The sequence below is a fragment of the Pinus tabuliformis genome, chromosome X, assembly GCF_031772625.1.
Source record: "Pinus tabuliformis cultivar Carrire ecotype Pingquan chromosome X, CPIR1, whole genome shotgun sequence".
NCBI lineage: Eukaryota > Viridiplantae > Streptophyta > Pinopsida > Pinales > Pinaceae > Pinus > Pinus tabuliformis.
In genome coordinates, this window is record NC_142308.1 from 217,486,949 (window position 1) to 217,559,037 (window position 72,089).

The window sequence follows — 72,089 nt, forward strand, 5'->3', positions numbered from 1 at the left end:
TCAAAAAGAATCCCAAGTGGGTGCGACTAAAAACAGCGAGGGTTCACTCTCGTCTTTTTGTTCATCGTAGGTTTCCCACCAGTCCTTGACGTGTGTGGCGGCTTTGAGAAGTGCAAAAGTAATCTTTTCCTGATTGGAAAAGTCATGAATTGAAAAATATCATTCCAATAAATTTAACCATTTATCTACAGCGTTTGCATCTATCAGGCCTTCAAATATGGGAATATCAAAGTTAACTTGTACTTTGAAAGGAGTGGTTGCTGGATGAAAATGCATCGCATGTGGGTAGTCGTCAAATGATCTGGGCAAAGTTATCCATCATCACATCCCTTTGTCGCTCGAGGGCTTCCTCAAGCAACATTTTGAAAGGATCTCTTGTCCCCTCATCTTTCTTTTCTTCCGCCATGGGAGGTCATCGAGTTTTGCGAGGCCGCTCTTGCAACGGTTCAACCAGATCAAGCCCTAACTCCATATACCCTGACCTCATTGGGGACATGCAAAGAAAAACAGAGAAAGAGCAAACCGCTCTAATACCACTGATCTGAACCTAAACAAGAACGCAACAACTTACAGATATAATCATAAATACAGAGATGCGGCAAAAAAGCACTTCATTTCATTAATAAAAAAATATTGAACTATGCTTACAAACAGAATGAAAATAAAATAGCTCAAGCGATGGTAGCTTATCTCTGAGAAAAGATGTGGAAGCTACATGCCTCTAAACTATGTTACAATGAAGCTCAAAGGCCTATTTATTATTGAGAAACAATTAAAAACCTTAAACATCCAAAAACCTAACCCTAGGAGATGAAGGGCCAACACTGTGGGCCTCGTTTGGGTAAATTGGTACATCAACTTCCCGGAGTCGTAACTTTCGCATACGATCTTCGTTTGGTTATCATAATACCTCGTTTCAAAGATCTCAAAGAGAAGGTTGAAAATAAACTAGCAAGCCAACTTGGTACGTTTACGGTGTCTCTATTTTCCCTAAAAACGTCGTTTAGGGCCTCAAAATGGCTCCGTAAGTTCAGGGCCCAAAAAACTACCAAAAATAGTAAATTGTGCTACAATTAAGGAAACCGAAAAACTGAAAGACACAGTGTTTGGGATCCAAGAGGATTGAATTACAAAGTTGAATCAAACCTCAAAAGGTCGAGTCTCTCCATAGAGGGCTGAAATTGTAGTATGAAATCACCGCATATTTGTGTCTTATCACAGATCTAAAGTCACATAATTGAGGCCGATATTTAGCCACAAGAAGATCAAAGTTTAACAATAGAATGCCTCAAAAAATATTGACCACAAGATCTTCCAATAATGCTTGATCAATAGACTTTAAGAACATATCATAATGTTACCAAAACCATATCCCATGACCCTTATAAACCAGAAACCATAAACCCAGGTCTATCTTCTTCAATGCGCTATAAGGTTCATGAGATATGAACTTATATTTCTTCTTGCTCCAGACCGAACTCCTTATATTTTGCTTGGACGAATGGTCAAATGAGGTTGAAATAGTCCCTTATTTATACTAGTTGAACCCTCATTGAATTGTCATGTCTATAGGGGACCAACTTGATCTCAGGGTGGATCAACTTGAAGAGGGGGGCAAAATTTGATTTCTCCACTTAAAAAAAATCATTTCTCCTCGTTAGAAAAGAGCGAGGAGGCATAATATAGCTCATTGGAAAAGGCTTAATGTGCTCTTTGAGTCTATTGCATTATTATCTTCATGAAGTCATACTTTGACATCAATAACAAATTATTCTTCCAACATATATATATATATATATATGATTCATTTGTATCATGGTTTGTTGATGTGTGATATCTGAATTGAATGTTATTCAACATTATTACTTATGAAGTGAATCACAATATTGTACATGATATGATGCAAACAAACAATGTTGTTCTAATTGATGATGTGCGAGATGTAGAAAGGTGACCATGCATACAAGGAACTCAAAAAAGGGGCCCCCAACTTAATTGTTAATGCTTAAATATGTCATTTATGAGACTATGCTAATCATCAATATTGCACATAACAAATCATCTAGTTTAATGAGGCATGTGTACATATGAGAACTATAAAATGAGAACCAAACTACATAGGCCCCACGATGGGTACCCAATAATATTGCTTAACTTGTTTATGATTAGTGATGATGGATTGATCAAATATATTTGATGTGTACACAACGTTTACAATGCAAGTTAGTTGGCCATGTTATAAGCCAAGGGCATGAGATGCGTTGAGGGGGTTAGGCCTATGTTTTTAATGGGAAGGGTCATGGTGACATGCCTACCCAATGCCAATAATAGAGGCAACATCTTTACAAGATATGTATGATCTTAGAAAATTGAATAGTGGCAACATGCCTACCAAGAGAATTCATGCTATGAGAGGAGGCACACGTCACGGTCATGTTCGAGGGGGAGCGCAATAAAGATGTGCAATCCTTATTCCTTCAAGAGCCTCATACCTTCACCAGATTCAAGGCCAAGCCTAGGTAAAACCTTATAACCCGATAATCGTATTAGTTCAACTTTAAAATTACCATTAATTAATATTATTTTAATATCATAGAGGATTTACTTTATCACGAAACTAAAAATTAGAAAAGTCTTTAGGGTGGAGGTGAATAATAATAATAATAATAAATCTTCAGCTTAAGATCTAGGGGGTGTTATATCTCCATTGTTAAATTTTAAAGACTAGATGAATATTGCACAAAGAATGGGTGGCAGTTCTCAATAAGCTAATCTTGATATGTACAAAAATGTTGACCTGAGGTCTAGAGCTTGAATTGGTGAAGAACCGTGCCATTGTTGTCTAGTAGTAGATGACACTCCCCAAATTATTGTTTGATCTCTCCTTGATAAAGGTGTTGTGCTAGCCTACCAAGGTTAATGGATAAGCTCATTACCACTAGGGCATAACATGGCATATTACATGAATTTCTGCTCTTGGTGTGCTCCCACGCATCTCCAGGGTCCAAAGGGAAGAATTTTTCCCGGGATATGGTAGGGTGGTAAGTGAATTGCCCTAGTCACTCAGAAAGGCCTATTTTTGGAAGGACCTATGGAATTCAAACACTCGGAAATGGAATATATGGAAGACTTTTAGCCATGCTCAAAAACTTTCTGGTGTGGATGAGGTTGTTCTCAATGAGACTTTGTCATATGATTCCGGAATACTATTTATATAAACTCCAGAGATAGTGGGGAAAATACTATCTGGAGGGATTGCAGAAAGCATAGGAAGCCTATTTCTATCTACAAGACAGTCGTTTATGAGTTGGTGCCACACTCCTCTAAAACAGGGCTCCGCTTAAATAAAAGGTGGGGGCTTGGATATCGGGTGGAGAGATGACTGTAGTGGTGTCAATCCATTTGGAAGGATCATGCCTCCTTTAAACAAAAAAACTGAGGTTGGTTATTGCTTCATCACGACATCATTGTCAAGAGTAAGTTGCACAAGTTGGCATTACTAGTTCAACCTGTGTAATGTGTGGTAAGGAGACAATGCAACCTGTTTGTTGAAAATGTCAGTTTGCCCAAGTTTTTTGGTCGTGGTTTCAGGCTAATTTCAGCCTCTGTTTGTAGCATTGCTTCCCTGGTAATGGCCCCTCTTGGGGGACACTTGGATGGCTATAAATAGCTGCAAATTACTTTCACTTTCAGTGTATTTGGTTGCAATTGGTTTTCTATGGTAACACCATCATAAAGTTACTTTCTATGAGGTTCTTTATTCCCTTTCTTGGAGTTTTGCAGAGTTTCAAGTAGGGCTTGGCTCTAGTCCTGTGAGTTTACCAGCAAGCTTTCTGCAATGATGTCAAGTCCTTCTCCATGGCGCCCAAGGACTATATGCTGGCCTTTCTAACGTTCATGGTATGAAACCTTCCTAGTTCCCTTGTCTATTTCTTGTAACTATCTAGAACTCTATTGTGCTTATTTGTTCAATGAAGTAATATATAGAGTGTTTTCAGAATAATAATAATAATAATTCAACTCAGTGCTCCTCAATAACCTTAATAACAGTGTTTTTACACTCAGACTCAAAGTTGGAATCAGTCGAGGGTCAACATGAACTCGGACTTGGACTCAGATTGACTTTAGACTGATCTGATTTCAATAACTCGGTTTACTAAAAATTACATAGAATATTTAAATTTTAATGGAAATTTTATATTTTAAAGATTCCAACCCATGATTCCAAATAATTACTGAAGCTTTGAAAGAAAGCATTATGAATAAATGAGCAATGGCAAACGTATATGACAAGCAACATTCCACCATCGCTTATGTTGGGATCCTCATTCATTAGAATCAGCCTTTGTCTCTTGTCTAACCTTTGCCTCTACCCCGATCCTATAGGGACATCAATCAACACCACCCAATTTCGATGAAACTATCTAATCTACTTATAATATGGTTAAAAAATCTTAACATGCCTAATCAATGATTTTGGTCTGAGTGAAGTACATTTTTGCCAAGGCCATGACAAAGGATTCCAACAATCAATAGCACCAACATTGAGGTACATAAAGGGCTTGGTGATCTTGATTAAATGTCAATCCCATACCTTTATATGTGATAGAAAGCAACGAAAATGTTGCAATCGTACCATTTTTGAAATCTTGAAAACTGTTTATGACTTTGAATGGGATATAAAATTCTACATTTTCCGTATGAAGTCTGTTGAGGTTGGAACCGCTCTTAAACATCCTAAAACAATTAATTGTAATGTTAAAAATTTAAGTAAAAATTGAAGTATAATGTCAACTTTTACTTTAAGAACAGCGTTTTTTTATCAAAACCTTTTAAATAAAACTGAATTTTGCATGTTGATGGGGTCCAGTACCTACGCAGTTGAGTTGGGACAAACTCGGCCAAGTAGGGCTGGTTTGGTACCAAATTGTCTTAGTCATGCTTTGACTTCGCAGGTTAGCTACCAAACTGGCCCTCCGAGCCAAGCAATAGTTCAAGTCAATACAGTCACTGGTCAACTCAGCCGTGTTGTCCAGGTCAGAGTTGACTCGGACTGCTTTTCCAAACACAGCTTAATATTTCAGTAACAAATACACCTTTACATAAACATTTTAATCCTGCACTGTTTACTCTTGCATTATAAAAGACCCTGCTCAACATTCCCTGAGCAGCTACTGAAATCAATAATTTCTACCAGCAAATTAACAATAGATTGTTTTACATCATCTGGAATAAGTTGCTCACTTTTTTCAGCAATTAAACCATATGTGCAGAGCAATCTTACAACATCATCCAATCTAAGCTTTACAGACAGACCATTGCAGGTGTTCTCCAGGTCACTGGGGGGGCCATCCTAACCATATTCAAACAGAGAATCACAATCAATGATTCAAATTTTGATGTGATTAAAAACTAGTGTAAACCATGCATAAATAAATGGAAATACTTCAAGAAAATAAAAATTTAACGTTATAAAGTACCAGCAAAGAGTAATTCAAACAACAATGTTACAAACTTACAAATACAAAACAAGTGGAGGCAGCAATTCAAGGAAAATTAGACTACAAAAACTTACAATGTCCTCCCTGCTACTGATAAAAGTGCGTAATCTCTTTACCGCAATGATAACTCTCTTTTCATGACTTGGACATCGAAAAAGAGCAACTTTTCTCAGATCACTTCTAGATAATGACCTGCAAAAGAGAAAAACATTTAGATCTGCACAATAGAAATAAATTAAACTTGCAACACAGTTCATCAGAAACAATGCAGACAAATATATATGTTGGGAACTGTTATATTCAAAACAAATTAGAGCTCTAATTCCTACAAATAACCCATTTACAAAAATGCTTTTGCCTCAGCTTCTCTCAAAATGTGATCAGAAATGCATTGGTAGTCTTTCTAGAGAGTTTACGACATAAAAGGTGACATGTAAGAGATCACAGCGAAGATAGAACATTTGCTGGGAAGACTTAAAAAGAAAATTGAAACCTATCATGGCTGACAGAATTATATTAAAAAAAGGTCCAGAATCTAATTCCAGAAAATCCTTTTTCTGAAGCTTGGTCTGTCATGGCCACAAGGTTGGAGGAAGGGCTGGATATGGAAACAAAGTATTCAAGAAATGAAGTGGTTATCATTTAGGCTAAGGTTGGATGCCAAACTTAACAAAATCTAGAGGGTAAAGATAAAAGAGAAAACATGGGTTTACCAATTAAAAACACTTGCTTTGCCTGGTCTCTGATTCATGGAGGCCTGCTATTAGCAAGCAACTGAAATAAATAGGGCTCCCCCCAGCCCAAGCGTCCTCTATATGGCAAATATGAAACCATGAACCATCTTTTCAGGTACTGCAGATATACCCAGGCTCTGTCAACAAGTGGGCTATCAACTCTATCACCAATTGCTCAGATTAAGCATCCCCTAGATGTCTGCACTCTTAGGAGATTCTTTCCCATGGGCTGTGGAATTTCATACAGCATGGCAACGGATTAGAATCTAAGTCACACAGCCTGCAGGGACAGGGGTTTGAGTATCCAATACAGGTACATAGAACCCCCCCCCCCCCCTGTTATGTAAAAAACTAGTTAATTTTAGGTTTATTGTTTAATTTTAGGTTTAGTTAGACGAAAGGGCACGATCATAAGATCATGCCCTTTCCCAAAGGGTGCCATGGCGGTATATAAGCCAGAAACCCCATTGTAATCAATCATCATCTGTAAATTCATATTTTTAATAAAATATTTATATGTATATTTCTGCGTATCAGAAGATTTTTGTTTCATTGGTATCAGAGCGGTTCTTTTCTCGGCAGATAGCTGCACAGCTCACTGTGCCTATCATACTAGGCTCACTCGTCTTCGCGAGTCACTGTACATCAATTTCCTTGGCCCCCGCATTCACTCACGCCCCCACACTGCTCCTGCACATACGTTAAAACCCCCATCCTCTGCAATCTGCTGTCCAATCTTACCCATCACACGCTTCAGCCCTTCCGCCAGTCGTTTTTTTCTGCAGCCATCGTGTCCCTGGTGAACGCCGAGTTTCCACAACAGGCACACCTCTCCACCTTAACGACGTGACTCGTCCCTCGCTCGCCTGGCTCGATTATCACATATAGCGACCAGTCAAAAAAAATTCTATAAGTTTTTCTGAACAGTTAAAAGAATCGACGTGACTGTCCGTAGTTGGTGACTGTCCGCGTTAAAAATAAATAATACGTTTATAACGTTACATATATAATTATAACATTAGATATATATCATCCAATATATATATTCAAACATATACTTAGTCACCAGATTCGGCGAATTTCAACCATTAAATTTGAAATTCGAAGAATTTCAATGAGAAACGAACATATTCGTTCGAGTTCGCCGAATTTTATGGCGAACTCGAATTTCAAGCCGGATTCGATTTTTTCTCGAACAAAATCGCCTAACATTCAATGAAATTCGCCTGACGTTCGATTAAATTCTTTTTTTTTCCGCGCGTTTTAGGCTTTAGGTTGCGGCCCGCGGGTTTTATTGCTCGCCGGTTTCATTGTTGCATTGTTTGGTTGTAACTTGTGCGAAGGGTTTCATTTCGTTGGCGGTCCAGACTCCATACTCACCACTACCAGACTCCAGTCACAGCAAAGTTGCAAACGACTCTACACTCGTGACTCTACAGCGTCTCGACTCTCAGCTGCCAGCCTGCCGACGCGTATCAGTATCATTGTGCAGTGTGAAGTTCACAAGGGCTCATCGTTCACGGTTCAGCCTTCAGGTAGGAGTTCAAACTTCAAACTTTATGGCGAACTATCAATATGCAGGGTACTGTATTAGTATAATCCAAGCCCACATTATTGTGCACCAATAACCTCCGCAACGGCACCATTTATCCTAAAATTATATGAATAATTGGCATCCATGCAATAATCTCTCGATCAACGATGTTGAAGACGAGATTTTTTTTGGCGTAATGGCAATCACCACAAGCTGAAATAAATTAACAGGCGTCCCATTAATGACAAATACAAATCCATGTTTCATGTTTTGGTGACAGAAGTTTTTCCTTCTGTTTCTCCAGACTCCATGTCCCTCAAAATAAATCTATTGCTGGGCAGATATCCTGATTCCATTTCTGTAATGAGTTTATCAACTTTGCATAATTTTCCTGTGTTTGTTAGCATCAATTGTCTCCTACAATGAAAAAATGCACCTGTTTATTGACTTCAATCCAGCTGCAACCTGGATTCTTCTTTACACTTTTGTCTTTCATCTTTTTTCGCACTCTTTCAATGTCATTCCATCTGCCAGCAATTGCATACATATTTGATAGCAGAACATAGGTTGCTGCATTTTTTGGTTCCAACTCGAAAAGGAGTTCTGCCACACGTTCTCCTAGCTCTATATTGCTATGGCTTTTACAGGCACCAAGTAAAGACAACTAAGAAACTGTAGATGATATGGAAGTAACTTAGTAAGGGGTCTATCTCCTAACTATTACCCTTGAAGTCTTGTTCCTTGAATAAAATAAAATAGAAGAGGCATTGCAAACAGAAGTTGGTGGCAAATTGTTACTAACTTACTGCATGATGCATCCAAATTCCAATTGCCAGACTGCCAGTAAAACTGTAAATTAAAAAGTGTTGATAAGAACATTTAGCAGTATAACTGTGCCATCAAAACAGCAGCCAATATAACACCTGTTCAGGAATCAAGGTTCTGTGTGTACGCCAGCCTGTAACAAATGCTGGACTTGGAATTTGCCCAGAAAACAATTCACTGCATTATATTTACATAGATCTATATATTCGTGTAATAGCTACAGCCTACAGCCTACAGGCCTGTGAGCCTAAATCTTGAAACATACTGATACAAAAGCATAAATATGTGTGCAAACTGCAAAGTGTTTTTAATCACTTTTCCTTTTTCTAAATTCTAACTAACGAAAATGTAATTTCAAAAAAAATTGCAGACATTTCAGACATTGCAGTGCCAGACATTTCAGACATCTAAATTCCAATGGCACCCCCAAAATCAACTGCTGTAGCTTGGAATTTTGTCCAAAAAGATGGTTTTAATCTTTCATGTCAGCTGTGTGAACATAATTTCACTGGCACTTTGACTAGAGCAGTGGATCACCTTCTCGGTATTAGCAATGGAAGTGGAGGTGGTGTTGAAGCCTGCACTAAGATCACCGATGAACAAAAAGCCACAGTGGAGAAAGACCATTCCAATTCACAGATGCAAAAGCAGAAAAGAGTGAATAAGAGGCAGCGAATTGAGAGAGAGATTGCCATGTCTTCCTCCAACACCATTGATTCAGTTTCAAAAATTGGTGGATCAAGTTCTACAGCTCCTCAAGCAAAAACAGGTGGGCTGAAAACATTAAATCAATTCTAGAAACCTGTTAAGAAACAGGAAGTTGATGATGCTGTTGCTGAGTATTTTTATGCATGTGCAATTCCCTTTAATGTGGCGAGGAGTACATATTTTAAAAATGTAATTAAAAACGCCATTGATTTTGGGAAGGGCTATGTTCCTCCTGGATCTGAAGCTTTAAGGACAACTTTGCTAAAGAGAGCGAAAGACAGAGTGACAAGAAAGTTGGCTGATATTAAAGAGTCCTAGAAGCTTACAGGATGCACAATTTTGAGTGATGGTTGGTCAGATTTGTGTCATCGCCCATTGATCAATGTGCTTGTTTATTGTCCTCAAGGGGTACATTTCTTGAAGGCAGTGAATGCAATGGATCGAGTGAAGACATCAGAATTTATTTTTGGAATTTTGGATGAAGCGATTCAAAAGGTTGGGGTGGAAAATGTTGTCCATGTTGTTACAGATAATGCATCAAATTGTGTTGGTGCAGGGAAGCTGATTATGGAAAAATATAATCAGATTTATTGGACCCCTTGTGCAGCTCATTGCTTGGATTTAATGTTGCATGACTTAGCCAAATTTCCTTGGGTCAATGAAACAATCCGAAGAGCCAAAACAATTTCAAACTTCATCATCAACCATCATCGCACTTTGAGCATATACAGGAAGAATGCATCAAAAGAGTTGTTGAGGCCTTGTGATACAAGGTTTGCCACTTTTTATATTACTCTGAAAAAAGTTGTTGAGGAAAAAGCGAGCCTAAGAGCTGTTTTTTGCAACACTGAGTGGGAGAGATCTACCCTCTCAAAAGAAACTAAGGGGAAAAATGTTGAACAAATAGTGCTCAATAATGGCTTTTGGGAAAATGCAAACAAGGTTTTAAAAATTTGTGGCCCAATTGTTAATGTGCTTCGCATGGTTGATGGTGACAAACCTTGTATGGGTTTTGTTTATGAAAGCCTTGATCATTGCAAAGAGGCCATTGCAACTGCTTTTGATAATGTGGAAGCTGATTACAAGGAGATATGGGATTTAATTGATCATAGATGGAAGATGATGCATAGTCCATTACACGCAGCAGCATGCTATTTGGACCCTAGATTGTTTGGGTTACCAAGACATAGGGACGAAGAAATCATGAATGGACTTATCCATTCTATTGAGAAGCTAAATCCAGATCCAGAGTTGCAAGTTTGATCAGAAGTCAATTGAGAGCATAGAGGTTAGAAGAAGGATTATTTGGAACAAAATCAGCAAAGTATGATAGGAGCAGAAGTGATCCAGCACTATGGTGGGAATTTTATGGTTCAGGGGCACCAGAATTGCAAAATTTTGCAATTCGTATCTTAAGCCAGGGAACAAGTGCATCGGCATGTGAAAGGAATTGGAGTTCCTTTGACCACATTCATTCCAAAAAAAGAAATAGATTGTCATCTGGAAAATTAGAAGATCTTGTTTATGTTCATAGTAACTTGCAGTTGGCATTGAAGAATGTGGTTAAAGAGTCATCCAATTCTTCTACTCCGTGGATCGATCCTGTTCCAAATGCAACAATGGATGATGTTGATTTGTACATTGATAGTGACATAAACACTGACAGGGAATTCACTGATGAATCTGGTGCTGAAGCATCTAGCGGATTCACATCTCATACTGCTCTTGATGACATAGAACTTTTTGATATAACAAGTGGGCAACAGGAACATCAAGAATAAAACTTGTGTTCCTGTTTTAGATTTCTAGTTTAGTTTTTGCATGAACAATTTTCTAAAACTGCCAAGCTACTTTAAAGTTTAAACTTTAAACCGTCTTTGTATCTTATAAATTATAATGCAGAGTTTTTCATTGAACTGCCAAAAGAATATCTATTTGTATGTGTTAGTGGATGTATTCATGTATCATGTGTCATATGGACAATGAAAATTCTTTAAAACTGTTTTTGTATATTTTTTATGCCAATCTATCTTTAAAAGATTGAATTATTTTAAGATTCAGATGTATTTTATTTTTTGAACAGTTATGAATGGTTGCTCACAGGACTTGCTGCCATACCATTTCTCATATGCATATCTATCTTTAGTATACATTTTTTTTTCGAATTTCTATATGTCGAATTTTATCGACAGAAATTTAGTTGCCGAACTTTATTCGAATTTCATGGTCGCCGAACTCGAACCTGGTGACTAAGAACATATATAACGTTATTTATGTATAAAGTAAAATATATAATTATAACGTGAAATATATATAGCAGTAATCTATATATAATATATACAACATATATATAATTATATTATATATTATATATAATATATATAATTTAATTAATTAAATTTATTTTAATTAATTAAAAATTATATATATATATACATACATACATATAAGTTAATTTAATTAATTAAAATTATTTTAATTAATTAAAAGTTATATGTATAAAACTTATTTTAGTTAATTTAAAAAAAAAAAGGAGAGGAAAAATATTTTAGCTGGCAAGTAAATACACGCCCCCGCAAACCCGCTCAATGTCGACAATGACAATGGCGGATTTCCAAAAAAAATTGTTGGACTCGGAGCATAAGATCAATAGCAACCACGATGAAGTCAATAAAAGATTAAATGAATTCCAGATCAAGCTTGGGGAGCAAGTTGACAAAATCAAAAATCTTCACGATATGACAAATAGAATAGAAATAAAGATGGAAAATTACCATGTCCAAACAGAAGCAAGCATCAGAGAGGTCTTAACAATGCTGAAAATTCTGTGTAAAAGGTCGAATTGTACACCCGAACAACTACTAAAAGAAGGTGAAGAGAATCAAGAACACATCTCGTCAGATTCAACAAAGTCAACAGACTCTCATGAAAAAGTTGAATCCCCAAAAAAATCAGCAACACCCCACCAAGAAGCAAGTAACATAGCCTTTACAAACAAGCAACTCTGGGATAACTTTACCAATCAACACCCTTTTTTCACTCAACCATTAGCAACATACCAGCGAAGGGCAAAAGTTGAGATGCCTAAATTCAATGGAAACGAAAAAAACAATGTTGCATGGATAAATAAAGCAGAAGAATACTTTGAAATATATGACATCAATGACGATGACGAAAAGCTCAGGCATGCATCCATGAAAATGGAGGGAGAAGCATATAACTGGTATATGTGGTGGAAAAAGACAACACGCGTCATTAGCTGGAGGAAATTTAAAGATGCATTCTTTAAAAGATTCCAAGGTGTAAAGGAAGAAGAGTTCTTTTCAAAACTCATCAAATTACGACAAAAAGGAAGTGTGGACGAATACACTCAAGAATGGGAGACCTTAGTAACACGAGTACCTGGGTTATCAGAATCTTGTCTAATTCAGTCATACATCTCGGGACTCAAAACCCATTTACAAGCAGAACTTGAGATGCATGACATTACATCTATAGAAGTAGCAAGACGAAAAGCAAAAACAGCCGAAAAGAAATCCGAACCAATATTTTGGTCAAAAGCGGAAAAAACTTATGCAAGACAAAGGATACCCCAGTATGTGGACTCAAATAATACAAGATATGTTCCACCACATTGTCGTGAAGATGAAAAATCTAATGTGGAAATACAAAGGATAAAAGAGGGTAAATGTAAACGCTGTGGTGAGAAATGGGACCCCAAACATAGATGTGCTAAAGGAAAAAAACCAAAGAACCTATATAATTGTGAAGCAACCAATGATTCAAACAGTGAAGATTATGACATAGAAGACACAGAAGACGCCCCAGAATTCTCACCAGAATTAGATGACGGAAGTATTCCGCAAGTGTCATTATCAGCTATGACAGGTATATCACAACCTCAAACTTTAAAGTTAAAAGGACACATAAAGAAGAACAACGTAGTGGTTCTCATCGACTCGGGTAGCACACACAATTTTTTAGATGCAACCATGGCAAGGAGACTCAATATTTTTTCATTTCCCTTACCAAACATGAAAGTGATGGTAGCTAATGGTAAGAAGATTGAAAAGGTAGGGAAATGCCATAAGGTCAATTTGCAGATTCAAGGCTTTAATCTAGAGTCTCCATTCTTCACGATACCGTTAGGAGTAGATGTAGTCTTAGGTATCCAATGGCTACGAACTTTAGGTACTTATGCCGCCAACCATCAAGTACAATTTATAAAATTCAAATGGGGAGGTCAGAAGTACAAACTACACGGATTCCAAGCACCAGAAAATCAAGTTGTATCATCATCTCAGATGATGAAGTTGAGTCGAAAAGGAGCACCTGCTTATGTAGTACAATGTCACCAATTAGAAATGTTATCTACAAATATGCCCAGTGAAGAGTCACCAAAGATACAAGATCTAATTCGGAATCATGAAAAAGTAATTCAAGACCTACCTATGAAGATGCCGCCTAATAGGGAAATTGAGCATACAATTGAAGTCAAGGTAAGATCAGACCCCGTCAACATCAAGCCATACCGATATCCACATCACCAAAAAACGGAAATTGCAAGATTATTCCAAGACCTTTTAAAATGTGGGACCTTGATCATCTTGGAATATATAATCAAGTGGAAGGACTTACCAAAGAAGACGCTTCTTGGGAGAATGAAGCACCTTGTCAACAACATCCGTCGTTGCGTATGCTTTGAGGACAAAGCATTCTTTCGAGAGGAAGGCAATGTTATGTAAAAAACTAGTTAATTTTAGGTTTATTGTTTAATTTTAGGTTTAGTTAGACGAAAGGGCACAATCATAAGATCATGCCCTTTCCCAAAGGGTGCCATGGCGGTATATAAGCCAGAAACCCCATTGTAATCAATCATCATCTGTAAATTCATCTTTTTAATAAAATATTTATATGTATATTTCTGTGTATCAGAAGATTTTTGTTTCCCCCCCTCTCCAACAACAAAACAGGGTATATAGGATACAGGATACAGAAATAATAAATAGATATAGATATATAATTATAAAAAGCCTGGTGAGTTAACTTGAGTGGTTGAGATCTGTGAATAACATGCAGAAGGTCTCAGGGTCAAGTCCCCAGGCTGGCTGCCTCTGCCTGCATGGGCCTCACTCAATGTCGTGGATGGGTCAGTGTACAATAGTTTACACAGCCCACTTTATGCTGCATACCATCCTTGGAGTGAAGTGCCTGGGGGTTTCCCTGGGATTTATTTTCCAAGAAAAACATAATAATTTTAAAAATTATAGAAATGAAGATATACTATATAGTCATACATATTTAACTGTTTTAAACATTTAGAAAATAGGGCTACATTAAATGATCAAACACATATAACAAGATGTAACTTGGGTGTGGAAAGGGAAGAGGACCACCAACATAAACACTTTCCCACTTCTCTTGAGCAGAAACCTTTGATGAGTGAGTCATGGTTTTGGTGAAAGAACACCCAGCTGTAACAAAACTCAGAAAACCAAATGCAGATTTACCTTACACAAAATGCCAAGATTCTAAAGAGATAGGTTAACCTCCAAACAATATTGCCTCCTTTCTCAAATGGTTGATGATTTTTGGGATCATCGTGCCTTTACAGCACATTTTGTTGGGCCTAATCCTAAAAATGCACTTTAGTGCTCTGTTTTTAGCAACGATGTGTCAGACATGTAGGAACACTGACACTACATATCAGACAAACATCGGATACGTGTCCAACACAAAATACTGATCCAAAGCATGTTTGAATAGCGCAACCTTGTATCTTGTGTATCCACATGTCCAACACGTAGATACATGGATAAAGGGGGTGAAGGTGTCTACCACATATCCTGTATCTTAGATTAGCATTGATATTTTATATGATCTTTGGAAAACAAAGAATGAATGTGTTTTCACAAATGCACAACACAACAGTGTTTACCTGGCACACTGGTTCCCTAATTTGGCCCATCTATTTCTACAGATTCAAGTACAGACACGAAAGGTGGAATTTGAAGTGGCACAATTGTGCGAGCTAAAGGGTTATTGGACCAGTGCATCATGAACCATGTGCAGAGTACTTCCTGAAAGGCACAAGCATGCTTGTTCTATGCTTCCCAGAGAATCAGGTTGTTGTTGACCTCAACACAAGGCATGGCAAGCAATAAGACGGCACCAAGAAAGGCAAAGGACTTGGTCCCTCACTAGGTCCCTGTAGTTCCCCATGTTCAATAAATTTTTGACCATCCCTTTTGCCATATTTGAACCTGAGTGTCCTAAAAACCCTATGCAAGGGAACTGTGAATGGGAACCTATTGTTACTGATCTTGAGTCAGCAACCAATAGATAGGGCCCTCCTCCTGAAAATGAAGTCCTCTTCCCACAGTAGGTTTTGTCATAACAACTTCTAGATATACTCATTGCTCTGGCCAAACTGCCTCCTTGCTTGTGTTTATTGCCTTCTATGTCAGGTACCATGCATTGTTATGAATTTATTGTGGCCTCATGGTGGTTTTTTCACGACCACTTTTTTTTGTATAGAATGCATGTGCCTTATTTATGTATATTAATAGAATTGAAAAGCATTTGATAAAAAAACACATTAGCTAGCTCTTGAAGACATTAGTAATGTTTCTCAAGCCAAAAACTCATCTGAGATAATGTAAGGCAATGTCTCTGTTAGAAAATGATATTTATTAGACTCAAAAGCAGGCCTTATGTCATACATGCAAAGATCAGCTTCTGAAAAACAAACAAAACAAACGACACTAAATTTTATACACAATCTCTTCCTGTCATGTTTACATAGACAAGGTAAATCGGATAGTGTGTTGTAACAAACCCATTGGAATAACAAGTTATGGATTAGGGAAAAGTTGGGGGGTAGGACACTGTAATAAACAGATTGAAATGAGTCTAATAAATAACTAACCAATGAAAATAAGGAAACACCTAACAAAACAGCATATCTTCTTAAACAAAGCATTGTAAGGTCAAATCAATCATGTAAACACTGCATATCCTGAAGTTCGATCAAACCAGAGTAAGACCAAAGGTTAGATCCACATAAACGACAATCTGAAAAGTCAAGGCAGCATACAAAAAATATGTAGCAGCGATCACATTCTTGCTATTAACCTAAGTCACAGGGTTCGCCAAACCTGAACCTTCAGGTTCGGAATTCAACGAACCTTTAAATAAATTGAGATTCATCTAGGTTCGTCGAACCTCAAAGACAAGCCCTCTCCCAATGTGCATTTCTCCATTTCTCTGCTGCATGTAAAACCTCCACAAAGGCCTCTATCACCATTGCATGCAAACCCTTCGCTTGGGCCTCCTTTGCTAAGTCACCGCTACCTGTAAACCTTCCACTCAAGCCTCCCTCATCACTGGCTGTAAGCCCAAGCCACCACCATGACCTTACATTTGAGGAAAGAGAGCAAAAAAAAACTCCGCTCAACCCTCCCCCCATGTTGAGAAATCGGGAGGCTTGTACATTAATTTAGATTTCTCTTTCATAGCAATTGCTTGTTAATTTAGTTGGCTTCTTATTAATCTTTATTCTGATTCTTTCATCAAACAATTACCATAACATGAACATGAAGATCACAAAAACAAAAGAACACAAGATATAGGCTCCAAGCCAAGGCAAAACCCCTCCAAGTGGAAAACCCAGAAAATTCTCTTCTTATAGAATCAGATCAAAAAGGAGATATCCAAGATCCATGACCACAGAAAACTTCAACCTCTAGATGCCAAGTCAACCTCCTTTCTGCACAACAAATCCATCATCAAGAGACCAACAACAAGAGATGTACCAAGGCAGAACTTCCACAAATTCCAGCTCAAGAAAAACTCCTTTCTTCAGACTTCGGCCCTCCACTTCTTTTCTACAATATTTCAGACCACAATCATCCAAGTGTGTATATTCAAATGAGCTTCATTTTCCTTCTATTTATACTGATCCAAAGGGGTTTGAACAGACATGTCCTTTGGGGCAAAGCCGACTTGACAGGTAGGCCAACTTGGCATCTAGAGGGGTTTTTGACCCAAATCACATTTAAAAAAAAAAATTCCTTTTTCTTTGCAAGTGCAAATAGGACTTCGACTCTTTGACCCAACAAATCCTCGAAGCATGAAGAACATGCTTAACTAATAAAATAGTAATAAGTAAAAATAAAAACTCTTCTTTTCTTCTTTTTATTTTACATAAAATATACAATGACATGGGTACAACGGTCATTATGAAGATCGGACCTGTTAGCTCTGCTATGTTCTTCAACATTTGATGGATAAAAAACAGGTTGGGCAGTGCTGGGTTTGGTTGCAAAGGGCTCGCAGCAGTTTTTTCCCTCTTCTCCTTCATTTTCCCTATAACCCCATAAAACCCCGCTATCTCTGTTTTACACCAATATTTAGTATAAAGGCCGTATCTCCTTAGCTCCTAGGTGTTGGGTTTAAACGTTATAAAACCCTGATAACGTGACCGCGCACCATAACCCACCCTTTCCTCATCACTCCGCTTACACTCTTATACCTCTCGATAACTCCGTTTTCCTCTAAATTTCTCCACAAACCCATATTCCCCAAACCCCCGACGCTAAGGTCTTAACCGTTATAACCACGCGCATACGAAAAAGTCCCCGGCCCGCGGCTTTCCCGGTCACATCACTCCTATTAACCCTTTATCTTTTTCCACCGTCCAATCGTACCTCCCGCACGATCCAACGATATACGCTATGCCCGCCGCCGAAAGCCGCACGCTCGATAGCCCGCGAGGAAAGCGGTTTCCTGCCAGACCCACCAGCGACGCGTCAAAATTGTATTGGATCGTGCCCCCGCATACGAATACCACGTGCCTCCCGTGAGCGGTGCGGGGAAACCGCTTACCGCCCATACGTACGTCCTTCCGCTCGCTAATCATCGCGCAACTTCATCGCCCGATGACCGTTGGATCTCCCCGCGCATATACCTTCCGATAGCCCATATAATCCGATCTCCGCTGTCCATCTGCCAGATTTGACGGCTTACAATCAGTCGTGCCTCCGTTTCTTCCTGACGCCACCCGCCAAAAGATCTCAGCCGTCCATCTGTTCCATCCAACGGCTAGCATTCATTCCCAGCCCTTCGTTCATTTTCCATGCAGTTTTCGTGTGTTTGGCCTATACTATGCTTCCAAGGGACGAAGGATAACAGCGATCAACTACCCACCAACACTCTACGCAGTTAATCTTCAACTACCTCATTCAAGAGACAGCACGGCCTAGGAAAGAAAGTACAGCCTCGAGCAGTTAAACGCCTTCAGCAGTTATGGAAATTCATTCATACAACACGCCACCTACTCAAGGAGTACACCTAAGTACCAGAGTGTCAAATTGTTTTAATAAAGCAGCAGATCGTAGCACAGGCCCATATCTGATTGTAAATGTGGTTGGTGGTCCATTATGACCCCTCCACGCATAGAATAGCAGAGCAGTTTTGTAAACAAACTCTATATATACCCAGAAACAAGATGTAATGAAGGTTGATGAACGTTATTTTGATGTAAAGTTCAACTTCTGGAGACTGTAACTACTGTGATACCTGCAGCGTCTGGTCTTCATTTTCAGCTAATGCAAACTTCTTTTGTTGTTAATTGCTCACTTTCCACTTCTTCTTTGTTCCAAGTTGTGCCTGTTATGCATTTTTCATGTGCTCTTGATGTTTAGCATTAGAGGGGCTGTCATCCCACCTCTGTGTTAGAATCTAGTGTGTATCATTGAATGTGTATGCAGGTTTCTGTTGTTTTAATGCCAAAGAGTTGTCATCCTGTCTGTGCATTAGAAATAGATTTACAGACCTTTCTACTGGTTGCAGCCAGCCATCACATGGTCTTGTGCATCTGCTGGTGTGGTCAGTATTCTCCATGTTCACCTATTCCTTAAACTGTGAGTAATTGGTGGTCTAAAGCCTTGTAGTCTAGGGGTGTTCACCCATGTCTGGGGTTAAGCATAGTAGAAGTGGTTATCTGGCTTGAATATGCATCATTCCTTACATTCATCCACCATTTTCCAACATTTTGGTTGAGTTTGTAATGTTCCCGAGCATCTCTGATATACAACCTAGGAGAGTTTCTTGGGGTGATAACATTAATTGGCGTTGTTGTCGGGGAGAGGAGAATGAAGCTCAGCTTCCCTGGGAGAACGACACAGTTCCAGATTTTGATGATAGACAAGGTCTGGGCACATTTCTGGTTGTAATCATCTATCTGGCGACTCCACTGGAGGAAGACCAACCTTTGGCGACTCCACATTGAAGTTTTGGCTCAGTTTGTGAGACATACTCGTAGAAATCCTCAAAAATCACCAGCTGAACCAATGCTTGACCCTGAGAGGACTATCAAATCGAAGAAAGCATCACAGAAAGGGGCATCAGGATCAGGTAAGCCTAAGAAAACTCATGCATCTCTAAAAGATAAAGTTATAGCTTAAGATATACAGTTTGAAGATCTAGAGCTCAGCACTGTTAATAAGGAAATTCCTTCAGAGACTAATACAACCCCTTGTCCATCTAGTTCCCCTTTGAATCTCAGTCCAAAGAAACCTTCCCATGCAGTCCAAAGCATCCCTTTGTCTCTGTCATCCATTACATTACTTCCTACCATTCAATCTACTAGTATCCTTCCACATATCCCTATCATGGCAGGCTAGCAAGCACCCACGAAAATAGAAAGAATTGTAGCTGCCAGATATGGACCTTTGGTCTTGCCTGTCCCTTTGAATCCTATGCCTGTGGGAGAATATCAAAAATATATGCATAAGTTCACTGGCACAGAGAGAGTAACAGCAGAAGAACACCTAGAAGCTTTTTACAGTTATGTTGATAACTTAGATATAAGTGAAAATGACGTATGGATGAGAGTTTTTGTCCAGAGCTTTGATGTAGAGGCCAGGAAGTGGTTCAGAGAACTAGCCCCTAGATCTATTGTTGATATTGAAGCCTTAGATGATGCATTTTTTAAGCACTGGGGAGATAAAAAGGACTTGTTGTATTATCATACTGAGTTTGGTAACCTGAAGAGGGAAAATGGGGAATCATTGCCTGATTTTAATAAAAGATTCAATCGTATGTATAGTAAGATACCAGTTGAGGTAAAGCCTACCCCCACCTCTGCCAAACTCACTTATGCCAATGCTTTTGACTCTGATTTCTGCCTATTGTTGAGAGAAAGGAGATGTGCTACTCTGGCAGACATGCAGGATGCAGCCCTAGAAGTAGAGTCTAATATCATGGTTGCAGAAAAGCTAAAAAGTCAAGCTGACAGAAGGAGGCAGAGAGGTCAGGCTTCTACTTCTTCTGCTTCATCTTCAGAGCCTAAATTAGACAAAATGACTAAGATGATAGAGTCATTGGCTGCTGAAATTTCTAAGCTAAAGGTTGAGCAAAATTCAGGAAAAACAAGGCAACAAAACACATTTGCTCCAAGAAATTCAAATCCATTTAGAAGAGCAAATGAACAGTTGCAAATTATTCAGAGGGGTGAAGAATCAAAAGAAGAACAGAAAGTTAAAGCTCCTTTCCAAAATGTAGTCATGGAGGAGGAAAAATTTGAAGATGAGGATGAAATTCACTGCATGGAAGATAAAGGCAGCGCTGCATTTTTGACTTTGGCTGCTTATGAAGAATCATTGCTGCAGGAACAAGACAGTCAAGAATGGGATAGAGAAATTGTCCTACAAACATAGGAGCAACAAAGATATAACCCGAGGTCAAATGCAAAAACTGTCAAAGAGAATCCTGCCCAAAGAGCCTCTGTCCAAACAAAGTCACAGAATATCAGACAGAGAAGACCAGCAGCTGACCCAGTCATCCTAAAAGCAGCAGTTCAAGAGGTAAAAGGTTATGATAAGTTATCTTCTTCTTTCAGCTTTGAGTCAGAAGTCCAAAAATTAAAAATATTTGTGCCGCTGATAAAGTTGGTCAAGAGTGGAGTGTTTAGAAAGCCTATCCTTGAGGCCCTTAAGCTGGAAACCACACAAGCCTCCACTGACTCTGTCAATTTGCAAGATGACAAGCCTGCCATTGTGCTTAGTCCCATGATTGAACCTGCTGATAATAATTCTCTATCTTTTTATGCCTCCTTGACCTTTCATGACAAAATCCTCCACAATTGCCTGTTAGACACAGCGGCCAGCCACAATCTGATGCCTAAAGCTGTCATGGAAGAGTTAGGCCTTGACATCACCAGACCTTATCATGATTTATTCTCTTTTGATTCAAGGAAAGTGAAATGTCTAGGATTGATTAAAGACCTGGCCATTACCTTAACTCAGTTGCCCATGAAGAGTATGATGATGGATATTGTGGTAGCAAATGTCCCTCCTAAGTTTGGCATGCTGCCGTCTAGAGGATGGATTAAGAGATTAGGTGGGACATTACAGAATGATCTATCTTATGCCATTGTCCCAATTTTTGGAGGAGAAAGCAAGAGATTGTACAGAGAAGCACAGTTGGCATATATCATCAGTGATGAGAAGAATCCTACTAATCATCCCATATATGTTGTGGACACTGATTTTGGAGCATGTATTCTCCAAATAGAAGAGTCTCAGAAGGCCTCAATGCAGCTCAGGAAAACAACAATTCAGGCTGAAGAAGAGCAAGGAAGTCAGGTTTGGGAGATGTTCTTTGATGGAGCATGTTCCAGGGAGATTGCAGGAGCAGGGGTGGTGCTGATATCTCCAGAACAAAAAAGCACACATCTGTGTTTCAAGCTGGCTTTTCAAGTCACAAACAATATAGCAGAGTATGAAGCTCTGATATTGGGCCTTAATGCAGCAAAAGGCAGAGAAATCAGGAACATAAAGGTGTTTAGAGATACTGATCTGATCATTCAACAAGTAAATAAAACATTTCAGGCAAAGCACCCAAGGCTGAAAGCATACAGAGACGAGGTATGGAGAATCAGGGATTCTTTTGATTATTTATGTATTTCATATATTCCTAGAGCCAAAAATCAGCTTGTTGATTCCCTTGTTGTGTCCGCTAGTCTGTTTATTCCTCCCATGCCTCCCAGACTAGTTTATGAAGTCCAAATGAAGTACAGGCCATCCTTGCCTGATAATGTCCAACATTGGAAGGTTTTTGAAGATGATGATAAGATAAATAGGTTTTTGCAGGTCATTGATGAATTTTCTGAAATGCAAATTGACCAAGAAAATGAAGCCTTGGAAGAAAACCCCCAGTCCCAGCTTATAAACAAAATCGGTAAAAATAGCATTGTCCAGCTTCCCAGCAATCATATTCCTAAGGGTTTAATTCCTCTAGAAAGACTGTTTGACCAAAATGATGTGCCTTACAAGGCTGCCCAGAAAGAAAACCAATCTGCAATCTGTAAGCATGATATAGGGAGTCCAAGTCAGCCTAGATATATAAATTTGTCCACTCATCTGTCTGCTGACCAATGTTCTGAATACTGCAAATTAATGAAGCAATTTGCTGATGTGTTTGCCTGGGAGTATACTGATCTGAAAACAAATGACAAAAAGATTATTCAGCATAAAATCCCTTTAGAGAAGGATACTATACCTTTTAACCAGAAGCTGAGACCAATAAATCCTATGCTTCTTCCTCTAATTGAAAAAGAAATTAAAAAATTGCTGGCTGCCAAGATTATAGTTCCTCTTAGATATTCCAAATGGGTAGCAAATCTAGTAGTGGTGAGGAAGAAAAGTGGAGAAATCAGATTGTGTGTTGATTTCAGAAACTTAAACAAATGCTCTAAGAAAGACAACTATCCTCTACCAAAGATGGAGCATTTGCTGCAAAAGGTCTTAGGAGCCAAAGTAATGTCTTTCCTTGATGGATTTTCAGACTTTAATCAGATTGTTGTGCACCCAGATGACCAAGAGAAAACTGCATTTACCACTCCTTGGGGCACTTTTATGTATGCCAAGATGCCTTTTGGATTGATGAATGCTGGAGCAACATTTCAGAAAGCTATGGATATAGCATTTGTGGGAGAAAATGATGAATTTGTCCTTATCTACCTTGATAACATAACAGTATACTCCAGCAGCCATCAAAATCATTTGCAGCATTTGAAAAAAGTGTTTCTAAAGTGCAGAAGGTTTGGGATTTCAGTCAATCCTAAAAAATCACAATTTGCTTTAGAAAAAGGCAAGCTGTTAGGACATGTTGTTTCTACTGCAGGTGTCCGAATTGACCCAGAAAGAGTAAAAGCAATACAGACTTTGTCTGTCCCAAGATCGAAGAAAGATATCCAGTCCTTTCTGGGCAAAATAAATTTTGTGAGGAGGTTTATTCCAAATTTTGCAGAATTGGTGAAGCATGTTACCTCCATGTTAAAGAAAGGCGCAGAGGTCAGATGGACTGATGCAGCAAGAAAATCATTTGAGTCTATTAAAGAAGCTATTATGGAAGCTCCCACTTATAAGTCCAGATTACAGCAAGGAGTTTCATATATTTTCATTTGCCTCTGAAGATACCATTGCAGCAATTCTATTGCAGTCAGATGAAGAAGGTTTAGAGCATCCGGTGGCATTTTTCAACAAAAACTTAAGGGATGTTGAGCTGAGGTATAACATTATTGAAAAACAAGCATATGCCCTTATCAAATCCTTGAAAACTTTCAGAATTTATATCTTGCATTCCAAGATAATTGCATATGTACCCTCTGTTGCAATAAAAGATGTCTTAACACAACCTGATGCTGATGGAAGAAGGGCTAAATGGATTGCAAAGCTAATTGAATTTAATATAGAACTGAAGCCCACCAAGCTGGTCAGAGGTCAGGGTCTTGCCAGATTGTTAGCTGAAGAAAATTGCAGATCATTAGATATTGATTTCCTAAGCACAATTGCAGAAATTGGTCAGACAAATGAAGAAGAGGAAGCAGCTGAACCAAAGAAAAAGCAGTTAATGGTCGAAAATCTAGCTTCTTGTAATTGGTATTCTGCAATAATTAATTTCTTGCTGAAGCTAGGAATCCCTTCAGGCTTAAGCACAAGTCAAGCCAGAACTTTAAAACTTAGGGCAGCAAAATATTGTATTCATGAAAATCTGCTTTACTGAAGGGATCCATCTGGAGTGCTTTTGAGGTGTCTGGACAAAGAACAATCAATAGAAGTCATGCAGCAATTGCATTCCAACATGTGTGGAGGGCATCATTATTGGAAGACTACAGCCCACAAGATCCTCAGAGCTGGGTATTACTAGCCCTCCTTATTTTCTAATGTATTTTTATTTGTTAAATCTTGTGACAGGTGCCAAAGATTTGAAGGAAAACAGCAATTGAAGTCTCTGCCTTTAAAACCAATACTTGCAAAAGGACCTTTTCAGCAGTGGGGTTTGGATTTCATTGGAGAGATCAATCCACATTCCAGTGGCCAGCACAGATGGATATTAGTAGCCACTGATTATTTTACCAAGTGGACTGAAACAGTCCCTACCAGGAAGGCTGATCACAATGTGGTCATGAAGTTTTTAATTGAAAATATCTTTACCAGATTTGGTTGTCCACATAAATTAGTCACTGATAATGCAGCGACCTTCAGGGCAAAAGAATTGGTGGATATGTGTGATTCAATGGGTATTAAATTGGCTCATTCCACCTCATATTACCCTCAAGGTAATGCTCTAACAGAATCCTCTAATAAACCCTGATGAGGATAATTAAGAAGCTGTTAGAGGACAATAAAAAGAATTGGGATTCTAAGCTCAAGTATGCACTGTGGGCTGACAGAGTGACCATAAAGAAATCCACAGGGAATTCTCCTTTCAAGCTGGTATATGGCACTGATGTTGTATTCCCAATTCAGCTAAGTCTCCCTGTGACAAAATTCCTTCAAACAGAACAAAATGAAGAAGAAGACATGGCAAAGAGGATCACTGATTTAGCAAAGGTACATCAGATTAGAGAACAGCTGGTTGAAAAGGTTGCAGCACATCAAAAAAAGATCAAGGAAGCTTTTGACAAGAAGGCAAAAACAGATAATTTTCAGGTTGGTGACTTGGTTTTGAAGTGGGATGCATTGAAAGAAAAGAAAGGCAATCATGGGAAATTTGATGCTTTCTGGACAGGCCCTTTTATTATTTCACAGATTCAAGGGAACAACACCTTCATACTGAAAAGTATGGGAGGAGAAGCAGTTTTTGATGGCCCAGTTAATGGGCGTTTTCTGAAGAATTATGTTGTTTAAGGTCTTTGGCCTTAAAAGTTGTAAATATTTTGTTTTTATCAGTTTTGTGTAGGCAAAGTAGACTCCATGCCCAATGAAACATTAGGAATTTTGGCTAATTGGTGTTCAACTGGAAAGGCATTGATCTGCAAGTTCTTGAGACCTCATAGGGAGGATCTCATCCCCAGAAGGAACCAGTGTTAGCTCTACTATGTTCAACAACATTTGATGGATAAAAAATAGGCTGGGCAGTGCTAGTTTTGGTTGCAAAGGGCTCGCAGCAGTTTTTTCCCTCTTCTCCTTCATTTTCCCTATAACCCCATAAAAACCCGCTATCCCTGTTTTACACCAATATTTAGTATAAAGGCCATATCTCCTTAGCTCCTGGGTGCTGGGTTTAAACGTTATAAAACCCTGATAACGTGACCGTGCACCATAACCTACCCTTTCCTCATCACTCCGCTTACACTCTTATACCTCCCGATAACTCCGTTTTCCTCTAAATTTCTCCACAAACCCATATTCCCCAAACCCCCGGCGCTAAGGTCTTAACCGTTATAACTGCACGCATACGAAAAATCCCCAGCCCGCGGCTTTCCCAATCACATCATTCTTGTTAACCCTTTATCTTTTTCCACCGTCCGATCGTACCTCCCACACGATCCAACGATATACGCTACGCCCGCCGCCAAAAGCCGCACGCTCGATAGCCCACGGGGAAAGCAGTTTCCTGCCAGACCCACCAGCCACGCGTCACAATTGTATTGGATCGTGCCCCCGCATACAAATACCACCTGCCTCCCATGAGCGGTGCGAGGAAACCGCTTACCGCCCATACGTACGTCCTTTCGCTCGCTAATCATCGCGCAACTTTATCGCCCAATGACTATTGGATCTCCCCACCCGAGATCCAACAGCCTACAATCTCCCCGCACGTATACCTTCCGATAGCCCATATAATCCGATCTCTACCGTCCATCTGCCAGATCTGACGGCTTACAATCAGTCGCGCCTCCGTTTCTTCCCGACGTCGCCCGCCAAGAGATCTCAGTCGTCCGTCTGTTCCATCTAACGACTAGCATTCATTCCCAGCCCTTCACTCATTTTCCACGCAGTTTTCGTGTGTTTGGCCTATACTACGCTTCCAAGGGACGAAGGATAACAGCAATCAACTACCCACCAGCACTCTGCGCAGTTAATCTTCAACTACCTCATTCAAGAGACAGCACGGCCAAGGAAGGAAAGTACAGCCTCGAGCAATTAAACGCCTTCAACAATTATGGAAATTCATTCATACAACACGCCATCTGCTCAAGGAGTACACCTAAGTACCAGAGAATGTCAAATTGCTTTAATAAAGCAGCAGATCGTAGCACAGGCCCATATCTGATTGTAAATGTGGTTGGTGGTCCATTATGACCCCTCCACGCATAGAACAGCAGAGCAATTTTGTAAACAAACTCTATATATACCCAGAAACAAGATGTAATGAAGGTTGATGAATGTTATTTTGATGTAAAGTTCAACTTCTGGAGACTGTAACCACTGTGATACTTGCAACGTCTGGTCTTCATTTTCAGCTAATGCAAGTTTCTTTTGTTGTTAATTGCTCACTTTCCACTTCTTCTTTGTTCCAGGCTGTGCCTGTCATGCATTTTTCAGGTGCTCTTGATGTTTAGCATTAGAGGGGTTGTCATCCCACCTCTGTGTTAGAATCTAGTGTGCATCATTGAATGTGTATGCAGGTTTCTGTTGTTTTAATGCCAGAGAGCTGTCATCCTATCTGTGCATTAGGAAATAGATTTACAGACCTTTCTACTGGTTGCAACCGGCCATCACATGGTCTTGTGCATCTGCTGGTGTGGTCAGTATTCTCCATGTTCACCTATTCCTTAAACTGTGAGTAATTGGTGGTCTAAAGCCTTGTAGTCTGGGGGTGTTCACCCATGTCTGGGGTTAAGCATAGTAGAAGTGGTTATCTGGCTTAAATATGCATCATTCCTTACATCCATCCACCATTTTCCAACATTTTTGTTGAGTTTGTAATGTTCCCGAGCATCTCTGATATACAACCTAGGAGAGTTTCTTGGGGTGATAACAGGACCTAGTTACATTTTCCAACACCCCATTGCAAGCTTGCAAGTTGCAGCTTGAAGATCCCACCAATGACTAGCGACAATAAACCTTACATAGCTAAACCTAAAGTCAAAATTCGAACTTAATTGTCATCAAACCTGAACCATGTGACTTAGCTATTGTCTATAGAAAAAGAAATTACACAGCATTGTATCACATACAAGCTTCTCACTCAAAAAACATACTATCACACACTAGCAGAATCACTATACTACCCTAGCTCAATCTGTAGCATAACCCTTCCACTGAGACTAAATGAACTCCTATAGCCACTGCTATAACACGCCGTCTGCTCCACAAAAAAATGAAACTTCACTCTCTAGCTCATCCAAAACACCCCAAAAAGATCTCTGGATGCCTCCTAGAACACTGTGCCATGTATGCCTCCCAAAATAGTGTGCCATCTAGCTCATCCAAAACACACCAAAAAGATCTCTAGATGCCTCCTAGAATATTATGCCATGTATGCCTCCCAGAAAGTGTGCCATGCATGCAAGAATCTTTCCTAGAATAGTGTGCCATGCATGCATGTAACTCCCAAGGTCCACATGCACCTTGCATGCAGTGGAATCTGCACCCTTCCAAAATATAACATGCATCGTTCATGCACCTTACTCATGTGGAACCATCTCTTCAATCATGTCTTCATAAGCAGCTCCCCATCCTTGCATTCAGATGTCCCTCACACAAGTGCACCCTCTCTTCCGTCATGTCTCCATAAACAACTTGTCATCCTTGCATGAAGAGCTTCACCATACAAGTGCACCTTTCCTCCAGCAAAAGCCAAGCAACGAACAGCTTGAATTCCTGAAGGTGAAAATGGAGAACATGCTCAGAGCAACCAAGTAAACTAAAATACACCACTTATGATGTTTGCACTGTCACATATTTCTCTTGGAAATACATTGGCAAATTCCATATCATGTCAATAGGCAGGACATGAAATACTATCAAAAGCCCAAACATTTGCTTGACCCACAACACTATCAACTCTAAGATTCAAAAGCTAGCCAGTGAAATTAATAACTTGTGGTGAGAGATTCCTGGTCTAGACTACCCACTTGACGTTAGGAATATAAACTTTCATAGTGATGTATTAAAGGCCATGACTTTCAAGCAAACATTTGAGATAACTTTCAGTCTTACACATAGGCACATTGCAATTATGGGCATTTACCACTATAACAATTTCGTATTCTGCATATTTGTCAACATAATTGCAATTTCATTTCTTGATATGTAGCACCCAAAAGTAGGAATTTGTAATTTAAATGAAAATGCAACAAATTGCACCTCTTTCCAATCTGTTTCTGGAACAATAATGACTTAAAGCTGATGATCAATCACTTGTTCTAAGCTGGAAGTATTCCCTACTCAGAGATATTGACTACTGTGGGATTTGGGGGGTCTCTTAATTGATCTGTGACCTCAAAAAAAGGGAAACGACACAGATCAATAAGTTAAAAATTAGAAACAATTTGTTGCACAAAATTCTAATAATGGATTGCCAAAAACATGCATTTTGTTGCATCATTATCTTTCTTCGTTTGCGAGGCATGTTACCTCTCAAACCAGCAAGGGACCTAAAGGGGGTCTTAAGAGAGCAACTGCTAGGTTAAGGACAACGGTGGAGGCTTAACCAACTGTCACCACAGCTAAGTTTCCCTTCTCTCTACGGACTTTCACCGATGGGAGGACTCCTAGTAGTGTAGGGATCACTTGTAAAGTATATGTCAATGAATAGGTGAGAAGTGACCCTGAAAACCCTTTCCCAAGGATGGAGTGAAGAATGGAACTTGCTTGCTCTTTAAGCAAGGGACTTGGTCCATGGGGGGTAAGGGGTGAGGGTTGAGGGTTGAGGGAGAAAGGATAGGCTTATAAACAAGGTTTTCAATCCCTATAATCCTTGGGAAACTTGGATTTCCAAATGGTCCTTGACAAATAATCTTTATTGAGAAGTGGGACCACACAAGGCCAAGTGGACCCAGCCCAAGTTCGGAGATGGAATACAACAACTAATGATGTTCCTATCTTGGACGACCTGAGGGGAAAGTACCAAACAAGAAAATTTACTTCAAAAGGTTGAATTGATCCTATTGAGGTCTAGCCTTGGGGATGCCTAAGCAAAATTCAATCCTAGAGCTAGGGCTTGGGATTCCCGGAGATTCCACCGTTAGAATTGCCTCAAATTTGCAGGAGAGGGAGGGGACCCACCAATGCAGTAGCTTATAGGAGATCGAAGTTTTCCCTTGGGTCAATTCCCCATAAATTGTTGCCCTAGGTGACCTAATGGGACTAGACTTGGGGAAAGGGGGAAATGGTAAAAAGGGGGTCAAAATGATCACCCCTTCATGGGACCAGTGCCTAATTCACTTGGGGATATAGAGTCAAGGATGATGATGAGTAAGAACTTGGTTTCTTGATCAAGGAGGCTCAAAAAGTCAGCTTCATCCAATGTTGAGAGAAAGAAAAGAAAAGTCACCTTCAAGCATTTATACTTCAAAGCAAAGAATGCAAGCTTATCGAGACAAATAATCTCTAGGACATTTCATTCATATAACATTAGCCCATACATTAAATTAGCTAAAACATGCTCAATTCCACATTTCAATCATGCAACAACTAGCCCTAATTTTAGCCTATGGGCCCCTAATAATAAAATAATCTGCAAATAATAATCCCTAATGGTGACAAGCCCACCACACTAGCTCATAATGTTAAAACAAGCCTCACAAGCGGCCAAATAATGATGTATGCATGTCGTAGGGCCTTTCAAAGGCTCAATAACATCCTAAAGTGCCACATTGAGGAATAGATTCCTCGGAATATGATGGACAAGGAGGTGGCCCCTTGTTCTCCAAGTAGTAGACCTGTGGTGCTCTCAATGCGTTTGAGGGCACATCAATGACCCCATGGGTCTCCATATGAACCGGAGATGTTTGTAGATCCTCTCCAATGGTCCAATTGGTGGAATGAATGCTGCCATGACATCGTACAAGCGCTAGGACACCTACCAAGAGTGTGGGGCCCCTGTGGGGGCCTGCTGGGCATAGTGTACCAATCATGTCACCATCGTCCCAAAAGTGGATCGCTAGTAGTCTTTGAACATCCATGAAGATCTGTGGAGTGTTCTCTGTTGTTATGGAGGCCCATGGCTCTCTATGCACACCCTACATGAGCCAATGTGGACCTCTAGGGTCAGGATTCCATATAGGGAAGCCAAACCCAAATGGAAACCACCTGCAATCCTGAATAAGATCCAATGCATCCCCTAGGCTTCCAATACAACCAGTCATTAGAAGAATTAAGTAAAGGAGCTTACAAACTATGGATAACAAAGTGGGCACTTCATAATGGCATGCCCTTCCATAGTGGGCTTTGGCATGTGCTAGTGTCTCCAAACCCCAAAGGGGGTTAGCCAGGTACCTTATTAGGTGGTTTTAGCCCTTAGAGGGGATAGTATGTCCAAGGTACACCCTTCTAATCGGGGTGGCAAGTGACAAATAGGTTAGATGGAATAGGGAATGAGAGGGGCAGTCCTAGCCATATAATGGGGCATAGGGGTAGTTAGATAAGGGGAAGCCCACACCTCGGTATATAATTTATAGGAGGGAGCAGTCGTGGTACCTGAGATGCCCCGGCCTTGATTTTTCCACCCTTCTTTATATGCCTTTTGCCTTTTATGACTTTTCTTTAATTAACTACTCGGGGCACAAAGGACAAGAGCATGATGTGTATAACATAGCAGTGATTACCCCTTTTGAGGCTTAGTAACCAGGTTCGAGTTCGAGTTCGAGTTCGGCGACCATGAAATTCAAATAAAGTTCGGCAACTAAAATTTTGTCGATAAAATTCGACATATAGAAATTCGAAAAAAAAAATGTATATTAAAGATAGATATGCATATGAGAAATGGTATGGCAGCAAGTCCTGTGAGCAACCATTCATAACTGTTCAAAAAATAAAATACATCTGAATCTTAAAATAATTCAATCTTTTAAAGATAGATTGGCATAAAAAATATACAAAAACAGTTTTAAAGAATTTTCATTGTCCATATGACACATGATACATGAATACATCCACTAACACATACAAATAGATATTCTTTTGGCAGTTCAATGAAAAACTCTGCATTGTAATTTATAAGATACAAAGACGGTTTAAAGTTTAAAGTTTAAAGTAGCTTGGCAGTTTTAGAAAATTGTTCATGCAAAAACTAAACTAGAAATCTAAAACAGGAACACAAGTTTTATTCTTGATGTTCATGTTGCCCACTTGTTATATCAAAAAGTTCTATGTCATCAAGAGCAGTATGAGATGTGAATCCGCTAGATGCTTCAGCACCAGATTCATCTGTGAATTCCCTGTCAGTGTTTATGTCACTATCAATGTACAAATCAGCATCATCCATTGTTGCATTTGGAACAGGATCGATCCACGGAGTAGAAGAATTGGATGACTCTTTAGCCACATTCTTCAATGCCAACTGCAAGTTACTACGAACATAAACAAGATCTTCTAATTTTCCAGATGACAATCTATTTCTTTTTTTGGAATGAATGTGGTCAAAGGAACTCCAATTCCTTTCACATGCTGATGCACTTGTTCCCTGGCTTAAGATACGAATTGCAAAATTTTGCAATTCTGGTGCCCCTGAACCATAAAATTCCCACCATAGTGTTGGATCACTTCTGCTCCTATCATACTTTGCTGATTTTGTTCCAAATAATCCTTCTTCTAACCTGTATGCTCTCAACTGACTTCTGATCAAACCTGCAATCTCTGGATCTGGATTTAGCTTCTCAATAGACTGGATAAGTCCATTCATGATTTCTTCGTCCCTATGTCTTGGTAACCCAAACAATCTAGGGTCCAAATAGCATGTTGCTGCGTGTAATGGACTATGCATCATCTTCCATCTATGATCAATTAAATCCCATATCTCCTTGTAATCAGCTTCCACATTATCAAAAGCAGTTGCAATGGCCTCTTTGCAACGATCAAGGCTTTCATAAACAAAACCCATACAAGGTTTGTCACCATCAACCATGCGGAGCACATTAACAATTGGGCCACAAATTTTTAAAACCTTGTTTGCATTTTCCCAAAAGCCATTATTGAGCACTATTTGTTCAACATTTTACCCCTTAGTTTCTTTTGAGAGGGTAGATCTCTCCCACTCAGTGTTGCAAAAAACAGCTCTTAGGCTCGCTTTTTCCTCAACAACTCTTTTCAGAGTAATATAAAAAGTGGCAAACCTTGTATCACAAGGCCTCAACAACTCTTTTGATGCATTCTTCCTATATATGCTCAAAGTGAGACGATGGTTGATGATGAAGTTTGAAATTGTTTTGGCTCTTTGGATTGTTTCGTTGACCCAAGGAAATTTGGCTAAGTCATGCAACATTAAATCCAAGCAATGAGCTGCACAAGGGGTCCAATAAATCTGATTATATTTTTCCATAATCAGCTTCCCTGCACCAACACAATTTGATACATTATCTGTAACAACATGGACAACATTTTCCACCCCAACCTCTTGAATCGCTTCATCCAAAATTCCAAAAATAAATTCTGATGTCTTCACTCGATCCATTGCATTCACTGCCTTCAAGAAAAGTACCCCTTGAGGACAATAAACAAGCACATTGATCAATGGGCGATGACACAAATCTGACCAACCACCACTCAAAATTGTGCATCCTGTAAGCTTCCAGGACTCTTTAATATCAGCCAACTTTCCTGTCACTCTGTCTTTTACTCTCTTTAGCAAAGTTGTCCTTAAAGCTTCAAATCCAGGAGGAACATAGCCCTTCCCAAAATCAATGGGCTTTTTAATTACATTTTTAAAATATGGACTCCTCGCCACATTAAAGGGAATTGCACATGCATAAAAATACTCAGCAACAGCATCATCAACTTCCTGTTTCTCAACAGGTTTCCAAAATTGATTTAATGTTTTCGGCCCACCTGTTTTTGCTTGAGGAGCTGTAGAACTTGATCCACCAATGTTTGAAACTGAATTAATGGTGTTGGAGGAAGACATGGCAATCTCCCTCTCAATTCGCTGCCTCTTATTCACCCTTTTCTGCTTTTGCATCTGTGAATTGGAATGGTCTTTCTCCACTGTGGCTTTTTGTTCATCGGTGATCTTAGTGCAGGCTTCAACACCACCTCCACTTCCATTGCTAATACCGAGAAGGTGATCCACTGCTCTAGTCAAAGTGCCAGTGAAATTATGTCCACACAGCTGACATGAAAGATTAAAACCATCTTTTTGGACAAAATTCCAAGCTACAGCAGTTGATTTTGGGGGTGCCATTGGAATTTAGAAGTCTGAAATGTCTGGCACTGCAATGTCTGAAATGTCTGCAATTTTTTTTGAAATTACATTTTCGTTAGTTAGAATTTAGAAAAAGGAAAAGTGATTAAAAACACTTTGCAGTTTGCACACATATTTATGTTTTTGTATCAGTATGTTTCAAGATTTAGGCTCACAGGCCTGTAGGCTGTAGGCTGTAGCTATTACACGAATATATAGATCTATGTAAATATAATGCAATGAATTGTTTTCTGGGCAAATTCCAAGTCCAACATTTGTTACAGGCTGGCGTACACACAGAACCTTGATCCCTGAACAGGTGTTATATTGGCTGCTGTTTTGATGGCACAGTTATACTGCTAAATGTTCTTACCAGCACTTTTTAATTTACAGTTTTACTGGCAGTCTGGCAAATGGAATTTGGATGCATCATGCAGTAAGTTAGTAACAATTTGCCACCAACTTCTGTTTGCAATGCCTCTTCTATTTTATTTTATTCAAGGAACAAGACTTCAAGGGTAATAGTTAAGAGATAGACCCCTTAGTAAGTTACTTCCATATCATCTACAGTTTCTTAGTTGTCTTTACTTGGTGCTTGTAAAAGCCATAGCAATATAGAGCTAGGAGAACGTGTGGCAGAACTCCTTTTCGAGTTGGAACCAAAACATGCAGCAACCTATGTTCTGCTATCAAATATGTATGCAATTGCTGGCAGATGGAATGACATTGAAAGAGTGCAAAAAAAGATGAAAGACAAAAGTGTAAAGAAGAATCCAGGTTGCAGCTGGATTGAAGTCAATAAACAGGTGCATTTTTTCATTGTAGGAGACAATTGATGCTAACAAACACAGGAAAATTATGCAAAGTTGATAAACTCATTACAGAAATGGAATCAGGATATCTGCCCAGCAATAGATTTATTTTGAGGGACATGGAGTCTGGAGAAACAGAAGGAAAAACTTCTGTCACCAAAACATGAAACATGGATTTGTATTTGTCATTAATGGGACGCCTGTTAATTTATTTCAACTTGTGGTGATTGCCATTACGCCAAAAAAAATCCCGTCTTCAACATCGTTGATCGAGAGATTATTGCATGGATGCCAATTATTCATATAATTTCAGGATAAATGGTGCCGTTGCGGAGGTTATTGGTGCACAATAATGTGGGCTTGGATTATACTAATACAATACCCTGCATATTGATAGTTCGCCATAAAGTTTGAAGTTTGAACTCCTACCTGAAGGCTGAACCGTGAACGATGAGCCCTTGTGAACTTCACACTGCACAGTGATACTGATACGCGTCGGCAGGCTGGCAGCTGAGAGTCGAGACGCTGTAGAGTCACGAGTGTAGAGTCATTTGCAACTTTGCTGTGACTGGAGTCTGGTAGTGGTGAGTATGGAGTCTGGACCGCCAACGAAATGAAACCTTCACACAAGTTACAACCAAACAATGCAACAATGAAACCAGCGAGCAATAAAACCCGCAGCCCGCAACCTAAAGCCTAAAACGCGCGAAAAAAAACGAATTTAATCGAACTGCAGGCGAATTTAATCGAACGTCAGGCGAATTTCATCGAATGTCAGGCGATTTTGTTCGAGAAAAAATCGAATTCGGCTTGAAATTCGAGTTCGCCATAAAATTCGGCGAACTCGAACGAATATGTTCGTTTCTCATTGAAATTCGCCGAATTTCGAATTTAATGGTTGAAATTCGCCGAATCTGGTGACTAAGTTTTGAGGTAGGGCGGTTCATTGCCCTCCAGCTGTTGGGACAATCATGGGTTCTTGAATGATATAGGAGGCTCGTCTAGGGCCTATGGAACCAGGGTGATGGCCATGGATGGGGTAGAGCTCATGTGTCAGCTTTTGCACACGTGCTAATTATTTTTGTCCCCACCATCTCTTTCATTTTGTGGTACAATTTCCTGTTAAATGTGGCCAATTATGATTTCTCTTCCTTTTTTTAGTTGCTTCAAACTCCAAGGCATCGTTCTAGGCTTGACCCAAGGTGGGCGAAAAGGGGATAGGGAGGCTAGCCCTATGTGGACCCAGAATGGGAATGTGGAACCAGGTGGGAGAAATGATGAATGGTGTTATAGTGAGTGGAAAGGTAGTAGTATGTGAGGGTAAAAGAGCGGGACCACGCACCCAAAGTCAAGGTTTCCCAAGTAGTACCACCCTAAAAACAAATGGCTAATAAAGGAGATCCCACGAGACTAAGATCCAAGGGTAACAACCAAAAGAGATCAAGCAAATAAGAGTACAAACTAAGCCCACTCATTCCGCCAAATCCCCCCATCAATCCATACCCAAAGGTATCCATTTTAAGTAAACTCAATACTCAATTATCAAATGACAAGACATACCTTTAGATTTGGGAGGCCCACCTTCAAACATACAATCAATACAGGTGGGTGAGGAACCACATGGTTGGCTCAGGTGGAAGAGAAAAGGCACAACGAGCTAGTAGGAGGGATCAAGGGGCTACTGGCTGTCGGCTGAGGCTCATCATGGAGTAAAAATTCTCTTGGGGATATCACCCACAAGATGGTGGGTAACATCTGGCTCCAACTAGGACATGATCTCTTGTAGAAGTGGTCGAGGCTGCTTGAATGGGAGGTCACAAGAACTCCAGCAATCTCTTGGTCATCGTAGACTTGTTATCTGCACATGTCAAAGATCAAAGCCACGGGATAGCATGTCTTTCACGGTGTCTGATGATCAACCATGCTTAATGTTAGCCCATAAACTAATAAAATATGCAAATCATATATACTATTATTAATTTTTTAATATGCAATCTAATCTATCATGAGAAACATCATATGCAGTTAGTTCTAATGCAGAAATCATTATGCAATGCATCTACCCTAACATGCATATGATAATGCTAGTGCTAAGTGTAACCATAAAGCCATTGCAACCAACATATCATCGTATCAATATACATATGCCTGCCAATATGATTACTCATGAAACAAAACCCAAAGCGAATGCGAACATAATCAGATGGGGGGTGAAGTGGGTGGGAGGTGGGAAAACATGATCTCCATTCGAGGTAAAAGGAAGCCCTAGGAGAAGGAGAATAGGTCAATCTAAAAGTGTGGGGTTTTCCCTCTAAGTACACAATGGTGGAATAAAAGATCACTCTCAAGAACTCCCTATCACAATCATTGCTTACAATCTTATGCTTTGTAGATGCCACAAGGTCGTGATGAGGGGGGAATGAAGGGTGAGGGAAGGGAGGAGTGCAACAAATAGGTTGCTCACGGTGATGGTCACATTGGAGAGGGGAGGTTGTGGGGTGATCATAATCTAAGGGTGTGTCAAAGGAGATAAAGTATATTCAATGAGGGGTTCTTCCTTGACATCATACTCAAAAGGGGGAAGGGCTCATGGTCACTCGGGATCATTTGAAAAGAGGGAATCACTTGTGGAAGACTTGAAGTGATGAACAAGAGGATAAGGAAAAGGGGAGGGTGAAGTATTATATTCAACGAGTTTTTCCTCCTCAAAATCATCCTTTTCATGTAAGGGAAAATAATGATCCTTCTTCTCAAGGGTATCGATGGATATGTCATCATAAATAATGCCTGAGAGAAAGGGGAGACCACTCTCAACCTCATCTTCCTTGTCGGTGTCATAAATGGGAGCACAATCAAATTGAGGACCAACAATTTCCCATTTCCCTTTTTCAATGTGGAAGTAATCTTCATTGTCATCCTTCCCAACATATGTGTTCTTTAAATCATACTTTTCATCTTGTGGACCCAAGGAGGACTCATCTTCCCATTCATTACTTAGATTCTTAGGGTCTTGATGATTCTCGATGAAGGCTTCCTCTTGAATGCTCAATGCGGGGCATGCTTGAAAATGTGTAAGAAAACCATCAACGAACTCCTCAATAGATGAGATGCTCCTAGGTTCGTGATTTTGCAACCATGAGTTATGACCATAGAGGGAACTAAAGAATAACAACATAAGGACATCCTAGTGGACCACTTTCTCCTTTGAAGTATGTGCATTAAATTTTTCCACATGGTCAATTGCGGAGCTTGGGTCACCATCAAATACAAGCATCCCACGTAGCATCCTTCCTGCAACATGATTAGGATGTCCAGGGATGCTAGCAATGTCCAAAGCGAGAAATTTATGAAAGAATGACAACCTATTTGAGGTATACATGAAACATATGTAGGAGTCGCCAGGGTGAAATTAAAGATGCCTAGAAAAATGCTTTCTTCACCCTACAAGCATCGACCTTAAAGTTCAATGAAGAACTAGGGCTTCGTTCTTCCAATGGAGTTGCCAATAATGATATGTCGATATGTGGAACGAGGAACAAAATACACATCTCGTGTCCCTGACAACAGCGCCAGAAATGTTACCACTCAAACCAGCAGGGGACCTAAAGGGGTTCCTAAGAGGGCAACTGCTAGGTTAAGGGCAATGGTGGAGGCTTAGCCCATTGTCACCACAGCTAAGTCTCCCTGCTCTTTACGAACTTTCACCGATGGGAGGACTCCCGGTAGTGTAGGATCACTTGTAAAGTATATGCCAATGAATAAGTAAGAAGTGACCTGAAAACCCTTTCCCAAGGATGAAGTGAAGAATGGAACTCGCTTGCTCTTTAAGCAAGGGACTTGGTCCACCAGGGGTAAGGGGGGAGGATTGGAGGGTCGAGGGAGAAAGGATAGGCTTATAAACAAGGTTCTCAATCCCTATAATCCTTGGGAAACTTGTATTTCCAAATGGTCCTTAACAAATAATCTTTATTGAGAAATGGGACTACACGGGACCAAGTGGACCCAGCCCAAGTTTGGGGATGGAATACAGCAACCAATGATGTTCCTATCCTGGACGAGGTGAAGGGAAAGGACCAAACAAGAATATTTACCTCAAAAGGTTGAATTGATCCTATTCAGGTCTAGCCATGGGGATGCCTAGGCAAAATTCGATCTTAGAGCTAGGGCTTGGGATTCCCGAAGATTCCACTGTTAGAATTGCCTCAAATTTGGAGGACAGGGAGGGGACCTGCCAGTGCAGTAGCCTATAGGACATCAAAGTTTTCCCTTGGGTCAATTCTTGGGAAATTGATGCCCTAGGTGACCTAATGGGGCTAGACTTGGGGAAAAGGGGGAAATTGGTAAAAAGAGGGTCAAAATGATCACCCCTTCAAGGGACCAGTGCCTAATTCACTTGGGGATATGGAGTCAAGGATGATGATGAGTAAGAACTTGGTTTCTTGATCAAGGAGGCTCAGAAAGTCTGCTTCATCCAATGTTGAGAGAGAAAATAAAAGTGACCTTCAAGCATTTATACTTCAAAGCAAACAATGCAAGCTTATCAAGACAAATAGTCTCTAAGACATTTCATTCATATAACATGGGCCCATACATAAAATTAGCTAAAACATATTCAATTCCACATTTCAATCATGCAGCAACTAGCCCTAATTTTAGCAGTATGCAGCAACAACAATAATAACATCAAAATTTACTTACAATGTTACAGAGTATATCCAACCAGCATTTTGTTTACAAGACAAAGCTCCAAGACAAGATAAATAGCCCAAATCCATCCGTCAAAATTCATCTATCTCCAAAAAATATCCACCAAGGAAAAAAATGCGAAGTTCTCTAAAGATAGAGAGATCCCAAGTCCAGTGATGATACAAATGAATGTATCTAACATCAATATATAGCCTCTTAAGGAATTCGAATTAGCCTATGGACCCCTAATGATAAAATAATGTGCAAATAATAACCTCTAATGGTGACAAGCCCACCATACTAGCTCATAATGTAAAAACAAGCCTCACAAGGGGCCAAATAATGATGTATGCATGTCATAGGGCCCTCCAAAGGCTCAATAACATCCTAAAGTGACACATTGAGGGATAAATTCCTCAAAATATGATGGACAAGGGGGTAGCCCCTTGTTCTCCAAGTAGTAGAACTGTGGTGCTCTCAGTGGGTCTGAGAGCACATCAATGACCCCATGGATCTCCATATGAATAAGTTATGTCTATAGATCCTTTGCAATGGTCCAGGTGGTGGAACGAATGTTGCCATGACATCATACAAGTGTTGGGACACCTGCCAAGAGTGTGGGGCTCCTGTGGGGGCCTGCTAGGCATAGTGTACCAATCATGTCACCATTGTCCCAAAAGTGGATCGCTAATAGTCTGAACATCCATGAAGATCTGTGGAGTGTTGTCTATTGTTGTGGAGGCCCATGGCTCTCTATGCACACCCTACATGTGCCGATGTGGACCTCTAGGGGTCAGGATCCCTTATAGGGAAGCCAAACTCAAATGGAAACCACCTGCAATCCTGAATAAGATCTAATGCGTCCCCTATGCTTCCAGTACAATCAGTCATTAGAGTAATCGAGTAAAGGAGCTTACGAACCATGGATAACAAAGTGGGCACTTCATAATGGCATGCCTTTCTGTAGTGGATTTTGGCATGTGCTAGTGTCTCCAAACTCCAAAGGGGGTTAGCCAAGTACCTTATAAGGTGGTTTCAGCGCTTAGAGGGGATAGTATGTCCAAGGTACACCCTTCTAATGGGGGTGGCAAGTGACAAATAGATGAGATGGAAAAGAGAATGAGAGGGGCAGCCCTGGGCCACATAATGGGGCATAGAGGTAGCTAGATAAGGGGAAGCCCACACCTGGGTATATAATGTATAGAAGGGAGCAGACATGGTACATGAGGTGCCCCGGCCTTGAGTTTTCCACCCTTCTTTATATGCATTTTGCCTTTTATGAATTTTCTTTAATTAATTGCTTGGGGCTCAAAGGACAAGAGCATGATGTGTATAATATAGAAGTGATTACCCCTTTTGAGGTAGGGTGGTTCATTGCCCTCCAGGGGTTGGGACAATCGTGGGTTCCTAAATGATAGAGGAAGCTCATCTAGGGCCTATGGAACTAGGGTGATGGCCATGGATGGGGTAGAGCTCATGTGTTGGCTTTTGCCCACGTGCTAATTATTTCTGTCCCAACCATCTTTTGCATTTCGTTGTACAATTTCCTGTTAAATGTGGCCAATTATGATTTTTCTTCTTTTTTTTTTAGTTGCTTCAACCTCTGGGGCATCATTCTAAGCTTGACCCAAGGTGGGGGGCAAAGGGGATAGGGAGGCTAGCCCCATGTGGACCCAGAATGGGAATGTGTACCCAGGTGAGAGAAACGATGAATGGGGGTATAGTGAGTGGAAAGGGAGTAGTATGTGCGGGTAAAGGAGTGGGACCACACACCCAAAGTCGGGGTTTCCCAAGTAGTACCACCCTAGAACCAAATGGCCAATAAAGGAGATCCCATGGGGCTAAGATCTAAGGGTAACAACCAAAAGAGATCAAGGAGACAAGAGTACAAACTAAGCCCACTCTTTCACCCAAATCCCCCCATCAATCCATACCCAGAGGAATCCATGTTAAGTAAACTCATCAATTATCAAATGACAAGACATACCCTTAGATTTGAGAGGCCCACCTTCAAACATACGATCAATACAGGTGGGTGAAGAACCACATGGCTGGCTCGAGTGGCAAAGAAAAGGCACAACGAGCTAGTAGGAGGCATCAAGGGGTTGCTGGCTGCTGGCTAAGGTTCATCATAGAGAAAAAATTCTCCTGGGGATATCACCCACAAGGTGGTGGGTAACAAGGCCATAGAACAATTCCAACTTTCGCTTACTTGTCAACATTAATATAACTTTGTTTGCTGGTATAAGTACTATCAAGAAATTAACAAAATAAATCGAGTTCCAAAATGTCACAGTATCAAGATGCTGCATGTGGTATTTGTAAGAGAGAAATGAGGAGCAAGTGTATGAAGATTTATCTCGGGTTTATGTCTATAATGTTAAAGCGAAATCCAACAGGCCTAGTGCAAAGCAACACTAGGTAACCTTGGCCTTAAGGAAACATAAAGATTAACCACCACAGTCACCTCAGTGGCCTCTCTCTAGCTAATTAGTGGTGGATGCTATCCCCACAAGGGAGGCTTCCCTAACGATATCATCCAAGAAGGTATTCAATAAATAAGGGCTCAAGGGTGATAAAGGTCTAATGGTTATGGAAGAAGGTATTGGCAAAGCCTTGATGGCCGTGATAAGAGATGCAAGCAATCGAGCACCAGATTCTGATAAATGGATTGCCAAAAAGGTGTATTTTGTTGCATCATTATTCCTTCTTCATTTGTGAGGCCATAAAACAATTCCAACTTTTGCTTACTTGTCAACATTAATATAATTTCATTTGTTGATATAAGTACCATCAAGAAATTAGAAAAATAAATTGAGTTCCAAAAAGTCACAGTATCAAGATGTTGCATGTGGTATTTGTGAGAGAAAAGAGGAGCATGCATATAAAGATTTATCTCAGGTTTCTGTCTACATTGTTACCACAAAATCTAGTAGGCCAAGTGCAAAGCCGAACTAGGTAACCTTGGTCTTATGGCAGAAAAGAGATTAACCACCGTCACCTTGTTGATTTTTCAAGTGCAATAGATACAAGCACAAATTTCTAAAATACTGATGATTACTGCTAATGATGCAGATCTTCTTTTAACAATTCAGTTTATCATTAAGCAATTACACTTCAGAAATTCAACCATAAAAGCACAAGGACAGTGCACAAAGAGAACACCAGATTTACCCTGGGAAACCCCACTTGGGGAAAAACCCAACAACCTTTTCCTCAGAGAAATTCTTTAGTTCAACAAGAGAAACACCTAATGCAGCTAATCAACTATAAGGTCAAACTGACCAACAATGCCATGGTCAAACCTCATCAAGCAACCCTCTTGTCAAGTCAAACTTCTGCCCTTCAACTTCAACCCTCTTTGATCTGCCTAGGCTGAAATTCAACCGCCCAAAATATGCCTAGAAACTTGGCCCTGCTGCCCAGAATAATCTGCCTAGAATTCCAGCGTTGCTGCCCAGAATAATCTGCCTAGAATTTCAGCCTTGTTGCCCAGAATAGTCTGCCCAAAAATTCGACCTCCTGCCCAGAAACTGCTCAAAAGTTCACAGGTGCGAAGTCAAGAGAGAGATATAAATGCTAAAGAAGAACTCGTCCTTCTTCATCCTACTTCGTCCTTTTTCTTCTTCGCTGAGATGCCCAAATTATTACTTGTCTTATGTGAGGTCGAATGATGTTTGTGGAGGAGGTCGAATGCTCTAATGGGTGTGTCTCTTCACTAGGACTGACTTGACTTGAGGGAGGGTCAACTTGACAAGTTTGGAGCCAAAAATTCAAATTTCAAAATTTTCTCTTTTAAATATGACATGAAGAACATGTCTTATAATAATTCTTTCAATGGCTAATCAATGAAAATGACATGAAGAACATGTCTTAAATTACATTATATATTTCAAGAGCTAAAATATAAATTATGAAGACTGACCATAGCTACGAAAATTCAACACTCCCTCTTAGCTAGGGAGGTATTCATAATGACTAGACAAATGTTCTTTTGTTGACAAATTTCTCTAAGAAAAGGTTATAATAAATCATCATCAATTACCATAATCGGGTCAACAAATGTGACACATGGTAAACCAGTAGCATCAATCAATTACCATTATCGGGTCAAACAACTTTGACACACAGTAAGTTAACAGCATCAACAAGTTACAATAATTCACGTTGGTACATCATACCTATGGTATATCCTCACCATCATCTTGGTCAGTACTTTAGACACATGGTACATCATTTAGCATCAACTAGTCACCATAATTTGGGTTAGTACTTGACACATGGTATCAAGACTAGTCTTGGTTCACCATCAATTGAGTAAATATCTTTGACACATGGTGAATCTCCAAAGGCCACACTCCAACTAAGTAATTCAGGGCCTGATGCTCTAAGACCATTCTTCCTCATTTGGGTCAACGTACTAGACACGGGTAGAATGACTTTCCTCTATCATACCATTCTTCCTAATTCCAGTCAATATACTTGACACAGGGAGAATGTCAATCCATGATGCTATCTCATCAGCACTCCCTCTCACTGAGAGAGGCATTCTCAACAAGTCCAAGCTTGTCCCTGAAGTATACAAACTTCGCTCTGGACAGAGGCTTTGTAAGAATATCAACTATCTGCTCATCAATAGAAACATATTGGAGCTTCATTGCTCCCTTCTGCACTATGTCATGAATGAATTGGCACTTGATCTCGATGTACTTCAAATTGTCATGGAAAATTGGATTATCTATCAACTTAACACAGCTTTGATTGTCACAATATATCACAGTCGGTTCTAGCACCTGATCAAATAGTCTTGTGAGTAACTCCCAAAGCCATACTATATACTTTGCCTCAAAAAGTGTTAAGTGCGATAGATGTTTGCTTCCTACTCATCCACGAAATCATAGTGAAGCCCAAACTGAAGCAACCTCCGGATGTACTCTTTTTGTCTTCAGCACTCCCTGCCCAATCTACATCTATATAACCCTGCAGTTGTATATCACCATTTGAGACATATCTCAAACCATAATCAATTGTACCACGCAAATATCTCAATACATGCTTTGCTGCAATCCAATGATCATGTCTCAATTCCACTTGGAACTGGCTTAGAGTATTTACTACAAAGCAAATGTCCGACCTAGTATTAACCAAATACATCAGTGAACCAATCAGCTTTCGATACATGGATGGATCTACCAAATTTGACTCAGACTCTCAACTTTCTTAGATTTGTCACCATGGGAGTTGCCATCGATTTACAATCCATCATCTCAAACTTTTGCAGGATCTTGATAACATATTTCCTTGACCAAGGAAGATTTCAACAGGCTTCTTCCATACTTCTAGCCCCAAATAATAGTGCATCAAACCAAGATCCTCCATATATCAACTTCGGAGGCCAACACCCTCTTACGCCGAACAATGAGGTGCTCCATACCTGTCAGAAATAAGTCTTCAAAATACAATAATAGAATCACAGGTTCATTCTTCTCAACTTTAATATATAGGTTTGGATCAGCATCACTTTTGGCGAACCCAAGTCTTGTCAAGTAGCTATCAATTCGAGAGTACCAAGCTCTAGGTGCTTGCTTAAGTCCATACAAGGCTTTCTTCAATCTGCAGACGAGAGGTTCTCTTCTATGAACCTCAAAACCTTGAGGTTCTTTTATGTACACTTCTCAATCACACCATTGTTAACTAAATTTAACATGGTATCAGAGCACAAGTGAAGACAAAGCCCAAGCAAGAGAGAGAAAAGTAATCACTAAGAAAAATCTATTGGTCAAATGGTATCAGAGCACAAGTGAAGACAAAACCCAAGCAAGAGAGAAAAAAGCAATCACTAAGAAAAATTTATTGGTCAAGACTATTGATTTAGCTTCAATGGCTTCTACATCTTACTTCAAATCCGAGAATAAGCTCAAGGACAAACCTGACTATCATTCATAGAATATGACTTTGGACTTGACTTTGGAAGATCATGATGCCATGGACTATGTGAAGGGAAAAGTGGTGGTGCCTCCTTCAAATGCACCTGCTGCTACAAAGAAAAAATACAAGAAAGGTGAGGTCAAAGCTAAAAGACTTATTATAGTCTCCATTCAAAAGCATTTGGTTGCTTATATTTCTGATTTAGGAACATCTAAGGAGATGTATAATTAAACTAGTTGGGATGTTCAAAGTGAACAACGCAACTCAAATCCTCTTTCTCAAGAACAAGTTGAAGTATATCAAGATGGATAAAGGGGAGTTTATCCAATCCTACTTCATGAGGATTACAGAAATCAAGAATGACCTTCTATCTATTGGAGAAGTTGTTGCTGACAGGGAACTCACTCTCATCGCTCTCGGAGGTCTTACAAGAGCATGGGATGTGTTTAACACCACCATTCTCAACAATAACAAGATTCCTAGTTTTGATGAATTATTGGCTAGATGCACTCAAAAAGAGCCGAGGATGATGGAGAAAGACAAGCCTTCAAATGGACATGAACCTAATGTTTTCTCTGCTCATGCTAAGAGGAAAAATAATGTTGGTCCAGGAAAACAAGATTCAAGCAAGGAATCAGAGAAGGAAGAAAAGGAAGGTGCTACAATTGCAACAGGTTTGGCCATTATGCAAGAGAGTGTTCTCACAAGAAGGATACTCCAAGGGATGATGACAACAACAACTACAAAGGCAATGGCAACCAAAGGAACAACAAGTTCAACAATAAAGGAAAGAGGAATGCTCCAGCTGCTCGAGATGGAACTGGTTGACCTCCCAAAAGGACAAGAAATTCCAAGTAAAGAATTTTATCTTATTTCCGCTTTATCTACTACCTCTCCTCCAGATACTTTGGATCATTGGTTGATTGATAGTGGAGCCTCAAAGCACTTCACTAGGTACAAGGAGGCCCTCTCAAATTTGGTTGAAAAGAAGACTAATTTGGAAATCATACTTGGAGATAATGACACCTATCCTGTGAAAGAAATAGGTATTGTCACTCTTCACTTGAATCAAGGTCAAACCATTCATCTACAAAAAGTGTTGTATGTGCCCGATTTGAAGAAGAACCTGGTGTTTATTTTTGCAATTGAAGATAAAGGCTTCAAGGTAGCATTCATTGATGGAAAGGTACATATTTGGCAAAGAAACCCTAAAGATGCTTTTACACTTGGATTGAGGGTTGAAGGTCTCTATCAAGTTGGAGGAAGTAATTTGGGAGCCTTAACTTGCAATACCTCTCTTCAATCTAAATTATGGCACCAAAGATTTGCTCACCTTTGGGGTAAGGAAGATGGTCATAAGTATGCCTAAGTTCAACATGAACCATGAAGAAGTTTGTCAGGGTTGTGCAACCAGCAAACTTACAAGGGGACCATTCCCTTCAAGTTAAAGTCCAAACTTTTGATATTCTTCAATTGATCCATTCTGACCAATCTCGTATGTTGCCCGTAACATCATTGGGAGGATAATTATACTACAAAATTTTTGTGGATGACTTTTCTCGCAAAACGTGGATCTATTTCTTAAAGAAGAAGGATGAAGTGTTCAAATGGTTTCGTTCTTTCAAAGCCTTGGTGGAAAATCAAACAGGGAAAAAAGATGAAAATATTGAGGACCGACAATGGAACTAAATATGAATCAAATTAATTCAATGACTTTTACAGAGAGGTTGGCATTAAGAGGGAGACAATTGTTCCATACACTCATAAGCAAAATGGTGTTGTTGAAAGGAATAATCAAACAATCATAGAAGCCGCTCGTGTTATGCTCCATGACCAAGGCCTACTGAAGTTCTTATGGGGAGAAGCTACCAACATTGTCGTGTATGTTCAAAATAGGAGCCCGCATCAAGCACTGGATTTCAAGACACCTGAAAAAGTTTTCACTGGTAAGAAACCTGATGTTTCTCATTTTAGAATATTTGGTTGTCCCGTGTATTTCATGTGCCTAAGAGAAAAGAAACAAGTTAAAAGCATCTGGGAAGAGAAGTATATTTGTGGGATACAGTGAAAAATCAAAGGCATATAGAATCTATATGCCTGGACAAAGTGATGTGGAAATTAGGCATGACGTCACCTCCGATGAAGACACTGCCCTTGGAAAGTCTCAAGATCTCCCCATTCCAAGGAAGGATAATAATGATGATGTTGCGAAAAAACAGGATGAACCTCCTACAGATCAGTGTTGCAAAAATCGCGATATTATCACGATCACAATAAAAAATCGCGATTTTTTGAAAATGCCGATATTATTGCCCAATTAATACATTAAACCGAACAAAAAAAACAAAAAACAAAACAAAAACAAAAATAAAACAAAACAAAAAACCCTCAAAAAATTGCAAAATTATCACGCTAATTTCAAATTATTGCAATTAATTTGTAATAATCGCAATTCGATCTGATATTATCATGGGGGTGGCGGACAGCAGGTTTTATAAGGCAAACAGGGACAAAATATCAAAAAAAAATATTTTGAATAGACAACGGCAGCGACGTGGATTGGGAGCTGAGGAGGAGAAAAACACTGGTGGATTGGGAGCTGAAGAGGAGAAAAACCCTGGTGGATTGAGCGCTGAAAAGGAGAGGAACCCTGGAAGGTGTCTACTAGGGCAGAGAAGGAGGAAGCTTGGAGGTTTTAGCATCCCAAGCAAGAGAACTTCGTCTTTGGATCAAATTTCTCCAACAAACCGTAGTTTCCAGGTATGAGCACTAAATTTGGCCATTTTGTTTTGGTTTTTTTCTTGTTTTTACTTCGGTTTCTATAACCCATTGTTTATTAAAGATTTTTGAGTGGGTTTGATGGTGTTTTTTTTTCATTTTTGATGCATAGAGTGAAAAGAGTTCATTTTGGATTGAGTTGAAGTTTTTTTGTTTGTTAAATTGTCAAAAATTCAATGTGTTGTGTCATGTATGTAATTTTTTAAAATTTTTGTAACATGCAATTATTATTGTGCCATAGGTTTAACTTCAAAGTTCAAACTTCATCTTATATTAAACCTCAAGAATTCAACCAAGTTACAAACATACCAAGGAAATTGGACCCTCTGTGGGAATTTGGTGAACCTGATGGAGGGTTTGATATAATGAAATTGACTTGCAAGTTGTGTGGGCATCATATGTCAGGGGGGTTTATAGATTGAAGTATCACCTTACACAAATCCTTGGATTTGATGTAAGGCGTTGCACAAATACAAATGCAAAAATCATCCGAAGAGCCATGAGATCATTGGAAGAATTAGGGCACGAAAGAATGGCCAAAGTAGAAATGAAGAAGCAACTAGTAGAGAGGGTGTTAGGCTCAAGTGAACATGGAAGTGGCACTGGTTCTACTTCAGCATCAATATCTACAACCAACCCGGTAGCTACCTTATCATTTTTTATTCCTAGAACCACACCTGGTTCACAACCATCTATCACTTCAATGCTTAAAAAAAAATGAAAAAGAACAAGCTGACAAGTTGTTGGGCAAATTTCTCCTTTGGAGTGATATTCCTTTCAATGTTGCAAAGAATAATCCATTTTTCCAGCCTGCTGTTGATGCTATTGCAACTGTTGGCCCAGGGTACAAAATCCCTTCTTATGATGACTTTAGAGGTTGGATTCTTCAAAATGAAAAGGTTGATTGCACCAAAAGATTGGAGGAGTTAGGACATCATGGACACAAACAAGATGCACTGTGATGTTAGATGGTTGGACCGATCAAAAGGGGAGAACCCTTATAAACTTCTTGGTTAGTTGTCCCAAGGGGACAATGTTTATGAAATCCATTAATGCATCTTCACATATCAAAGATGCAAAAACTTTATGTGATTTGCTAGATGTGTTTATTTTGGAGGTAGGTGCAGAACATGTTGTCCAAGTAATAACGGACAATGCTGCAAATTATGTTGTTGCTGGCAGGATGCTTATGGAGAGGCATCCTACTTTATTTTGGACACCTTGTGCTGCACATTGTATTGATTTGATGTTGGAGGACATAGGAAAAGCTTCCTTTGTCAAAAATATTGTTGACTCATCAAAAAGAATTACAAAATTTATATATAATCATACATATGTGCTTAGCTTGATGAGAAAATTCACCAACAACAAGGAGTTGGTGTGCCCCGCCATAACACGATTTGCCACCAGTTTCATATCTCTTCAATCCCTCTTGAATTCTATGTGGGATGTGAAAAGAATGTTTCTTTTAGAGGAGTAGCATACTTTGACAATGAACCGCAAACCAGAGGGAGAGACCATATGCAGATTAGTTTCATACCAGGAAGACTTCTGGGCGGGAGTGCAGAAGGTGTGCACCGTTATTGAACCTTTGGTAAAAGTTCTTCGATTAGTTGATGATGAAAAGCCCGCAATGAGCTACTTGTATGAGGCCATGAACAGGACCAAAAAATCCATTCGGGCCTACTATGATGATAAGGGAGATGATGGGTTTCAGAAACAACTCCTCCTATGGGAAGTGATTGATGAACGATGGAACAACACATTCCATCGTCCCATTCATGATGCAGGGATCTACCTGAACCCCGCATTTTCTTACTCATGTGGGTTCATATTCAATGCTGCAAATTATGTTGTTGCTGGCAGGATACTTATGGAGAGGCATCCTACTTTATTTTTGACACCTTGTGTTACACATTGTATTGATTTGATGTTGGAGGACATAGGAAAAAATTCATTTGTCAAAGATATTGTTGACTCATTAAAAAGCATTACGAAATTTATATATAATCATACATCTGTGCTTAGCTTGATGAGAAAATTCACCAACAATAAGGAGTCGGTGTGCCCCGTCATTACACGGTTTGCCACCAGTTTCATATCTCTTCAATCCCTCTTGAATTCTATGTGGGATGTGAAGAGAATGTTTCTTTTAGAGGAGTGGCGTGCTTTGACAATGAGCCGCAAACCAGAGGGAGAGGCCATATGTAGATTAGTTTCATACCAGAAAGACTTCTGGGCGGGAGTGCGGAAGGTGTGCACCATTATTGAACCTTTGGTAAAAGTTCTTTGATTAGTTGATGGTGAGAACTTCGCAATGGGCTATTTGTATGAGGCCATGGACAGCGCCAAAGAATCCATTTGGACCTACTATGATGATAAGGGAGATGAGGGGTTTCAGAAACAACTCCTCCTATGGGAAGTGACTGATGAACGATGGAACTACACACTCCATCGTCCTATTCATGCTGCAGGGATCTACTTGAACCCCGCATTTTCTTACTCATGTGGGTTCGTATTTGATGCTGAGATCATGGATGGATTCTTAACCTGTGTTCAAAGGATGGTGTGATCTCCAGCAGAACGTGCAGAAATCTCCAAAGAAATGGAGATATACAGGATGGCAGGTGACACATTTGGCTTTGAGATGGGACGACTAAAATTCCAGGTATTTTTTAGTTTGTTTCAAATTTCATTGTCTCTTCAAGTTCATAATTTCATACTTTGGTTCAACTTTCAAATTTCATTTTTTGTCTTATGTTTATTTAAAATTTTAATTGTAATTTTGTTGTAGATGCATGGTGGAGAATCTATGGTGCTAGGGTACCCCATCTGGAAAAACTTGCCATTCGAATCCTCAGCCAAACATATAGCTTCTTAGGATGCGAGCGCAACTGAAGTGTATTTAAAAAAATACACAACAAGAAACGCAACAAGTTAAACTTAAAACTTAAAATATTGCAAATTTTCAATTAATTTTTTGAATTCATTAAGCAATATCTTTTTTATAATTATTATTTTATGATCCTTGTACAGGTTGGAGTCCCAGCGACTTAATGACATAGCCTACATCTACTACAATCTTCGATTGTGAGTGAAGCAACTTGAGAGGATACCTAATATGGAGGCCATCTCATTGGATGGAATTGACACCACTGTTGCATGGAGGGTTGAGGCCGAGAGGCCTCTCATGGAGTCTGCCAATGATTGGTTAGAGCAGGAAGTAGTAGAAGGGGTAGAGGGGGAGGAGGAGGAGGAGGTGACACCACCTACCCGGGCTACCCCTGCCACCAGTAGAGGACGTGGTCTACCTCCTGTAGCTCCTAGTTCTTCAACTTCTAGAGCACAGCAGAGTCCATTGCCAACTCCATCGGCATCTACATCTAGAGGGAAAGAGAAAGTTATTGCATTTGGCAAAGGAAATCAATAGTATTAGTTATTTGGTTCATTTCATTGTATATGACATTATGACTCATGATATGGGATACATTATTATATTTTTGTTGATATTTTGAGGCTGAGTTGGGACTCAGGAGTCAGGACTTACTATTCAAGACATGATTCACAGTTATGTGTGATGTAGCACTAGAAATGATATTACACATCTTATATATTAGTTCTTTTATCATATTTATGTGTCAATGTATCTATTTTATGTTATAGATGCTTTAGATATTAAAAAAATGAATATTTTTGTATTTTACGATTTTTTCCCCTCACCGAATTAATCACAATAACGATTTTCGCAACATTGCTACAGATGGACCTATACCCAATGTTGAAAACCCGATGGATCCCATTGATCCACCACCTCGTGATCCCTCTACCTCAAGGAAAAGACTTTTGTGGCTCAAAAATACTCTCGAAGATGGTGAGAGACATATTGCTCCAAGAGGGACATTCTGTGAAAGCAAGAAGCCGAATAGGTATCAAGGGTACTTAGTTGCTATGAGCACTATTGTTCAATCTGAGCCATGTACATTTGAAGAAGCGGTAAAACACCAAGTATGGAAGGATGCGATGAATGAGGAATATGAATCTATCACGAAAAATGATGTCTGGGATGTGGTGACAAGTCCGTGGTCACCTCAAAATGGCTATACAAAATTAAACATGGAGTTGATGGGAGTGCTAAAAAATATAAGGCCAAGTTCGTTGCTCGAGGCTTCTCTCAAAAGGAAGGAGTGGACTGTGATGAGATATTTGCACCAGTTGCCAAATATACTACTATTTGATCGATTATTGCTCTCGCTACCTCTCAAAGATGGAACCTACATCAAATGGACATTAAGACTGCTTTCTTGCATGGCTCGCTTAAGGAGGAAGTCTATTTGGAACAACCTTAGGGGTTCGAAGTACAAAATCGAAGGACACACATGTGCAGGTTGAAAAAAGCCCTCTATGAGTTGAAGCAAACCCCTAAGGCTTGGTATGAGAGGATTGATAGCTATCTTATGAAGTTGGGATTTACAAGGAGCGAAGCAGATCGTAACCTATACTGCAAGGTTGAAAAGGACATGCCTCTCATTTTGGTCCTTTATGTGGATGATCTCTTTCTAACAGGTGTAGACTCTCTCATTTATCAATGCAAGAGGGAGTTGGCTTCCGAGTTCAAGATGAAGGACCTAGGTCTAATGCACTACTTCCTAAGCCTGGAGGTCTGGCAAAATCCAGGTGAGATTTTCCTTTCTCTAGGAAATACATTGTGAAGTTGCTCGAGAGATGTGGGATGGTGGATCGCAAGTCTGTGTCTACTCCAATGGAACTCAACTTCAAGAAGCTATGTGGAAGTGTTGTTCGGCCCGAATTGACAAACCCTTCCGAATATAGACAACTTGTGGGGGCCCTGATGTTCTTGGTGAACTCCCGTCTCGACATATGCTTTGTTGTGAATACATTGAGTCAATTGATGGTCGGGCCTCATAACATACATTGGATTGTTGTTAAGAATATCTTGACATATCTCCGTGGCACAATCAACTATGGACTGAGATACACTGTCGGGAATTTGAAGCTACATGGATATATTGATGCTGACTGGGCTGGTAGTGTGGTGGATCGTAAGAGCACGTCTAGATGTTGCTTCTCATTAGGGTCTGTTTCAATTTCTTGGATGAGCAAGAAGCAGAAATCGGTTGCTCTAAGAACCGCCGAAGCCGAATAAATTGCAGCTAGTATGACCTGTTATGAAGTTGTTTGGTTGAGGAAGCTCTTTAGTGAGCTATTTGAGCACATGCTAGATAACACTATGATCTTTTGCGACAACCAAAGTGGGATTCATCTTTCAGAAAATCCCATGTTCCACGACCGCTCCAAGCACATTGATATTAGGTACCACTTTATTCAGAATATGGTACAGCGGGAAGCAATAAGGCTCCAACAAATTAGGACTGATGAGCAAGTCGTAGACATACTCACGAAGCCCCTAGTGAAGGTCAAATTCTTAGACTTCCAAGAGAGACTTGGAGTTGTGGAAAGACCCTCCCATGAGGGTCCCGCTTGAGTTGAACATTGAGCTCTGGGAGCTCCTGGGGGCTTGGGGTACTTCTTGGAGCTATGAGCGACCATAGGGTGAGTGGTTCACCTTCCCCTATTGGTGCGTTGTGTACAGGGTGAGTGGTTCACCTTCCCCTGTGATACCCCATGATGGTTGATTGTGTGTAGGGTGAGTGATTCACCTTCCCTTATGATTGACATATGCATAGGATGAGTGATTCACCTTCTCCTATGGCATATGAGCAAGATAAGTGGTTCACCTTCTCCCGTTGATGCCCTAGCATACATCCTACCCATGTAGTCCAGATCTCATGGGAAGTACCTCTCATCCAGCAAATGAGTTAGGAAACGCGGATAGAGACCATAGCACTACTGATGGACGCATCGTGTACTGTCATACTCCCTATGTCTAGGATGCATGGTGTTCAACAACTTGATCTGGGATCAAGACTAACATTTGTTAGTGGAGAGTGGTAAAGTCTTGTGACTCACTTGTTATCACCAAAAATTGATCATCTAGCCTAATTTACTAGATGGATCGAAGTACACCATGTAAAGCCAATTTTACCATAGTAAAATTGCTTTCATTGTGAGAAACTTCTTAATAAACCAGATTTGTTAAGTAATTTATAATTAAACCCATGAAGAATAATTAAATAAATCATTGTTTATTTAATTTTCTTCTAGGAATAATTAATTAAACCATTGATTAATTAATATTCCTTGTCATATTTGACCTAGTTATGAAAAATAAACAGATAGATTATTAATTATCTTATTTTTCTCTAAGAATAATTAATTAATCACTAATTAATTATTATTCCTTGTCAAGTTTGATTAAATCCCTCAGGAATAATTAAATAAATCATTATTTGTTTATTATTCCTTAACCGTATTTCTTGAGATGATAAATAAATCATTTATTTATTTATTATTTCTAAATAAAAGTTTAAATATTTTTTCCCTCTTAACCAAATATAATAAAATATTTCAAGTGATTATTTTTAGAATGGGGTTAATAATATTTTATTATTGCTCATTATTCGAGGATAACTCAATATTTTGTTATAAATAGAAGGATTTTTCATTCATTATTCACTTTCAATTATTTTCATTGTTACACTCACTGCTATAACTCTTATTATTATCACTGTCGCGCACCATTTTTCTTTCCATTTGAGTTCCCATTAAGCTCAAACTTTTTATTTGTTGGGTTTACACGTTATAGAGGAGAAAGACTCTCTACACAAGCTAAAGACGTTTGAGGATAGCCAAGAACCCATCCCATAGAAGGGGACTGGTAACATTTATTTGTTCCCTTCACAGGTGTTATTTAACAAAATATATATTCTTTGTATATCTGGTTTTCGTTGCATTATTGGAGTTACCCGCGTTTATTACTATTTCATTTTGTTGTTTAACTATGATTGTGGTATAGATCAGAACTTTGGCAGGTTTTGTTTCTATCATTCGCTGCAAATCTAATTTGTTTAGCAACCATTTATTGTTGAGACTGTTTGTCATCCACAGTCTTAAGTGTTTCCTTTTCATACACCTTCGAGGAGAAAACACTATAACATCACTCTTGATCGATTCTTCTTCTTATTCATATTAGTGTTCAACAGAGCAGAGATGAGATGACACACAGAGATGGTACATGACAACAGGATGGCATGATGATCGATAATTGACAGGTGGAATTCTCCCTAATTGAGAGGGAGTGTTAAAATTAGCAACTAGGGCCAAATTCCACCTTGGGACAGCTCATTTGATGGAGATGATGATTGTATTAAATTCCTCTTTTTGAGAGGACCAAAATTGATATAAAGAACATCTCATTTGGACAAGCAAAAGTGTAATTTTGAATTTATGCCCACACATGTGCAAATTGTTTAGGTTAGCCACATCATCGTGTAGGCTCATGAAGCCCAGTGGACATGACTCTTCACCCTCAGCGACTTGTATAAATACAACTTCAAACAAGTGACCTTTCACCTCATTTGGCATCATCATCACTCACACATTCTCTCTCCTTCTCTCATTGGTTTGTACAACATTGGGCACTCTCTCTCACACACACACATGTGGAACAAGAAGGACGAATTTTTGGGTTGAGTTGCAGGGCCGAAAAATTCAGGAAGCATACCAAATTTTACTAGCATTGACCAAGGGTTCTTTGACCAACTTTGACTGCAATTTTTAGAGGATTGTTTCTATCCCTTTAGGCCGCATTTCTGGGCACAAAAATCGAGGGAATCTGGGCAATTTGACCAACGCTAACTTCAAGGTTGACTACAATTTTAATCGCAAAAAATTACAATAGTTTTCTCTCTCCTTTGACCGAATTTGATTGAACTGTTTTGGACTGACTTTAACCAACAAGGAAGGCCAAGTTTGACTGTGGTTGACTGAGCTCAAGGAGGCAAGTTTGATAGCTACGTTGACCATCTTTGACTTTCTAGTTAGGGCTTATATGACTATAATTGACTGCAGATTTTGACAGGGTTGTTTTGACTTTGAATTTGGCAAGTCAATTTGACTTTTGTACTCTCTCTCTCTGCTAAACATTTTGATATAATAATAAGAAGAATTGATCAAATGGTTTTCCCACATTGGGGTTTTTCCTTGGCATCCACCAAATCTGGTGTCCTCTTATCTTGGCTTGTCTTCTGCATTTTGTTTCATGTTCTATCTACTTTTACTGTCAACGTGATTAATGGTTAATATTGGAAATTGTCATTGGGCTCCTAAAGGAACATTGAAGTAATTATGTTAAGCATGGAGCATACCATTGTTAACTAAATTTAACATGGTCAGGTGGAAAGATTTGTTGAAATAGGATGCCACTTGGGAGGGCAAACAAGGCCTATAGCATCCAGCATTATAGTTGCTTGAGGACAAGCAAGCTTTGGGCGAGAAGGACTGTGATATCCCCACTAAATAAAATTTTCACATTTTGGCTAATGAACTTAGGAAAAGTGGGTTAGAGAAGACCCCACTTGCATTTTGAAGATAGGAGGCCACAAAAATTAGAGGAAAAGGGAAAATTAGAATGTTGGTGGAATGTGGTGGCCACCCAAAAGGGTAATTCGAACCCCTTAGGAAATTAGCACTTGAGGAAAAGGAGGGAAAGGAGAGCTCAAACTAGTTGAGCCCGCAAGGAGAGATGGGAGCAGCAACTATAAATGGAAGAGAAGGGCCTCATTTTGGGATTTTTTGCCATTTTTACATCTAAACTTGAGTTTTCTTGAGTTGTTCAACAAAGTCAACCAGTGTTGTTTAGCACAAGGGATTTCCAAAAAGGAATTCCAACTCTACCTTCAGTGAGCTTTGAGTGTCACCCTAGGAGAGTCAGGGAACATACTTTCAGAATTATTCTAGATCAAATTGTGGAGGATTTTACCCAGTTTTATGTGTGGGTAGGGCATTGAAAGAAATTTACACCACTTGTTTGAGGCAGCTTCAATGGGTGCTAGATTCCAGGCTTTTGTGGAGCTGTTAGACTTGACAAAAGCTGAAGATTTGAGGTGGTTTGCAGGGCTAGACTAGAGGGAATCTCTCAGGCCAAATTTTGTATTTATGGTGGGGCACAGAAGTCTCCAGGCTGGGTTTGCGCAGGAGTTGGAGGAGCAGAGTCTTTCCAACAGTGCACATTTCTGGCAGAAAGAGCAGCTCGCACTTTTGTGGGGTCTCCGGAGTGGTTAGAGAGAGCCCAAACCCTTCGTGGGTTTTTGTGGGATTGGTGAGAGAAGACTCCAATTAATTTGGTGGAATTTTATGAGCATTTTAGAAGGCCAAAACACCTGTTCTTATCAGCCATCAGCAGCAGTTCTTCCATAGCAGGGTGCAGATTCTTGTGGAGGGCTTTCCAGCATCTTGAGCCATGTATTCACACCTGGTTTTTTGCCATAACTTGCAGTAGCAAGCCCAGATTCCCTTTCTATCATTTATGTATTGAGATTTCCTAAATTAACACAATGGCTCAGATTTTTGGTCCAGTTTTTTGTGTTTACTAATCTTGTCTTGTGAATTCGGTATTTATTCGGTATTTATTTTTTGTAGTTTAGTTCATGCATATGTTATTTACTGTATTTTCCTAGTTTGAAATATTATACAAACCACTGAGTAAAAGGGCATACTTACTTTAAGATTTCGGCATGGTCCTCAACATAATTGAGAGCTGCAAGCTTTATAAACCCATATATTTTCCCCGTGGTAAGACCTTGAAGATCCACCGGTCCATCTTCAAAGTTTACTGCCTTGCTCAGGTACCCTCTCTCATTCAAATGTTCTACAAATTGAACCCACTCAGGCCATGGATGCTCCAAAGAACCCGAATCTCCCTCGGCCTTCTTCTTCATAATCGGCATTTTCAGCTCATATTTCACACTTTCCTTCTTCTCGTCAGATTTCACACTTTCCTTGGGGTGAGGCGATCCCTCACTAATACTATCACTTTTCCCAATCGAGGTTTTCTTGAATTCGAGAGAACTCTGGGTTATTAGATCCTTGGAGTTTTGCAGGAGTGCATTCTTGCTATTGAGATCCTTCACCGTACTTCCCAAATCGTCTACACAATCCCTCAACGTATTAATCATTTCCCACTGAGATTCAAGCTTACTCTTCAATTTTTTAACCTGCTCTTCTGGGGTAAGATCCACCAGGCCTTTAAACTCCAGCTCCAGCCTTTTACTCTCCGACCTTTTCTCAAGGCCCATGGCCTCTTTGAAGAGTAAAGCAACGGTCTCGGTCTGCACACTTTCAGACTCTGCCTGAGATAAAATTTCGACCTCGGAACCGTGCTTGAAACCATTGCCTTCATTTAGTTCCTTTGAAACGAACTCTGAAAAATCCTTATCGTGAGATTCAAAGGACTTTTGAGGATCAGCGGAGAAGTATTTGAATCCCGTCGGTAAACGCAAACGAACAAGCGTCCTAGAAAGGACGTCATTACCGCTGAAACCCCGCGGATTTTCCGATGAAAACGTTGGAGATATCTGCGGGTTATGTGAAGAAAATGAGCATAATTTTCCGTGGCATGTGGACATATTCAGGTGACAACGAAGCGATAGGCTTTGCTGCGCTCTGCGTGCAACTGAGCAGCTTTGAGCGAGCATTTTGAGTGAAAAATGATAGAAAACCCCAATGTGATCGGTGGTTTTTCAGTGTTTTGGAGCTAAAGAAGCCTCCGATAGTCGTGCCCAGCGTTCGATAGAAACACGCAAACCTGTGGAATGTAGATATTTAGGTGGATAGTGACGATCAGGGTTTAAGGAACACCCGGAGCAACGACAAGGAGGTTTTAAAGAAAAGCCGCGGCAACGAGGATTAGCGTTTAAAGCGGGACGGGACTGACGAGGCTTTGAGGCAGAGACGCGTAAGAGTGTAAAAAAGTGGCGCTAAAATTGTGGAGATAACTAGGTAACTGTCGCACGAAAAAAAAAATCTCATCAGCAATGTAAATTGTTCGAGGCCAATAAACCCCTTCTCGGCCTTGCGCGCTGCCATTTTACTGCCATCCAACGATAAATTCTCAAAAGAAACCAAAATTGGCCTCGATTGCTTACCACAGGAAAAAGCATTCGGAATTGAAGCATGCTCTTGAAAATCCTTATCTCTAACCAACTCGGTGCCACCAGAGAGAACTCCCTTTCAAAGACCTGTTATTGTCAGCGGATTTCAGCCTTGTGGTCGTAACCTGGAAGTTGCCAATCCCATCACTAACATTCCAATTCGAAACCGCACTGTCAATTCGAGTTCGAATCCATAGACTGTAATGCACCGAAGGCACAACTCTGGCCACCAGATTCTCAGGGTCACCTACACAGGATGCCTGCCCCGAAGAGGCAAAATGCGGCGCAAACGTGGAACAGGAACCCGACTCCGGCCGCATAAAATTTGCTTTAAAGAATATTTTGTTTAACATGATTTTTGCATTAAATGTTAAGGTTTTATTGCCCGCTGAAATAAAATAAGTTATTATAACCAATTACAAATTTTAAAATATTTTTTTTAAATCTAGGTTCACTATATAACTTGAATAGAAGAGTGGCCTGGAGTATGCCGTAAAACTGCTTCTGCTTGGCTAAGAGCTCGTCTTCCTCGGACGTAAGGAAACAGGTTAACGGCCCAAGACCCAGAGGCATCTGGCAGGAGTGAGAGCCTACTCCTGATTACGGACCACCAGCAGGGTTATGCCAGGTGGCGTGGTTTTCCTATTTAACAGTGATGAGTCAAACCCAGCATTCGCGGATAGCAGCCAGAGATGGCTGTCCTCTCTGTTGGTTTGACACCTGAGTTGATAGGTTTTACCACCTTCGGAAAAAAAAAAAACTTGAATAGAAGAGATGACGTAACTTAGTTTTTTTTTTTTTTTTTATAGTAGTTGTGTTTAGTGAGACATTTTGGATTCAGTGAAAAATTTGAAGTGAAATATTAATTTATGTTATTTAAACTGGTTTTTTTTCAGCGCTTTGATAGGGCACTTTGAATGTGCAGGGGTTACCCATTAAGATTGTGATTTCAATAAATTTTAGATAAATTAGACCGAAAAAACCAGTGAAAATTTTCCAAAAAAGCACATTAAAAACAACTCGTTTTTTATATTAAGTAAACATTTTGAATCAATCAAATTATATAAAAATATAAATAAAATAAAATAAAGTAAAAAATAAACATAAAAATAAAATAAAATAAAAAATAAAAATAATATAATTATTAATTAAAATATTTTAATTTAGTTAAGCTATATTAAAAAATTAATAATTATAATTATAATTAATAATTAAATTAGCTTAAATCCATTTTGATTTTGGATTTATCCTTTGAGAAATCAAATCTCTTCACTTTAAAAGAGATTTGTACTTTAATAAATTTAATTGCTTAACAAATAAAAAATTAAGATAGATTTAGATTAATATTTAACTAGCTATTATATAAAATTAAGTTTGAACCAAATATTACATAATTTTGCAAATGAGATCAATACTGGTCCAACAAACCAATTAGTTTAACCAATTATAATTTTAAAAATATTTTTTAAAAGTCAAATAAATAAGATTAATATGATACTGAACTATAATAAATAAGAATTATAACTTTTTGTACCATTTAGTTTCCTAAAATTTTAATTTATGATAAAAGTAGAGGTTATCAATTTAATAAAGTGAAGTGTACTTAATTTCTGATAACAATTTCTTTACCAAATTTACATAATTTTATATAGTTATGACAATAATGACAATTTTTTCTTTTATTTGAAATATTGTTAGAAATTATAAGTTTAAATTAGTTAATTTGTAAAAATCTAATGTTCTATAAATAGATATTGAATGCATTTTAAATAATAAGAAATCACAATCTCAATCCAAATTATATCACTAGATTTCACCAAAAAAAAAAACTTCTCTATTGTTAAAAATCATTTATACTTGATTTTGATAACAAATAAAAATTTCTTATTTAATATTAAAGCACATTTTTAATCACAACATTTTATTGTTAAATAAATAGTTTTTCCAGAAGAAAAATCAAAATATGTTATATTAAGGTCATATAAGCGGTGATGAATACATGGAGGAATGGATCGGGATAAACCATCGATCGATATCAGTTCCATCATGGATGATCTAATGAGGAGAAATAGCAGAATATGGAAATAAGTGAACAGAAGCATATAAACAGTCATACAGATACAAATCCTAGAACCATCGGCCTCCCAGAAAGGCGAACTGTGGCGGAACTGTGGCGAGCAATCATAGAGACCAATAATCGCTGAGAAGAAGCGAGAGCCGGAAAACGCTGATGAAGGACGCAGGAGGAGGACGATCCTGGCAGTGGAAGCCTTCAGAAGAGGAAAGAAGACTAATCCGGAGGCAGAGAGCCGGTGATAGAGGATATGATGATCGCAGGAGGAGAGAGATGTTCCTGAAAGACACAGCAGCAGCGCCATTTCCAAACATGCCAGAGCGTGAGGAGGAAGATGGCGTGCCAGAAGGGCCGCTGTGAAGACCACCAAGAGAACGCCTCTTTGACCGAGGGAAAAGAAAGGGCAGGGAAGCCATAGGCCGAAGAAAGATCATTCCAAATGGCAGTGGAGACAGAACATTGAAAGAACACATGTATATTCGTTTCCGATTGAGAACGACAGAGGCAGCAGCGGCTTGGACCATGCCACCCTCTATGCTGAAGAACATCCCATACTAAATTCCTGTCGTGAAAAAGAAGCCAGCCGAACAGAATTGATTTGAGAGGGCATCTGGCTTTCCATAGCTTGAGAGGAAAGAGGGAAGGTGGAGGCGGCTTGTGAGAGAGGGCGGTGTAGAGTCGATTGACGGTAATGGGGTGGGTAGAGGAGTCCGTGGAGCATATGAGGGAGTCTTGAGTGCCCAGTTGAAGGATGTTGAGGCGGGAGAAGTGTTGGGTGGCGGAGAACCAAAGGGGGCGGAGGGGGAGGGGTAGCTGAAGCTGTTGATCCGATTTCCAGATGGGAGATAGAGAGGACCATGTGTCGATTAGCATGGACCAGGTGAAGATGCCCCTGGAATGGAAGAAGGTAAGAAGCGGCAAAGGGATATGAGATTCCAGATTGTGAAGGGTGGGATCGAGTGCAATGAGGACGGAGGAGCCAGAATAAAAGGTCCATTTGAGAAAGCTGAATAGGAGACGCTGATTCTTACGGAAGCAGCACCAGATGGGGGAGCCATGGCATATCCCAAGAGTGGATCTTCTGAGCCAAAATACTAGGCTGCGATTCTTCAAATATTTTTGTTTGATGAGAGCAGACCATGGGCTGTTCCCGAAGAAGGCCCTGTACATAGATTTTGCAATGAGCGCGTTGCCAAAACGCCGCATGTTGATAAGGCCCCAGCCTCCAAGTTTTTTGGGGGAGGTAATAAGATCCATACTTGCAAGGTGAAATTTAGATTGATAGGAGTTAAATAAATAGTTATCTCATACCAAATTAAAATTAATCTTTATCTAAACTCAATTCAATCTAAATGGAAAAAATAATTGAAATTTATTTTCGCGAGTCGTAATGGTCCATGTAAATAATAAAGCACAACCCATCAACAGAAATTGACACTGAGAACCCTTAACGATCAAACCACATAATTTACAAATACATTGAGCCATTGATTACACATTTACTGGCATTTAGTTAAGCACAGACATTCTGCAACATATTACACTCTTGCCTGCAACTTGCTTTTCTAATTGACTATGTTGGATGGAAAAATTTCCCTAGTGAATATCAACATATCCCTATTAATGTCAACCTAAATATCAATCAACATAAATATGTATTGATAGGCTAACAATGCAGCGAGAATTTGTTTTGCAAGTCATAAGCAGTGTGGAAAAAATTGTAGATTAAATTAGGTGCCCTATCTTTTTTTCAGAGAAAAAACCGTCATAGATTTATATTAAGAAAATATAAAGATCTTCAATTGGGTGCCCTATCTTCATCCAACATTAAATGCAGCAACATTTGATAATCTTTGGATGTGATTGGATCATCAATTATAAAAGAAAAAAACCATGCACAATCTGAAAATAGAGGCATTTTTTACTTTTCTTGAAATGTCTCTTGTTCCAAATTGATTAAAGCCTATTTTGTTCATAATGAAACATGTTTTAAATTGATAAGTGAATACTAATAGAAGATTGTGGGAGCTCATATCGAAATAAGTTTGTTTTTCTTCTAATTGGGTATTTTCCATTCGTTTGGTATTATCAAAACATTTGTTAAGTCGTTTGGTATTACCAAAACATTGGTTAAAGAACTTATGATCTTGGAGGTATAAGTCTTATGACAAAGAAAAAGGTGTAAAATATTTGTTTTTTTAATTAATGGTGTACGGAGGCCTTTTTTTAGTAAAGATATTTGTTTTGGTAAATTATCTTCTACAATTGTTGCGAGAGCTTTAAATATTTTTTCTTTAAAATAAGGTTGGAGCTTTTTCTAAATATACGAACAAGAAAGCATATTAAAGACTACTCATTGTATTTGGGCACGTCATTTTGACTATAAAACGGAATCATATTAAAATTAATTTTTTGTTTGGTTGTTGTCATTGATCCACTTGAAATTTAAAGAAACATATTTAAGAACATTTTTGTTTGGTTGTTGTTATTGTTGTTGAGTTATAAAGGTGTCATCGTGGAGAGGTAGGCCATGTAGAGTGTCATGTTGCAAAGAAACTTTGATGGATATGCCCAACCCTTTTGCCATGAGAATGAAGAGGAAGGGTGAGATGGGGTATCCTTTCCTAATGCCTCGAGAGAGTTTGAAAGTGTGAGAGGGGGAGCCATTGAATAAGATAGAAAATAAGGTTGTGGAGACCAAAGACATAACCCATTGAATCTAGTGAGCACTAAATCCAAAGGCTAGGGGGATGCTTTCCACATATGCCCAATTTAGTTTGTCAAAGGCTTTGCAGGGACTGAGTTTGAGAATCGTGCATATTTTCTTGAGGATCTTGTGGGAGTGGATGGTTTTATGAGCTAGAATAAGTCCATCAATGATTTGCCTCCCTTCCATTCATCCAATTTTCTCAAGAGAGATAAGGATGAGGAGGATGGGCTTGAGATGATTAGCTATCACTTTAGTGATAATTTTATAAATAAAATTCCAAAGTGTAATGGGTTAGAATTTACCTAGAGAATCAACATTGTCCTCCTTTGGAACCAATGCAAGGAAAGTGGCATTGAGTGTAGGAAGTATGCACTTGTTGGCTCTTGATTCCTTGATTGTCTCTAATATCTCATTGTAAAGAAAATGTTAGCATTGCTTAAAGAATGTGACTATGAATCCATCTGATCCAGGGGCTTTTCCATCCGCCACTTGATGAATGGCCTCTTTAACCTTTGTTGTACTAATGGGTCTAGTCAAGGTAGTGTTGTGGGCTTCCATGACCAGTTTGGGGATGCTGACTATAATATTGTTGATAGATAGATTGCATTGAGGCCAAGGATTAAAGAGCATATATGTGTAGAAGTCTACGATTTCTTTTGCAATGTCCTCTTGTTTCTCTATATTTTTACCATTATCAGTGCGTAGAGATGTAATTTAGTTGTGGGATCGACATTGGATGGCAGAACAATGGAAGAACGAGGTGTTGTGTTCCCCATCCTTTAACCAACTTATCCTTGACTTTTATTTATGATATATATCTTCTTGCTTGTACCGTTCCTCCAATTTTCTTGTTAGGGAAGTTTCTTTGTCTGTTGCTTCCATAATTCTGCCATTGTTGATGATTTCCTATTGAAGAGATGTTGTTTCCTTTTCGAGGGCCTATTTCTCTTGGAATATATTTCATAGCTACGACAACAGAAATAAAACTCTAACATAAAGGTATCCAGATCCTCCTTCACAAGGCCATGCAGCTTTGGAAGGGCAAAGAGGAAAGGATTCTTCATTTGAACCAATCCATCATGATCTTGAATACATAATTCGAAGGTAACATGTTCATTTTGCTTAGATCCATCTAATCCATACTTGCTTAACTATAGATTTTAATTTGCATCTTAGGACCCAAATTTAGGTGACCAACTCTCCAAATATCATTATATCATCCAAATCTACAATTACTACATTTGTAGGAAGGTCGAGAAATCTTCATAAATCTAGTCGATATAATGAAGAGGGATTGTTGTTCCAAATCCTTTAAATAAGTGATTGGCATAGTACTACATGTTATATCCCATAGCTCTAAGTTCATATTGATGGCTTCACATCACATTTATTCTTTCATGAGTGAGTAGATAATTCATCATTCCATTTCTATTAGTTTGGAAGATTGAATAATCCCATTGTATTATGTCTTTCATCAATGGGATAATGGAGTGTGTAGGTGTTAGAATTGGGCAGTAGCACATGCTTGTTTTGGTGGGGATAACAACCTCAGTATCCCTGTTACTTCTCTTGGACCTCCCATGAACAATGTCCATGCAAGCTTAAGGCTTAGCTACATTTTTGAAAGCATTAGTTTACATGAAATTTTCTAGACTTTGGAGAATCAACACCAACTTCTACTATGTATGCCTCCATTTGATTATTCTCCACTCTCCATTCCCTTTCAGAAACCTATAAATTGTTCTTTTGGGATAGGAACATCACTTAATGGGTTTAAGAAAGTTTAAGTGAAGGAGTATGGTGGTATTAGACTAGCTCCTTCCCTTCTCTTAGTCACTTATTTAATAGTTGGTAATGAAAATAACACGTACTGATTACCAAGAGGACAATGTAACCGAATAATAAGCTCCTCCTCATGAGGGTAAATGTTTATGCGTTTAATGTTGGACGAAGATAGTGCACCCAAAGTAATCTACAGCCTTTTCCCACCGCTTAAGATTAGGAAAAAAAATTCTTGCCACATTGTTAGCTTATAAATAAGTATCTATGTGTTATAGGTCTATTTGGGCACATCACTCCCGACATTCAGATCAGTACTATTAGGGCCCATCAAACCCTAATTCAGTTGTTACATGCCCAAGACAAGTCATCACATTGAATGCTTCCTTCTATGAACATTTCTTGGCCTGAAGCCTTGTTAAAATGCCTCCTTGGGACACCAGCGCAACCTTTGTCAGGGGTAACTGCGCTGTAGAGCAGGCAGGCCCACTGTGGCCTGCACTGCAGTGCACTTAGGCCCTCTTTGACTTGCGCTGGGCGAGATTGAGTGAAATTTGCATAGGGTTTTGGGAATATTCCTTGATTCTAGATGATTCTAGAAGGATCCCATCTCTTATCTCCTCCTATGAGCTCGAAATTGGATAGACTAAGGATCCATTAACCTCCTATCCTCTCATCCCTTTCTCCATGGAAACTAACTCCAAGTTTGGAAGGCCATTCAAAACCCTCATTTATGACAAAACCACCTCCATTTCCTATAAATTGAGCACTCGTCATAGTGATCAAGGGGCTAGAATATGAAGTTTGTAAGGAAATTTTATTGGTTTGAGAATTGAGTTTATGTTAACTAATGTTATGCTGTTGGAGTAGTGTGCTTTTGATGTGGCGAGGGTTGGACTGAAGCTGGAGGAGTGGCACAGGATCGAACTATATTGGGTGATACTCTTCCTTCTACATTAATAAAGAGCTTAGTCCTTTTCTCATATGATTGTTCATATTTGTGATGATTATGTGTTTCAATGTCTTCGATTCCATTGGTTTATAGTAGATAGATCATGTATTCTTTGATCGTTTGTTGTTTCTGTTTCTGTTGACACAGGTACCAATTAAGCGGATTTAGTTCAAGTGGGAGTGACGAGAGCAATTCAAAGGGGATTAAGGAAGTGAAAGACTACAAGTAAGTTCCTTCATGTCATCTATCTACCATAAGAAAAGGTTAAACTACTTTCTTTCTGTTGTTCCAGGTGTAGCTACCCACCTAGGGAAAATGTGTTTATCTATAGATGCAAATTCCATATAACAATATTAGCGACTACATTGGGGAATGACTGTCATTCTTGGTGGCTTACCCTCATCATATTACACCTTAGTAGACTTTTCTTGACTTAATTGATCTTATTTCAGTCTTTTTGAAGTGTTTTTAGTCAAAAAAGTGTGCTTGAATGTCTCTTGATCTGACTCTCTGGCATTAGCGCAGTGTTGGTCTTGACACAGTGCGCTGTAGAGCAGGCTTAGCTTAGAGACAGTGCACTGCAGCGCACTGTCTCCCACTCTCGCCCACGCTGATCCCTTTTAGGCTAAAAAACCCACCTTTGGTTTGATTTTTCCATAGTTGCTTCTGATTTTGTTTGCTGAAAGATCAATGTTTCTTATGATTCTAAAATCAAGTTGTATTTCTACTCCTAGCCATACTTTGGCCTTGATCGTTTAGTGTTTCTTAAGCGATTTCTTTATCACTATCAATTCATTGTCAAAGTTAGCTTATGATCGATTAGTCTTTTCTGAAAAGGAAGTGTCGTAAAGTCTTCATTTGTTGCGAAAAGTATTGATGATTTTATGTGCATTTAGTTTCCTTTTGTTCATCTAAACATTAAGGGAAATGAAAAGAAAAACTTGCATTATTCATGTAGAGGTTTGTGTGTGCTTGTAGGAATAGTATAGGGAAAGTTGCATTAGATGTGCTCTATGCTCTTTGATTAAAGAATCTGATTGCTCTATCCCTTGTAGTTAAGGTTTTCATTGTTCAAAATCAAATGAAAAGAATGTTTCTCACCATAGTTGCATTCTAGGAATTTCAAAGACATCACGCGGTGAACTTGAAAGACAACTCTTAAACAAGATCGACTTAAAAGTTATCTCAATTAACCTAATGGAGCATTGTCACCTAACGAATAACATTTAGAGGTTCTAGGCTAGAGACGTCTTCCGACGTCATAAAACATAGTAGCTGTCATTAATTGTCTGCGATACATTCCGAGTGCGATACCTCATTCCACGTACGTAAGTATACCGTAGCTCGTCCACATACCTTCGAGTATATAGGGCGGTGTTATAGTACGAAAAGTATAAAGGAATTCTCTCACTGTGCAGTTTCGCATTAGACAATGCCAACACCGATTGGGCCTCCACGTACTTTCGCGTATATTTGGGAGGACTACATTAGGTTGCTATCCATCCATAAGTAACTGAGTCGACCGCCTTGTACACTGTGATACACCAGACACAACATTTGGGGAGATTTCCTGCACGTATGTTAAGTCCTTGGTTTAATGAGGCAGTATATTGCAGTTCACAGTTACTTGGTAATCCTTTTGCCTAGATTATCCCTCTTTTGTTTTGTTATGTTATTTTGATTAAAATAAAATTAATTCACTATGGATAACATCCTCCACATCACTCCTTAGTTGATCTTAGGTTGAGACATATGGTAATAACTTCGGAGTCGACTGATCAAGGAATTCCTTTTGATGGGAATCCTAGTCCTTTCCTCCTTTCGGAAATATTGGTGCTCTTTATATGGCTACATTGTCCCTTCCAGGACTTACCATAGGCTTTCCAGTATGGTTGTTCTCAACCTCCTTGGCCTCGCAACTGAATATTCCTACAACTGGACAAAATCAACCTCAAATTGATCCTAAACTTGACCCTTTACCTTCTTCGTCGGTTGTTTCTTCCTCCTCTTCTTCCTCTTTGTCTAGTGAAAGTATTGACACTAGTAACCAGGTGGATAAGAAGAAGAAGAAAGGGAAGAATATGAAGAAGAAGAAGAAGAAGAAAAGTCAACAGGGGGGAAACCAAGCGACCATTGCTTCAAATGAAAATTGTAATGAGAAACGGTTCGATAAGCCTCACAAACTTCGACATCCTTGCAAACTTTGTACGGTAGACCATCTTCTTCGAAATTGTTCTGGTATTCCTTAGATCTTAGAAGAATGGTCTTCTCATTCACATCATCCTGTGTCATCAACTTCTGGAGATCATGCTGGTGACACACCATCAACTAGTGGTAGTAAAGTTCATGGAAAGAAGGGTAAAGTTAAGTTTCCCTATAGGTTATGTGAAGGGAATCACCCCATTCACCTTTGTCCCTATCTGGATGAAGCCCAAAAAGTGTTGGATAACTGTCTTACTTCTCCGCAGCGACTTCCATATGGTTACATGAGACTCTCCCTTAATCCTTCACTAGTTGATGAAGTGACTGACCCAAATCAATCGTCGGTCAAACCCACTCTCTCTGAATGTGAATCCCATGAGTCTATACCTGACCAATCACAGGTCGAGGAAACAATTGACCCGATTTCACCTTCAGTTAATTGTACCTTTCTCGTAGAGAGTGAGTATGATACCACTCAGGTTCTTTTCATTTCTTTAGATTCCAATGAGCTTGGAGGCAACCCTCCTGTTCCATCAAGACAGGAGGAAAATCTTCTCGTTCTCGTAACTCAAGGAGGTAATTCTTCTGTTCTTACAGTACCTCCTCCAAGTAGTTTGGTCACTTCCTTTGATTGGAATCCACTGGCACGATGCCATCTTCCTTCTTATGTGCCTTTCCAGATCATAATATAGGTTTATAATATGATTGTATATGGCACTATTATAGATGAAGGTGGATTTATGAGTATCCTTTCCTCCACTGCTTGGCAAGTGCTCGGTTCACCGCTACTTGTGCCTGTTACCCAGAATCTGTTGGATTTTAACAGAGGAACCAGTCAACCATTATGGATTCTTCCTCAGTTGCCTATTACTTTGGGAGGAAAAATTGTTTATCTCAATGTAATGGTAGTCCCAGGCCCTTTAGATTACAATTTACTTCTTGGGCGCGACTAGTTTATGACATGAGAGCTATTGTTTCAACACTCTTTCGAGTGTTATGTTTCCCGCAAGAAGGCAAAATTGTCACCGTTGACCAGCTTTCATTTCCCGGTCCAAATATGGCTTCCAGTCAACCATCTTCCCTAAATGGTCCTTTTGTCCCAATGGTATCTTCCTTTCCATGGGTCAATTATGTGGCAACCTGTTCCATGCCTACATCAACTGATGATCAATTTCGTGATGTTGTGCATTATGTATTGGGGGCATTGGAACCAGATCTCTCTAATGGATTCCTTGCTACGTATCCCTTCTAGAGCATTGTTCTCCCATCTGATGAGAAGCTCTTGGAAGCAATGAAATATTATGGGTCGTGATCAAGGAACATGAGGATAGTTCTTAGTCTTGTGTCAACCTCGTTAAAAAATGAAACAAAGGGTATGAGCATAGTTCCTTGTCTTGTGTCAAGCATGTTAAAAAATGAAACAAGGAATATGAGGATAGTTCTTTTACTAAGTCAACCTCATTTAAAAAAAATGAAACAGGTCCCAAAGCATAGTTCCTTGTCTTGTGTCAAGCTCGTTAAAAAATGAAATAAGGAATCAGAGCATAGTTCTTGGTCTTGTGTTAAGCTCATTAAAAAATGAAACAAGATCCCCTAGAGAAAAATTCCAATTTGAGTCTTTGATTAGATCTCGTAAATTCCCAGTTGAGTCTTTCACTTGATCTCGTATATGAACCTTCATTCCATCCACCTCATAGCCATGAGTAGTCTACTTAGGTGAATGCAATGAAGCTTGGGGGGCATGCACCTAGAATCGAGTCATCATGTTGGGGGCATGTAAACCAATCTCAAGCATAATTTTTTGTTTCAAGATTGTGTAAACATGAAACTGAATTCAAGCATAGTTTTTTAGTTTCAAGCTTGTGTAAACATGAAACTAAATCCAAGCATATTTTTTCGTTTCAAGCTTGTGTAAACATGAAACTGAATCCAAGTATAGTTCCTTATGGTTCAATCTTGTGTAAAAATGAACCCATCTCGATTTTAATCCTCGTGATTTCCAGCCTCTTCCGTCAGATGAGCCTTGGATTTTCTCCTTCCATCGTCACTATCTGCTTGGCCGATCATACGCTTTCACTTGGTTGTTTTACCCTTTTTGAGGAACAGTTGCAATGAGTGGTCTTATTAGCCAACCTCTTCACATAAATAAACATGTTTTGAGAAGTTCCAACATCACTGGAACTAGTTGCTATCCTAGACACCACTCATTCCTCTAAGTGGAGTCCTCTTTTAGCTCTTTTTAGACTCTTGAAACATGAAAAGCTTACTGAGTGCTTGTCCTTTTCAGCTCGTAAATGGATTGGAAACGACATAACCCTTTTCCATACTGAGATAGATTACTTACGAAAAAGGAATACGTTGATCAAACATGGTCAATAGGTTCTCTCTTGTATTATTTTACATTTTTTCAGACTTGAGAGACAAATTTACGAAAAAGAACTTGTGGAGTTTTCTTTTTGTCCCTTTTCAAACTCTCTAAACATGAAAAGGGCCGAGTTCTCATTGTCGTTAAACTTGTTAAAACATCAAATAGCGACAAACTTGTCCATCATGAAAAGACCGAGTTTCACCTTCGCTAGGCTCGTTAAAACATCACATAGCGATGGATTCACCCGAAGGGTGGAATTATACTACAAGCATATGTTATCCTCCTCAAGCTTGTTAAAAAATAAATAGGTACTGGTCAGCAATGACTGGGGAAAATGGGAAAAGGGATAAATCACTTTATGGTAGCAAGTCGCTCTTGAACATGACACTTTCACTTCATCTCCGTGACTATTTGGGTTGTGGGTTGGGCTATCTGCTTGATGGTTATCATACCTATGGTCTATCACACCATCCATCACTTTGGTTTTGGGTTAATGCTACCAATTCATTCAGTGTCGTCGACATGTTCAAGAGAAGTCACTCAGTAAAACTTCATCCTTTACAATACTCATAAACCTTCATTTTCATAACTACCATTCCTGAACCTTGTGTCGTCAATCAAATTCTGTTTCCAAAATCATTACACTCGTTTCGTGTTGTTGATGTGGGATACATCAAGGCCCTCCTGCGACAAGTCGATTCTTGTTGACATGAGCACATTATCCAAAAAGTTGACTTAGAAACACCCTTCCAGTACCTTGGGCTTGCATACATCAATGGAAAGTTTCTCGCTT

General features: G+C 39.3%; 1 protein-coding gene across 1 annotated transcript; it reads right to left on the bottom strand.

Moving 5' to 3' along the window:
- Positions 1-4,886: 4,886 nt before the first annotated feature.
- On the bottom strand, positions 4,887-59,530 carry LOC149139118 (uncharacterized). The gene is made up of 3 exons (XM_089448254.1): positions 57,782-59,530; positions 5,576-5,693; positions 4,887-5,353 (listed from the first exon to the last, which is right to left on the bottom strand). Exons 1-3 carry the CDS (start codon positions 58,753-58,755, stop codon positions 5,138-5,140), a joined length of 1,308 nt encoding a protein of 435 aa, XP_089304380.1. The 5' UTR covers positions 58,756-59,530; the 3' UTR covers positions 4,887-5,137.
- Between the last annotated feature and the right edge of the window lie 12,559 nt (positions 59,531-72,089).

Bases quoted from the DNA above. Each gene is read 5' to 3' on its own strand.
- LOC149139118 (XM_089448254.1), bottom strand. From the start codon at position 58,755: ATGCTCGCTCAAAGCTGCTCAGTTGCACGCAGAGCGCAGCAAAGCCTA. The intron at 5,694-57,781 runs GTAAGTATGCCC...TCTCTTTTGCAG, and splicing joins GACCATGCCGAAATCTTAAA to GTCATTATCTAGAAGTGATC. The intron at 5,354-5,575 runs GTAAGTTTTTGT...GAATATGGTTAG, and splicing joins TCAGTAGCAGGGAGGACATT to GATGGCCCCCCCAGTGACCT.